Genomic DNA, 72,089 nt, shown 5'->3' on the forward strand with positions numbered 1-72,089 from the left:
CAACAAAATGCGTCGTGTTTATCGAGAGGCAACAGAATACGTCGTGTTCATCAGGAGCCAACCGGCTTGGACGGAACAACAGATCGAAATGAGGCCTGGCATACCGCAAAACGGAGGAAACAGCCTTGTGTTCGACCGGCCACGGTCGAAACGGGATCCTGTTCATCGGGAGGGGTCTGGCATACCGCAAAACGGAGGAAATGGACTTATCTTGGACCTCCTACGGTCGAAACGGGGTCCTGTTGATCGGGGGGGTGTGGCGTACCGCAAAACGGAAGAAACGGACTTGTGTTGTAGCGCTACGATCGAAACGGGGGTCCTGTTCATCGGGAGGGGTATGGCGTACCGCAAAACAGGACTCCACGGGATACTGTTCATCTCCACCGTCGACCTCCTCCAGCCTCCACGGGCTACTGTTCTTCCACAGTCGAACTCCTCCAGCCTCCACCTGCAACTGTGCATCCAGCCTCCACTGCTCCTCCACCGGCTACTATTCAACCAACCCTCTCCACGGGGTCCTGTTCAACCACCCCACAACGGGCTACTGTTCATCCAGCCCTCCACCGGCTACTGTTGAATTAGCCTTCCACGGGGTCCTGTTCATCCAGCCCTCCACGGGGTCCTGTTCATCCACCCCCAACCGGTTCGATCGATCGGGGTCCTGTTCATCCAGCGGCAACGGCCTCTACTACCACGGGGTCCTGTTCATCCAACCCCCCACCGGGAACTGTTCATCCAACCCCCCACCCCCCAACAATGCTCACTGTTCATCAAGGGAAGGAGGCAGCAGGGGTTCGATCGGCTTCAGTTAGCAGCAGTAGCGAAGGAATCACTCGGTTCAGTTAACAGCAAGGGATCGATCGTTCGGGTTCAGTAACGTAGCTAGTGCAATCGCTCGGGTTCAGTTAGAGCCCAAGGCCTCGCTCGGGTTCAATTAGAGCCCAACGCCTCGCTCGGGTTCAGTTAGATCCCAACGCCACGCACCCACGCGTGTACGTGTACGGGAGAAACGTGCATCGCTCGGCCCCCGACCACCCACCGTAACCGGGAACTCCCCGATATTTTCCTCACCCTCGCTTCTACCTCGGTTTTTTCCGTCATGGACGGCCCAAAGAATGTCATGCAACTGCGTCTCCGGCCCGCCCAGGACGAAAAGCCCATTTTCTGTCATGATTTTTTTCATAGAAGTAGGAGCCCACCACATCTATGATGATACCGGGTTTTGTCACAATTATCGTCATAGAAGTGTCATAAGCATGACAGGAAAAAAATTCGTTGGGCCCAAAATGTCATGGATGTGTCTTTTTTTTTGTAGTGTGACCACTTTGAATGGACGGATGCAGCTACAACCGGATTGGAAGAAATAAAAACTTTGTTAGCAAACAACCCAATCCTTGCTGCACCAAGTGTTGGCGAACCTATGTTGCTCTACATATCTGCGACTCATCAAGTGGTGAGCGCCGTACTCATCGTCGAGCGAGAGGAAGAGGGACACAAATTCCCACTCCAGAAACCAGTGTACTATGTATCGAAGGTCCTTACACCATGCAAATCTCGATACCCACACTATCAAAAGATAGCGTACGCGGTCTTCATGGCATCCCGGAAGCTACAACACTACATTCAAGAGTGTTCGATCACAGTGGCATCCAAAGTTCCACTCAATGACATCATAAATAATCGGGACACCACCGGCCGCATAGCCAAATGGGCCATCGAGCTCTTACCATTTGAATAACATACAAGCCACGCCGAGCTATTAAATCCCAGGTGTTGGCCGACTTTGTCGCCGAATGGACGGAAGCCGAACTCCCTAAAGAGTACAACACATACTCCAACTGGGTAATGTACTTCGACGGCTCTAAAATGTTAGACGGACTGGGGGCTAGTGTCATCTTAACATCCCCTACTGGGGACACAGTCCGCTATGTATTACAAATCATGTATACGGACTCCAACAACGCGGCCGAATACGAGGCACTACTGCATGGTCTCCGAATGGCTATCTCTATGGGCATACAACGCCTAGAGGTATGTGGGGATTTGAACCTCGCAATATCCAAAATAAATGGAGAATTCGATGCATAAGATTCGAAGATGGCGGCATATAGAAATGTCGTACTCAAAATATCAACTCGGTTTGAGGGGCTCGAGTTCCATCATGTTGCTTGAGACAGTAATCAGGCAACGGACATCCTTGCTCGAATGGGCGCTAAGTGCGACCCCGTCCCGCCCAACACCTTTGTGGAAAGGCTCTTCAAGTCATCTGTGGTATGTCAGGATGAGAGCGGAAATACTAGTCCGGAGCCAATCATACCTCCAGATGCCGAACACAATTATGATTTCATCGGGGGCTCGGGCACCGAAATGACACCTTCCACCCATGTAATCATGGCTGTCATTGCTCCATGGACTGAACCTTTCCTGGCCTACCATAATAGGCAGGAGCTCCCTGATGACCAGAATGAGGCCGGTCCCATAGTTCGACACTCTAAAGCATAGAAAGTTCACGAAGGCAGACTCTACAAGAAAAGTACTACTAGAGTTCTTGAAAGATGTATCTCCGAAGAAGAGGGGCGGCAACTCTTGGCAGAAATACATGCTGGTCTTGGTGGCCATCACGCCTCAGATCGGGCTCTCATAGGCAAGGCCTTCCGTACAGGTTTCTTTTGGCCAATGGCCCGAGCAGATGCACAGGCCCTTGTACATCGTTGTGTAGGATGTCAGCTTTTCGCCAATCAAAGTCATATGCCACCCACCGCCTTAAGAACAATCCCCATTACTTGGCCTTTTGCGTTCTGGGGGCTAGATATGGTCGGACCCCTTAAAGGGGGCAGCCACAAAAAGAAATATTTGTTGGTTATGGTGGATAAATTCACTAAGTGGATAGAGGCCAAACCAGTAAGAAGGGTGAAGCTGGGCCGGTGATCGACTTTATATCCGGCGTGGTACACCATTATGGTGTCCCGCATAGCATCATTACTGACAATGGCTCTAACTTCACAACCGATGAGGTGAAAAATTGGTGTGCTAGACTGGGCATTAAGCTTGATTACGCCTCCGTATATCACCATCAAACAAACGGTCAGGTCGATCGGGCTAATGGCTTGATAATGAGCGGCATTAAACCCAGACTAGTGCGGTCCCTACGGGTGTTAGATAAACACTGGGTCGAGGAACTTGATTCCGCACTCTGGGGACTGCGGACCACGCCCAATCGCATGACCGGATACACACCCTCACTGGTATGCGTCGGTGCTATACAAACGGTTTTTAACCCCTTTCCGCGACGGCATTTGGAACCATCGCCTAGTGAGTGACGGCGATAGGGGGTCCTTTCCACACAACCCAGAAACCATCGAGGATATGCCCTCCTGGCACACACGCTCGGCAAAATGAGGTCGTGTGCGACCGACGAGCGCTCAAATACGAAAATACGTAGAGTAGAGCTAAAAAATACAATTATACATGCGAAATTGTTTCCGGTCGCAAGTACATCCCACACAGTCAGTCCCCGCTAAACTTTTCCGTTCGTATGTACATCCCACACAGTTGCTCCAAGGAAAAGGTTTCTGTTCACAGGTACATCACACACAATTTTGCCCGTTAAATCGTTTGCATTATTGAATGCATCACACACAGTCCATAAAAGAAACTGCGTGGCAAAGGCTGTCCATCACACATAGTTTTATGTGGTAAACGTTTGCGCAAGGTGGCCTAACGCAAACAGTTTTCAAGAGAAAGTCATGTGTGATTGTTCATTGATCCAACACGGTTTATTCCTAGAAACTGTGTGCGTTGCCTGAGGTCATCGCCCATGGTGTTTTTTCAATAACCGTTTGCAATAGCAAAACCCAATAAGCAGGCTAATTCGCCATTACCAGGCTAATTGCCCTATTATTAATAATCCATTTATTAATCTAATTGACATTTATATTAAGCACATAACATATTTCATTTCCATATTAAGGAAGCAGAATTTCATAATTGAAATACATCAGAGTACAACATGATATAGCTTCAGCACTCAGCTACCCCATTACACAACTGCACCAGCACCAAGTTCCACATGCAACATGTAGAACCTTTCGGGATTAGCATCATAGACGGTATATAGACAGATGCATCTCATCTAGAAAACTGCTGAAGCGGAAGGCAAATATTGAGCCTTCATTCATGTTGAAGGTCTTTGCAACTATAGGCCAGTGCCTGTGGATGATTGACCGTCCGTCCTTCGTCCTCTTCGGGAACACTTCAATATTGAACCGTGGGTGTTGTATGAAAACCTTCCTCGCCTCCTGACCATAGAGGTGGTTTGAGAGGTAATCATCAGTGAACTGCTACGGAAAGGCCTGAAAACAAGGATGTGCATAAATATCTTCTCTATATTGGAAATGGGGCAAAGGAATAAAAAAAGGCAAGGTATAATAGTTAGTACCATCTTGTAGTGAACTGATGTCTTCTTCATTGTGCAGACAAAGATCTTGTTGTTTCTTGTCGCTAATTTCTTTATCCTAACAATCTTTCTAAGTTTCTTGACTTGATTGATATTCATGGACAACTCATTTCCCCATATGCAAAAAGGGTCGAACAGTGGGTCAAAACCTCTGACAGCAGGATTTACATGTGCAAGACCAAATTGTTAAAAACCTAAATATTGGAATGGTTCCTGCAATTGCACAATAATGTGCTATTAGACAACGGACCGTGCACGTGCAGTTAACTAAACACCACAACAAATGAACCAAACGTTAACTGAGCACCACATTGCACAATATAACATACTCCTAATAGAAGATCGGACAGTTAACCAAACCAAGCATGCTTGACAACTTGGAAAATTGCACCCTAAAGAATTGAACATCACATTTGCAGAATTGAACCAAACAGTTAACTGAACACCACATTGCACGACATATAGAACATATACTCTAGAGCAGAAGATTGCATGGTAAAAGTAGATAGCACAATTCACTAGAATTTGTTAAGGAAAGGCAGTAGCTAGCAAACTGAACATATGGGTCCTTATAGTGAGCTAATAAGACAAGCTACTCCTCATTGTCGGAGATATCGATGACGATTGGCTCCTTGGACATGGAAGAGGGCGAGGCCTCCGCTTCGTGGGTGCCCTTGTCGTAGTGGTGAGTTGCCTGAGCCGCTCCGGGCACCAATCTGCTAGCTCTCGAGATGAGGTAAGCACGTGCACACTGAGAAAACACCTCGTAGTCTTCGTCAAAGGCACCGACGGTGGCCTCAAGAAAACGCCATGAACTGTCATTTAAAGTAGCCAACCACGTCGCGGCGTCGGCGCGTGAGGCGTTGACGGTGGCCTCGACGGCGAGGTGCTCCTCCAAGATCTGGGGGTCGGCACGAATGGCAGCCATCGCGACCTCATCCGCGCGTGTGGCCGCGATTTGCTTCTCCGCTGCCAAATGCTCCTTGAGATCCTGGCTATACTGCGTGCACCATGGCTTAGGGCGGCGCTTATTTGGTGGAGGGGTCAGTGATTTGGGTGGAAGGTGTCGCGCTCGCGTCGGCGGTCGGGGCATGTGGGATGTGGAAGGAGGAGGAGGATGGGGGTCGGGTGTGGATCACCTTCCTGGATAGGCGAGGCCGAGCAGCGTGAAGGAGGGTCACCGGCGAGGAGGCGGTGCTGCAAGCAAGGAGTGAAGGTTTCAACTTGGAAAGGAAGGCAGAAATAGGGGAAATGTGGCTTTTGGTAAGGGGGGTAGATATTTCCGCGGAAGCCGAAAATTTGGAATCGCTTCAGCCAAAAAACTGGTGCGCAACGTGTCATAAGACACGGTCCCTTATTCAGAGCGGGTTGTGGACTGTAGCCGTCGGACCTTCTCACGTAAGCCGTATGCGTACTATAATCCGACGGTGCTCCAAAATATTTTGTGTTGCATCTCACATGGTTGGTGATAATAAACTGTGTGGGATCTACTTGATTTTTCGTCTTGATTTGTATTACATAACGGTGTCACAGCGACAATGGACAGTGTTTGAATTGCTAGACCTTTTATCTGCAGTGAACATGCAACTATATGTGTGTCATAAAACAATTGGAATTATTCAGGGTTCGTTTGGAAATTTTATACATTAAATTGGTTTTCTAGCCATTTCAGGTGCACAATTCAAAATTAAAGCACATGCACATGGTCCGGTGCACCAACATGGGTTGTAAAATCACATATGTGTCCATGGGTTTATGCTTATGTCCCATGCAAGAAATGGGGATGAATTTCGAACACCACGGCACCGTGGCTCGCCGGCAAATGTTGAGGTACTTGCTTTCGTAACTCTAGTAAATCCAAAATTGAACTACATGTGCATGCTCCGTCCATAAAACCGGGTTGCAAAATCAAATGTTTGTCCTTGGTTGCATGCTTAGGTCCCATGCAAGAAATGGGAACGAATGTCAAACACCCTACGACGGTCACTCGGCCGCAAACAGTGAGATGCCTGGTTTTTAAATTCTAGTAAATCAAAAGCTCATCTGAAATTCATGAAACCTGGCAATGCTATCATGGAGCGGCATCAACATGCCGTGGTAAATTTTTTGTCCCATTTGGGGCAGGTTTGGGGATATGCTTCTCACAAACCAGAACTTCTCACAACAAGCCTGATGGTTTCGGTAGGGAACGTCCCACCTTTGGGGACGAAATGATATCCATTGCCTCTAATTGCTTTCAAAAAATTTCTCGTGTTAACATAGAACAACATGAGTGTTGTGTCAATTTTGGGGATGTTCGGGGTTCGTTTGGACATTTTTATGCATTAATTGAGTTTTCAATGCATTTATGTGCATAATTCAAATTTGAACTACATGCACATGCTCTAATGCATATAAATTGGTTGAAAATTCAAATCTATGTCCTTGGTTGCATGCTTACGTCCCATGCTAGAAATGGGAACGAATGTCAAACACCGTGCCACGGTCACTCGGCCGCAAACATTGAGATACCTGGTTTTAAAATTCTAGTAAATCCAAAGCTCGTCTGAAATTCATGAAACATGGCATGCTATCATGGAGCGGCATCAACATGCCGTGGTAAATTTTTTGTCCTATTTGGGGCAGGTTTGGGGATATGCCTCTCACAAACCAGAGCTTCTCACAACAAGCCTGATGGTTTCGGTAGGGAATGTCCCACCTTTGGGGACGAAACGATAACCATTGCCTCTTATTGCTTTCAAAAAATTTCTCGTGTCAACATAGAGCAACAACAGTGTTGTGTCAGTTTTTGGGATTTTTCGGGGTTCGTTTGGACATTTCTATGCATTAATTGAGTTTTCAATGCATTTATGTGCATAATTCAAATTTGAACTACATGCACATGCTCTAATGCATATAAATTGGTTGAAAGTTCAAATTTGTGCCCTTGGTTGCATGCTTAGATCCCATGCAAGAAATCGGAATGAATGTCAAACACCCTGCCATGGTCACTCAGCCGCAAACATTGAGATACCTGTTTTGTAAATTCTAGTAAATCCAAAGCTCGTCTGAAATTCATGAAACTTGGCATGTTATCATGGAGCGGCATCAATATTCCGTGGTAAATTTTTTGTCCCATTTGGGGCAGGTTTGGGGATATGCTTGTCACAACAAGCCTGATGGTTTCGGTACGGAACGTCCCACCTTTGGGGACGAAACGATATCCATTGCCTCTTATTGCTTTCAAATTTTTTCTCGTGTCAACATAGAACAAGAGGAGTGTTGTGTCAATTTTTGGGATTTTTTGGGGTTTGTTTGGACATTTTTATGCATTAATTGAGTTTTCAATGCATTTATGAGAATAATTCAAATTTGAACTACATGCACATGCTCTAATGCATATAAATTGGTTGAAAAATCAAATATGTGTCCTTGGGTGCATGCTTAGGTCCCATGCAAGAAATGGGAATGAATTTCAAACACCAGGGCACCGTTGATTGTCGGCAAAACGTTGAGATACTTTGTTTTTAAATTCCAGTAAATCCAAAACTCGTCTGAAATTCAGGAATCTTGGCATGCTATCATGGAATGGCACCCGACATGTTGTGGTATTTTTCGTGTCCATTTTGAGAGAAGGTGCACTCGAATAACAGCCAACAACGACATTTTGAGAAAATAGCTGCCACTTTAATATCTCAAACGTTTGTATAACTCAAATCGTGTGCGCTCTGTTAACCATTCACGTGACGCCACGTGTCTTCATTTTAATGGCTATAGGAGGTGCCGTGTGGACATCTGCTTGAAATTGACTGAACGGGAGGCGTGCGAGCGGAGTCTGGTGCGCAGGCTGACCAAGAGGCGTGCAAGCTGTCCTCCAATGCGCGGGCTCACCGGGAAGCCCCCGCTCCCGTCGCAGATCCCATCCCCGCGCCAGCGCCAGTGACCATCCCCGTAGCATTAGCGGGATGGTCGCCGAGCACTATCGCAGAGCTGGATGCCGCGGGCGTCAGCGAGGTCTCAGTGGACCCGCGCGAGCTCGTGTACATGCCAGCGCCCATGCCCGTGCGCGCCCCTCCAACCACCGTGGCGCCGGCCCCCGCGCGTTTGGCTGCACCCGCCGCGCCCGTGCCCCTGCCCGTGCGCGCCCCTCCACCCACCGCGGCGCCGGTGCCCGTGCGTTTGGCTGCACCCGCCGCGCCCGTGCCCGTGTGCGCCCCCCCCCTCAGCGGCATGGGACGTTGCCGTCGACCGCTACCTCTCAGCGGCGCTAGTTCCCGTCCTCCCGCGCCCCGCCCGCCGATCGCGCGATGAAATGATGTTTGATTTAGAAGTGAAGAACATTTTGTGCTGCCTTGAAGACTTCAACCACGGCGTCCCGGAGGACGACAACGACAACGACGGCGTGGCACGCCGCCTCCGCCGCCGCCGGAAATAGTTTTTTTGGGGTTTAATACTGTATCTCGAATTCTCGATCATATGAATATAAATTCGCAGTGTGACTGAATGAAAGATATTGTTTGAACAAACTTGCGTTTTTCTCTCTTAATGTACAGACTTATCAAACGATTTTCTTTTGAAAAAAACATCAATGGTTTTTAAATATAAAACACTCATCACAAACGTTTTAGTTAGAACACCCGTATGCAAACCGACAGCTTCCCCATGAAGCCAAGGGAAAGTGTGCCGAGCTGGATTTCTGCAGCTCTTGATTGCAAACGTTTTAGTTAGAACACCCGTATGCAAACTGACAGCTTCCCCAGGAAGCCAAGAGAAAATGTGCCGCGCAGGATTTCTGCAGCTCTTGATCGCAAACGTTTTAGATAGAACACCCGTATGCAAAGTTAGAGCTATGGTCTTCCCCCTTAAGTCGAGGGAAAATTCGCAGCGCAGGATTTGTGCATCCCTTCAACGCAAACCGTTGTTTTGGATGACCCGTGCAACCACGTACAAACTAAAAATCACTAGCAGTATCTAATTTTTGCAACTAAAATTCAGTAATTAAGCATAGATGGAGGCGAGGAGGCGTGTTCAGCCGGGCGTGCAGCAGGAGGGCAGTACTATTCGATTTGACAGCGGGCGGCGCAGTTCCTGATACGGCTTTAATGCAGACGAGGGAGAGGGTAGCGGTTCCCGAAATGTTGAACGGCCAATGATGCATCCTCCTTCAATTAGCATCGTGTGAATGCTTGAGGGAAGAAATGGGAGGAGGGCTGGGAAAAGAGGCAGCACGATGTGAATGCAACGCAGTTTGCACTCATATAAAGGCGCCCCTCCATTCCAATGCATCTACCACATCGTACGCACCTAAGCATTTGCCTAAGCACCTACACTAATAAGCGCAAAAGTGCTCACTCTAGACCCATGGCGGCGATGCGCGCGAGCGGCCAGCGGCTGTGCCAGATGGTCCACGACGCCGGCCTGCGGCATGGCACCGAGGATCGTCTCTAGACGGTGTTGGCGACCGGCTAGTGGATGGCTGCCGTCGACACCAGCTATGACTCTCAGTTGGACCAGATGATCATTCCCACCACCAACAAGTTCACCGTCGTCAAGAAGCTCGCAGACGACATCGTCGTACTCCTCCAGCCTGCGCGCCCGGGCTCCTCATTGCCTGCCACCCTAATCGGCCTCCATGGTCGGAACCTCTTTCAAGCACTAGTGGCCCTGCGACTGCCTGCCGACGCCACGAAGAATGTCCACCTGGAGGCTGCGCTCGCCGCGAGGCGCCTCGCCCTGCAAGAATTCATCGACCTACACATCCACGTGTACGAGCACATCGTGTACATAGGTATCTACAAGGCCAGTGAGGACGCTACGACGTTGGACTTCTTCAACCGGCTGGAAGCCTTGGATGCCTTTGCTGAGAAGCACCTTGACCTCGCCACAAAAGCCACCACTCATTAGCCGCCGGTCGGTGGCCCGGTGCACTGAGTTGAGGAGGAGGAGGTCGTACGTTGATGGATCCATCTTTCTTATTGCCTCCTGTAACCACCACTGCGATCGCATCATCGTGGCCTTAATTCTTATTGTGCTATTGCATTCTCGTTCCAGTCAATACAGACATGTGCGATCCCTTTGCTTAATTATATGCATCACATTAACTAGTAGTCCATCTGTCAATTTATAAGTTGTGCTGCCAGTGTTTGGGGCCGGCGCACGATCACGCACGTTCGTGTGCATGCCGTTGCGTCGGGCACGGCGCGACGATGCAGTTACCCGCTGCAAAAACCGCCATGCGGGGAACGTGGCATTGACCATTGGACGGCAACAGTCGGTCATCCGGGTGCCCAATAAAGGATGCAAATAGGGATCCTATAGCAGCAAGGACCAGCTTCCCTACCGATAGCTCATCTAACAAAACTCCCAAGTTAAGTGTGCTGAGGCTGGAGTAGTCATCAGATGGATGACCGAATGGGAAGTGGCCTCGATGTTAAATTAACTGATGTGATGGGTCACTGTAAACATTTAATTGCGTTGAATGTATATAGTGCTCCATCATATTAGTTGAATTAACCTCGAGGTCCTTGTTTTGTAATTTTTGACATTTTTTGTTTTTTATACACATGTTGATTGGCTTGAAGAAGGTCTATCTCGTTACTTTTTGATAATTTTTGTTTTTTGAACACATGTTGATTGGCTTGAATGAAGGTCTATCCCGTTACTTTACGACATGTTTCCAAAACTTGGACCTTGAGGTTAATTCAACTAATAGGACGGAGCACTATATACATTCAATGCAATTAAATGCTTTCCAAAAAAAGTGATATGATTTCTATTGAAACTTATAAGTCATGTATGTCAAATTAACCTCTGTGTACTTGTTCTCGAATTAACCTCCGGGCCTTTTTGCCGCGTATCACACACATCTTGTTAAGTTAAACCGTTTATGTTCTCTTCCCGAATCGAAAACAATTCATTCGACTGAACCGTATGCCCTATATCACACACACTTTAATCTGGCTGACCATTTCTGTTGCTTTCCCTAATAGCAAACAGTTCATCGGAGCAAACTGTATGCCGTATATCGCACACACATTGATATGGCTGCCCGTTTCTATTGTTCTGTCTAATCACAAACATTTCGTCTGGATCAACCGTATGCCCTGCATCGCACACGCAACTAAAATATGAACCGTGTTTGATGGCTCCGCCATCGCAAACGTTTTGCACCTTTTTGATGGGTTCTTTACACTACCGTTTGTGATTATTGCATCGCACACAGTTTCGTTGAAGGGTCTCTGATCATAGTGTCGCGTTAGCAGAAACCTGCAGTAGTGCCTTTTTCATGGTGTACCGCGCAGAGGCTGTCTTGCCCTGCGACATTATTCATGACTCACCTCGAGTGCGCATGTATGAAGGGAAAGAAGCCGAGATCGATCGGCAGGACGACCTAGATGGCCTGGAGGAGGAGCACGATTGCAAAAGCCCGTTCCGCATTCTATCAACAACAGGCTCGGAGATACCAAAGCAGAGAAGTGCGGGCCAAGACTTATAATGTCGGTGAACTCGTTTTACGCCTCCCAGAGAAGAAGAAGGACAAACTCAAACCAAAATGGGAGGGCCCCTTCATTATAGATGAAGTACTCACAGGAGGAGCCTATCGCCTTCGTAATGCATCGGATAACCGCCTAGAGCCGAATCCATGGAACGCTGCTCGGCTCCGAAGATTCTACCGATAAGTTCGACCATACTTGTTTTTTTGTTTCTTTTTCTCCTCTTCATTTTTGTTTTTGTTTTCTCGTTTTTATATGATTTCCAGGATGTGTTCGGATAAGCCGAACACTTGAGGAGTACACATCCTAAAATTTACACACCCACCATGACTGGGGGCTTCTTTAACCGAAGCTTATTATTATTCCGAGCCTGGAGCTCACAATATATGTGTCATTTGTTTATATACCCCCTTTTTGCCATTATATGCACCTCTATGACTTCAGTTTTTCCCAAGCTGGGTTGCCTTGCTCCCGTGTTTATGCCCTACGTCCCTGATTGTTTGGCTAGGGCATAAAGGGAGCACTGATACGTCTCCGTCGTATCTATAATTTTTTATTGTTCCATGCCAATATTCTACAACTTTTACATACTTTTGGAAACTTTTTATACTATTTTTGGGACTAACATATTGATCTAGTGTCCAGTGCCAGTCCATGTTTGTTGCATGTTTTTTGTTTCGCAGAAAATCCATATCAAACGGAGTCCAAACGGGATAAAAACTGACGGAGATTTTTTGGAATATATGTGAATTTGGGGAAGTGGAATAAATGCGAGACGATGCCTGAGGGGCCAACGAGGGTGAGGGGCGCGCCCTGGGCCCTCGTGGACACCCCGTAAGGCGGTTGGTGCCCTTCTTTCACCGCAAGAAAGCCAATATCCGGATAAAAACCGTGTCCAAATTTCAGCCCAATCGGAGTTACGGATATCCGGGAATTTAAGAAACGGTGAAAGGGCAGAATCAGGGAACGGAGAAACAGAGAGAGACAGATCCAATCTCAGAGGGGCTCTCGCCCCTCCGCTGCCATGGAGGCCATGGACCAGAGGGGAAACCCTTCTCCCATCTAGGGAGAAGGTCAAGGAAGAACAAGAAGAAGGGGGCCCCTCTCCCCCTCTCTCCTGGTGCCGCCGGAACGCCACCGGGGCCATCATCGTGTGACGGCGATCTACACCAACACCACCGTCATCTTCACCAACATATTCACCACCTTCCCCCATCTATCTACAGCGGTCCACTCTCCCGCAACCCGCTGTACCCTCTACTTGAACATGGTGCTTTATGCTTCATATTATTATCCAATGATGTGTTGCCATCCTATGATGTCTGAGTAGATTTTCGTTGTCCTATCGGTAATTGGTGAATTGCTATGATTGGTTTAATTTGCTTGTGGTTATGTTGCTGTCCTTTGGTGCCCATCATATGAGCGCGCGCGTGGATCACACCATAGGGTTAGTTGTATGTTGATAGGACTATGTATTGGAGGGCAAGAGTGACAGGAGCTTCAACCTAGCATAGAAATTGATGCATACGGGATTGAAGGGGGACCAATATATCTTAATGCTATGGTTGGGTTTTACCTTAATGAACGTTAGTAGTTGCGGATGCTTGCTAATAGTTTCAATCATAAGTGCATAGAATTCCAAGTCAGGGATGACATGCTAGTAGTGGCCTCTCCCGCATAAAACTTGCTATCGGTCTAGTAACATAGTCAATTGTTTAGGGACAATTTCGCAACTCCTACCACCACTTTTCCACACTCGCTATACTAACTTTATTGCTTCTTTATCTAAACAGCCCCTAGTATTTATTTACGTGCTCTTTATATTCTTGCAAACCTATCCAGCAACACCTACAAAGTACTTCTAGTTTCATACTTGTTTTAGGTAAAGCGAACGTTAAGCGTGCGTAGAGTTGTATCGGTGGTCGATAGAACTTGAGGGAATATTTGTTCTACCTTTAGCTCATCGTTGGATTCGACACTTCTACTTATCGAAAGAGGCTACAATTGATCCCCTATACTTGTGGGTTATCAAGACCTTTTTCTGGCGCCGTTGCCGGGGAGCAATAGTGTGGGGTGAATATTCTCGTGTGTGCTTGTTTGCTTTATCACTAAGTAGTTTTTGTTTTTTGCTCTTGTTTTCTATCTTTAGTTATGGATATGGAACACGAAATACCAAAAAATATTAGGTGTACTTGCTACTCATGGAGATGGGGAACCTCCTAAAACCCTCGATGCTCATTATGTGAAAGATATTATGCACTACTTTAATAATCCTGAGAAAACCCCATTCAATTATATAATGGGAGACACATTGGATCAACGTGAATACTTTAGGTATTATCGCTTGACTCAAAAAGGGAAACTATTATGGGATCAAATTCATATGTTGCATTGGTATGCTCGGCAACTATGCTTGAGATATGATTATACTTGTTGCTCTAGGATGAAGGCTCCACACCTTCCCTTTTCATGCAGATTTAATGATAATAAAACCTTGGCTTCCTATGCTAGAGGTATATATGATTACTATGATGTGGAACGAATAGAAGAATTTGTTGCTTTTAAGGGTGCATGTGAAACTGAATCTTTTTGTAAAGAGTTTGAAGATTTTGATGATTCAGTTTATAGACCTGAAAATTTAGCTATCCTTAAATATTGCTATGAGAATTATAAATACAATTATGATATTGATGAATTTATTGAGAGAGTCTCCGCTGTCCAAGAAGAGACTAATATTTTGCAGGAGTCTATGGAAGAAGAAATTGATGAAACTGTGAGCTCATTGGATGAAAAAGATGATGAGGAGAGCGAAGAACAAAAGGAGGAAGAGCGGATTAGCTACCCGTGTCCACCTTGTAATGAGAGTAACTCTTCAACTCATACATTATTTAATGTCCCTTCGTTCTTATCGAAGGATGAATGCTATGATAATTGCTATGATCACGTTGATTCGTTTGAAATATCCCTTTTTGATGATGCTTGCTATGCTTGTGGCCAAGATGCCAATATGAATTATGCTTATGGAGATGAACTTGCTATAGTTCCTATGTTAAACATGAAATTGTTGCTATTGCACCCACGCATGATAGTCCTATTATCTTTTTGAATTCTCCCGACTACACTATATCGGAGAAGTTTGCCCTTATTAAGGATTATATTGATGGGTTGCATTTTACTACTACACATGATGATTTTGATAGATATAATATGCATGTGCTTGCTGCTCCTACTTGCAATTATTATGAGAGAGGAACTACATCTGCCTGTCCATGCTTCCAATATGATAAAAATTGCAAGAAACTGTTTATACTATACATTGGCCTTTACTATGTGTGCATGAATTGTTCTTTTATGACATGCCAATGCATAGGAAGAGAGTTAGAATTCGTTGTTGCATGATATATGTTACTTTGTGCTCATTACTAAATCACAAATCATTGTTAATTAAAATTGGCTTTGATATACCTTGGGATCCGGGTGGATCCATTACTTGAGCACTATATGCCTAGCTTAATGTCTTTAAAGAAAGCACTGCCAGGGAGACAACCCGGAAGTTTTAGAGAGTCATTTATTTCTGTTATGTGCTTTATAAAGTTTTAAAACAAAAATAATGTGCCAAGATTTGCCTTTAGGATGTTTACATTGCTTGTTGGTTTGTGCGGTGCAAGACAGAAACTTTGGCTGTAGTGCGCGATTTTACATTTTTTACTGGAACGTCAAACGGATCTGAAACTTTTTGCACTGTATTTCTATACAAATTTTTTATTTTTCATAATTGTTTCAGAATTTTTGGAGTAACAAAAGTATGGTTAATATTCAGATTACTACAGACTGTCCTGTTTAAGACAGATTCTGTTTTTGATGCATAGTTTGCTTGTTTTGATGAAACTATCGATATCTATCAGTGGATTAAGCCATGGAAAAGTTATATTACAGTAGTTAAAATGCAAAAAAAATATGAATTGGTTTGCAACTGTACTTAGAGTAGTGATTTGCTTTATTATACTAACGGATCTTACCGAGCTTTTTGTTGAGTTTTGTGTGGATGAAGTGTTCGAAGATCGAGGAGGTCTCGATGTGAGGAGAAGGAGGAGAGGCAAGAGCTCAAGCTTGGGGATGCCCAAGGCATCCCAAGTAAATATTCAAGGAGACTCAAGCATCTAAGCTTGGGGATGCCCTGGAAGGCATCCCATCTTTCTTCAATAAGTATCAGTATGTTTTCGGATTCGTTTCGTTCATGCGATATGTGCAAATCTTGGAGCGTCTTTTGCATTTAGTTTTCACTTTTCTTTTATGCACCATGCTGGTATGAGATAGTCCTTGGTTGATTTATAGAATGCTCATTGCACTTCACTTATATTTTTTTAGTATGGCTTTATAGAATGCTTCATGTGCTTCACTTATATCATTTGAAGTTTGGATTGCCTGTTTCTCTTCACATAGAAAACCGCCATTGTAGAATGCTCTTTTGCTTCACTTATATTTGTTAGAGCATGGGCATATCTTTTGTAGAAAGAATTAAACTCTCTTGCTTCACTTATATCTATTTAGAGAGATGATAGGAATTGGTCATTCACATGGTTAGTCATAAAATCCTACATAAAACTTGTAGATCACCGAATATGATATGTTTGAATCCTTGCAATAGTTTTGCGATATAAAGGTGGTGATATTAGAGTCGTGCTAGTTGAGTAATTGTGAAATTGAGAAATACTTGTGTTGAGGTTTGCACGTCCCGTAGCATGCACGCATGGTAACCGTTGTGTGACAAATTTGAAGTATGAGGTGTTTCTTTGATTGCCTTCCTTATGAGTGGCGGTCGGGGACGAGCGATGGTCTTTTCCTACCAATCTATCCCCCTAGGAGCATGCGCGTAGTGCTTGGTTTTGATAACTTGTAGATTTTCGCAATAAGTATGTGAGTTCTTTATGACTAATGTTGAGTCCATGGATTATACGCACTCTCACCCTTCCATCATTGCTAGCCTCTTCGGTACCGTGCATTGCCCTTTCTCACCTCGAGAGTTGGTGCAAACTTCGTCAGTGCATCCAAACCCCGTGATACGATACGCTCTATCACAAATAAGCCTCCTTATATCTTCCTCAAAACAGCCACCATATCTACCTATTATGGCACTTCCATAGCCATTCTGAGATATATTGCCATGTAACTTCCATCGTCATATACATGACTTGGGCATTCATTGTCATATTGCTTTGCATGATCGTAAGATAGCTTGCATGATATTTTCATGGCTTGTCCATTTTTTATATCTTTTGCTACGCTAGATCATTGCACATCCCGGAACACCGCCGGAGGCATTCTTATAGAGTCATACTTTGTTTTATACATCGAGTTGTAATATTGAGTTGTAAGTAAATAAAAGTGTGATGATCATCAGTATTAGAGCATTTCCCCAATGAGGAAAGGATGATGGAGACTGTGATTCCCCCACAAGTCGGGATGAGACTCCGGACTTAAAAAAGAGAGGCCAAAGAAGCCCACCAAAACAAAAAAAACAAAAAACACACAATAATGAGAGAAAAAGAGAGAAGGGGCAATGTTACTATCCTTTTACCACACTTGTGCTTCAGAGTAGCACCATGTTCTTCATATAGAGAGTCTCTTGAGTTATCACTTTCATATACTAGTGGGAATTTTCATTATAGAACTTGGCTTGTATATTTCGATGATGGGCTTCCTCAAATGCCCGAGGTCTTCATGAGCAAGCAAGTTGGATGCACACCCACTTAGTTTCAGTTTGAGCTTTCATACACTTATAGCTCTTAGTGCATCTGTTGCATGGCAATCCCTACTCCTCGCATTGACATCAATTGATGGGCATCTCCATAGCCCGTTGATTAGCCGCGTCGATGTGAGACTTTCTCCCTTTTTTTGTCTTCTCCACACAACCTTCATCATCATATTCTATTCCACCTATAGTGATATGTCCATGGCTCGCGCTCATATATTGCGTGAAGGTTGAAAAGTTTGAAAATACTAAAGTATGAAACAATTGCTTGGCTTGTCATCGGGGTTGTGCATGATGGGAGCATTTTGTGTGACGAAGATGAAGCATAGCCAAAGTATATGATTTTGTAGGGATGAGCTTTCTTTGGCTATGTTACTTTGAGAGGACATAATTGCTTGGTTAGTATGCTTGAAGTATTATTGTCTTAATGTCAAATGATAGACTATTGCTTTGAACCACTCGTGTGTTAATATTCATGCCATGATTAGATTATGTGATCAAGATTATGCTAGGTAGCATTCCACATCAAAAATTATCTTTTTTTTTATCATTTACCTACTCGAGGACGAGCAGGAATTAAGCTTGGGGATGTTGATACGTCTCCGTCGTATCTATAATTTTTGATTGTTACATGCCAATATTCTACAACTTTTACATACTTTTGGCAACTTTTTATACTATTTTTGGGACTAACATATTGATCGAGTGCCCAGTGCCAGTTCGTGTTTGTTGCATGTTTTTTGTTTAGCAGAAAATCCATATCAAACGGAGTCCAAACGGGATAAAAACTGACGGAGATTTTTTTGGAATATATGTGAATTTTGGGAAGTGGAATCAACGCGAGACGATGCCCGAGGGGCCCACGAGGGTGAGGGGCGTGCCCCAGGGGGTCAGGCGCACCCTGGGCCCTCGTGGCCACACCGTAAGGCGGTTGGTGCCCTTCTTTCGCTGCAAAAGCCAATATCCGAATAAAAACCGTGTCCAAATTTCAGCCCAATCGGAGTTACGGATCTCCGGGAATTTAAGAAACGGTGAAAGGGTAGAATCAGGGAACGCAGAAACAGAGAGAGACAGAGAGACAGATCCAATATCGGAGGGGCTCTCGCCCCTCCGCCGCCATGAAGGCCATGGACCAGGGGGGAAACCCTTCTCCCATCTAGGGAGAAGGTCAAGGAAGAAGAAGAAGAAGGGGCCCCTCTCCCCCTCTCTCCCGGTGGCGCCGGAACACCGCCAGGGCCATCATCGTGTGACGGTGATCTACACAAACACCTCCGTCATCTTCACCCACATATTCATCACCTTCCCCCATCTATCTACAACGGTCCACTCTCCCGCAACCCGCTGTACCCTCTACTTGAACATGGTGCTTTATGCTTCATATTATTATCCAATGATGTGTTGCCATCCTATGATGTCTGAGTAGATTTTCGTTGTCCTATCGGTAATTGGTGAATTGCTATGATTGGTTTAATTTGCTTGTGGTTATGTTGCTGTCCTTTGGTGCCCATCATATGAGCGCGCACGTGGATCACACCATAGGGTTAGTTGTATGTTTATAGGACTATGTATTGGAGGGCAAGAGTGACAGAAGTTTCAACCTAGCATAGAAATTCATGCATACGGGATTGAAGGGGGGCCAATATATCTTAATACTATGGTTGGGTTTTACCTCAATGAACGTTAGTAGTTGCGGATGCTTGCTAATAGTTTCAATCATAAGTGCATAGAATTCCAAGTCAGGGATGACATGCTAGCAGTGGCCTCTCCCACATAAAACTTGCTATCGGTCTAGTAACATAGTCAATTGCTTAGGGATAATTTCGCAACTCCTACCACCACTTTTCCACACTCGCTATACTAACTTTATTGCTTCTTTATTTAAACAGCCCCTAGTTTTTATTTACGTGCTCTTTATATTCTTGCAAACCTATCCAACAACACCTACAAAGTACTTCTAGTTTCATACTTGTTTTAGGTAAAGCGAACGTCAAGCGTGCATAGAGTTGTATCGGTGGTCGATAGAACTTGAGGGAATATTTGTTCTACCTTTAGCTCCTCGTTGGGTTCGACACTCTTACTTATCGAAAGAGGCTACAATTGATCCCCTATACTTGTGTGGGTGAAGCCGAAAGCTAGCGTTATTAATAGAATAATTGGTCGGCAACCAAACGACAGATTGTTACATTATTGTAACCACTTTAACACTGCGGGACAGTTTTTCCATCGTACGGACCAAAGTCCAGGCACGCACAATTACAACATGCCGTCCCAAGGAAAGGAACCCTTAACGGAACTATTCTCCTTGGAAGATGTTTCTTACATATGTAATATAACATACACCCCGAACTGAAATATTTGTCTGTTCGAGCACTATGACTGGGTTGCCTGGTTTCCGGATATAGTGAATGCTTCCTTCCATTTTCGAATAGTATCCGGAAACACTCCACCATTTTGGTTCGGAGGTTAAAGCCGAAAGCCTGCGATGACAAACTTTCCCTATGTTCGAATAAAGGTACATGTTGATCATAAAGTACATTAATACATTGAATCAACTACCTATTCCTTATCTATTCCATCTATAATACTGTCTAACCTACAGTCTTCTTGCGAATACTTCGCAGCGATCATTACTTGGTCATACAACAAATTCACTGGAATTTCTTTCCCGTCTGGTCCCTGTGGTCCCACTCGGGCCATATGATTTGGATCTAGCTTGGTGAAACGTGTTTTCACCATGGCCCAGGCTTCTCGTGCGCCTTCACAGCAGGCGGATGTCTTCCATAGCTCAAACCGGTGCCGGGCACCTCTGAAAAGGTTTGCTAAGCCCTCCATACTCTCTGGAGGGGTATCGGCTGGCCATAATGCCTTGACCATACTACTCATGGCTTTCCGGGCCCGAGCATGTCCCACAGACAGTTCCTTCAGCACGTCGCCTTGAAATCCAGATACTTCTTCCTTCGGTCGACTAGTTAACAGACCTGTAGCAACAGAGTCATGACATTCCGAATTATAGACTAAACATGAGCCCTTAGGATGGTTTTCAAAAAAATCAAGGAAGACATACCGAACATGCCGCCCTTCAGCTTCTCATTTTCTTTCTGCGCGGCCAATAACTGAGCCTTTAAGCCCTCTATTTCTTCGGATTGTTTGTCTTTTGCCTCCTCGTGTTTTTTCTTCCCGGAAGCGCTCATTGCGGCCTTTTTCATTTCCGCCAGTTCGGCGGTGACAGCATTCAGCTGCGTCTGGTTTATCTCTAGCTCCTGGGATAGCGCCGTATTCTTCTCTTTGAGAACCTGCGGGTCATATCGATCCTTAAATCGGTTTGCCTCACCGCTTCAATCTTGGGGGCCCGAACCTGGGTAAACATCGTGTCCCCTTTGTCTCCTGTTACCCTCGATCCTCGGACGCACACGGGACCCCCTACCCGAGATCGGCCGGTCTTGATACCGACAGCGGGCGTGCCCGGGCGCCCCCATATTCGCCCCATATTTGGGCTGGATATGGGGGGTGCCGTTCAGCTGGGGCGTTTGATGGCCGTTTGAGAGGCTCGTGTGGGTCAAAAAATCGTGACTGGGCAGTGACCGAGCGGCCCGCCCGAGCATATGAGGCGGGTGAGAGGTCCAGCTGTAGATGCTCTTAATGTGCCCTTTTCAAGTACTACGGCGGCTGTGGTGGCAGTGTTGGTGCTGCTTCTCCCGATCTAGGGCGGAGGGCCTTGGATCTGGGTTGGCGGCCCCTAGGATGGTCTCCCTGTCCGGTGGCGCGGTGGGGCGGCGGGCTGCCGGGGATCGGGTCGGGTGGCCGACGATGCACCGGTGGGTTGGTGCCGCGGCTTCTTGCCTCGGCGGCCAACGGCGTCGAGCTGCTTCTCCCTCCAATCCTTGCTTCGTGCACTCCGTCGTAACGGGCATGGCTGCGATGCTTGCCAATATCCGGTTGGGGCGGAGTGGGAGGCGGGCATTCGGATTGGGATAATTTCCTTGTCGACTCCTGTCGATCGCGACGACGACGACGCCCCAGGGTGTCGTTTCTCTTCCTGGAGACGTCGTTCGGGTCCGCCTCACCTTTTCTGTCTCCACGGTCTCTTGGGTGGAAACCCTAGGGCGGCGACAGAGCTCATGGCGTCGTGTCCTTCTTGAAGGCGACGTCGTGAGAGCTAAGTGGTGCTAGGCACGGCTTGTGTTCGTGGGCAGTTGCAGTTGGCGTGCCCCTATTCCTCCAGGAGCATCTGCTTCGGGGGAAACTCTAGATCTGGGTCTCCCAGATCGGATGACGACGGAAATTATGGTGCCGCTTTCCCTCTTGAGGGCATCGTTTAGGAGCAGGTGCTGTTTGGAAGGGCCTAGATGCGGAGCGGAGTTTCATCTTCCGCATCGATGACAGCGGATCTCGGCGGCATGGCGCAGTGGAGGCTCGACGTCTGATGCGGGTTGACAGACTCGTGCAGGAGGGCGACGATGTCTGGCGTCGTGGTGGCGTCGATGGAAGAGAGGCCTGGCAAGGTCGGTGCACGCTCTTTGGATGGATCGATGGAAGATGGAGGTGACGGCCGTTGCAGTGTGCGGTGCTTACTGAGAGTGTGTCGGACCGGTGTGTGACCTAGCCCAGGTAGTGGCTTGGATGGGGCATCCGGCTTTAGATGTTAGACTTTGGTGCGATGTTTGTTTGGTATTAGCCTCGGACATTCGGCACCCGTTCATCAAAGGGATATGAGTAGCAACAGGCATTGCCAAGATGATGGCTTCAGGCTTATTAATGTATCATATTGTATGGTCTTTGTGAACAATTTATAAAAGGCTGCATGCATCGTCCAAATACAGATGACGGGGATACATCTTCCTTTTCTAAAAAAAGTACTACGCGAAGTCTCAGCTCGCTCGATGGCCGAACTCGGGAGACAGTCGCCATGCCGTGATCCGGGTGCCTGCGGGGCTGTTTGCTATCCACGGAAGATGGCACGAAGCGTTATCCCGTGATCGCACCGGGCCTGCTGACCTCAGTTTGTCATAAGGCGGACGATCGAAACCCCGAGAGCGGCCGGGCATGCGGCATATCTCGACCATATTCGTACACTCTCCGATCGACGTGCGGCGGGCGCGATGATGTCTCTGCGTGCCTCGTGACCGGGCACGCACTTGCTACCTACGGCACGTGACAGGGCACCGCGCTACCCCCACCTACGGCTCCTATCCCCCGTATGCTCATCGATCGATCCAGTCTACGGCGCCATCATTTCTGCCGGTTTGCGGCAATCGAGTTGCAGCAAGCTGGATGCACGCGTCGTGCAAACAAGTGTCACGTACAGTACTAGTCATCAGTCAACCTCTGATAGTGCCTTGGAAATTTGTGGACACGGATGATGACACTAGCTGTGCCTGTAATTGTAAACGAGTATCGACTGCATGCACACCGGATCTGCCGCGAGTGGAAGTGGAACCACCGTCACGCAGGATCAGATCAGATTCAGATCGATCCGGGCGCTGGATTTGCTGGAGCACGGCCCGGGGCGGTGAAAAAGCGTGCATGATTCATGTCCAGATCCATTTTCCATTCTTTCACCAGCCTGCTCTTTCGCTGTATGTATATGTGATAGCATGACTGCATATCTTTTTCTTATTAACTGAGATAATAATGATGCTTCACACATCCATTCTCGCACGCTGACGGTGAACCATTTGGCTCAATATTAAGGTGGGCAGGTGGCATGTTACTGTTGCCGCCTTTTTCGCACGAAATGTTACTGTTGCTTCCAATGGCGGCGACCCCAGATTGAGAACGATATTTTCCTGCAAAGTGCCGCGCGTGAACGATATATACTTGATGCTAACTTATCTCTAGCACCTATATAGCCTTTCAGTAAGCTGTTAAATCACAGTTAGCCAGAAACTTAGTTGGTACAGACGTATAGTGGCAAACATACGTCAATGCATGGGCCACCAGCCGGCAGGCCCGTCTGGTTGCTCCTGCATGGACGTCTAGACCTGAAATTCACACGAGAGAAACAAAAAAGAAAGATGCCATGGCAGCAAAGCCTTTCGCGTATCCTGCTTTATGCTGAGCCGTTGAGCTGTTAGCTTGCCTTCAAGGTCGGAGAACAAGTGAAGAAGACACTCGTGCGTGCGTGCATGCATGCGGGCAGTTTGCTGTCGGACTTCCGCATGGATCAGCGCAAGCACACAAGGATATGATATCAAGGCCGTCGGGAATTTCCAAGATGTACTGCGAACTAAACATATCGCTTTACATCGTCAGAGAATATTTGGTCTACAGTGTGCAGGGCCCAGTTAACTGCACGCAGAGCGAGATCACAAGTTCTGAATGCTTCCAGATGAAAAGGGAGGAGCGAGTGGTGGCTGGGCCAGCAGAATTTTCTGCACCTGGTGTTTTTGCCTGGCTCAGAAGGTTAATAGTGAGGCGTAGGGCCAACGTACGTACACAGGTTGAATTAAAGGATGGCTGCTGACTGAAGCTAGGTACTGAAATGCGGAAGCAGTGCCCGCGAGGGAATTGAAAGGAGGGCCGTGCTTGAATCAATGAGTAGAGCCAGGCCAGCCCATCAGTTGCTACAGAGTGAGCAGTAAAGAGTACTTCACCAACAATTTTACAGTAGAAATAGTAGCAGGAACAAAGACATGTACAGCTGAAGGCTGTCCAGCGGCGAGCCGGTACGTGAGGTGCACGAGACTGAACTTTGAAGGCATGACAAGATACAGAGAAAACAGCAAACGAACTCCGGGAAAAGGCAACGCCGCGTACATGGTCGCATTCAGGATTCTGATTTCTGAGGCGTGCGCGTCCGGCTGGTCGGGGCAGCTCCAAGGTTAGGTGGGTGCCGCGTCGCTGGCGAGCGGGCGCGATCTCGATCTCGCGAGCACCCACCGTCGTCAGACTCTACCGGCTTGTCCAGTTCTATATACTACTCACCTTCCACGGAATATCGATTTGCTCTCGTGCTGTCCGTAGCAGTTAGCGGTTCGTTGAAGTGCGACTTTTTCCGTGTGCCTCTGAATGAATCTCTGATGCCGTGTACGGTGTACGTGCCGTCCTCGTCAGTTCGTCTTTTCGGCGTATGTTCAGGTGTGGTTTTCTCTGCTCAAGGAAAGCTACGGGCCGGCCTTGGTTGGTTGTACTGGACGATTTTTCCTTCCCGCTGGACGGTGACTGTCTCAGAGTTCATATCGGTTACGCAGCATACAGTGTCTCAATCATGGATAACCTACTTCGACAAATGACGCATTCCGAATATCTACTTTTCAGAATCTGAATGTTGTTTCAAATCAACTACTACGTAATAACAACATTTTTTTTTGAAGTAAACTGAAGATCAGACCTCTTTTTTACAGGGGAAAAATATCACACTTTTTTTAGGACACCGATAACTGCCACACGTGTAATGTATCGGGTGGTTGTGCCGCACGCCTCGTGTGGCATGGAGAAGAACCTGCCCGCACGACCGCGTCCGGGCGCGCGCAGCCACAGCCCGCACGTCCGGTGTGTGGCAAAACCGCCCACACGTCCGGGCCAAACGACCGCACTGCCCGCACGACCCAGCACGCCAGCCATCCCGGGCTCCTTCCGATCCCGAGTCCGCCCTGCCGCCATTGTCTCGCACCTCTCGATCCCCTACCTCCGTCGCCTTCCTTCTCTGGTTGCCATGGCAACCAGAGCAAATCCCTAGCGCCTTCCCACCGCTAACCACCCACCCCACCCCCACCCCCTCCCACCCCAACCCCGCCCTCCCAAGACGACGAGCTAAAACAGGTGGATCTCCGATCTCCTGTTTCTCGACCTTCTTTTGTCCAGAAATCTGAAATTGCAAATTTGCCCACGAAGATGGCAACTGGATCCACGCTATCAGGGCAAACACCCCACGAATTTTTGTGTCTTTGCATTTGCCCCCCAACATACGTCAGATCTGCCATATACTATGCTAGACTTGTGCCAAGCTTCTGGGTTGGCTTGATGCGAGTAGTTGGTAATGAAGCGTGCGTAGGAATCACTATAAATAGGGAGAGAAAGGAGGAATTTGGCATGGGGAGGGAGGAAAAATAATTGTCACTTGTATCTAACGTCAGTTGCCATCTATCGTTGTCCGTAGTTGCCACCATGTTATCTTATTGCTTGCCATCCTATTTTATTTTCTGTTGACATCGCTTCAAAATGATAGATGGCATCCAGAATTCAGAAAAGAGAATGGATGTGCATGTCCTACTTGCCATGAGGTGTTGGTTGCCTACGCAAGAAATGTTATGAGATTTCCATGTTATCTTCTACGTGCAAACAGCAAGAACGCTTTTTGCGGATTGTTGATGCGTTCTTGTTCATGCAGTGACTAAAAGCACAGTGGAGAAAAGAAAAAGCAGAAGAATGAATCACGAAGATGGCACTGATCCTTGGCTTTCTCAAAGGCCGGAAACGCCACCTTGGGATGCAGCAGAGTACAATCAACTCATTTCTTCAGGGCCATTGTTGCCACTACTAGAGCACTACGCGGGCATCGGTACGATGCATGATAAACAAAGAAGAAACAGTTGTCATGTTCGTGACGATGAAAATGTCATTCTACTTATGTCCTACAATCTATTTTTTAGCAGGTTCTTATGACCAAACCACAATCAGGGGGCAGCATGGCAAGTTTCGTCACAGGGCGCTAACACTGACAAATGTACGGGCAACCAACTTCAGCTAGCTAATGTGGCAAATCAAGGTAACGCATACGAAAAACAAACTTACTGTTGTGGACATGAAATTAAACTTGCAAGGATGGCAAAAGACTCACGAGTTATATCGAAAAAAATGTAGGACCTTCATGCAGCATGTGGCATCAGGCGGCAACCATGTACCTGCCATCAACGTCGTACAGAGGTGAGTGCATGAAAGTGAAGTTGTGGACAGTGAGTTAGGAGAAAGGAACATATCTGACAGCTGCAGTTGCCATGCCTGGACAGCTTCAGTTGCCATGGCTGGACAAACTGTAGTTGCCATGCCTGGACAACTGCAGTTGCCATGTATAATCAAATGTGACTACAATGTCTAAACAACCGTGGATGACAAGTGTGAACAAATCTGTGTGGCATGGTTGGACCACTACATGTGCCATGTTGAACAAACTACAGTTGCCATGCAATGACCAACTGCTACCATGATCGCAGGTTGTTACGGTGGAACCACATCGGCAAACGTCTCATGGCAAGCTTCACAGTTGCAGGAAAGCGCTATTGCAGATAGAACACATAAAATTGGAATGACAGACCACACAAGATCGGCACATGCGGCACAACAAGGTAAAAAAAGTGAAAACAGAAAACAGTACTGCATTTGCTTTTGTGGGGAATAGCATGTGAAGAAAAGTAGATTTGTAACGGTGGTGGTGGCAAAAACAAACAAAAAATGCTACCAAGTGGTCGTGTGCAAATAGTCGTATATTGTCTTCGGGATTTGCCAATTGCTATAAGAGTGTGTGCAACATTCATGATTGTTCACATTTGCGTATTGAGCTCAAGCCTAGAATACAAGTTTTGATGCTAGAGTATACTGGTTGCCATGTGTTGGCAACAGTAGTTGCCATGTATGTTGAACTGTATCTGCCATTGCTATATGCTGCAAGTTCTGATGCTGAAAGACGCTGGTTGCCATGTGTTGGCAACAGTAGTTGCCATGTGTGTTGGACTATGTCTGTCATTGCTATATGCTACAACTTCTGATGCTAAAAGACGATGGTTTCCATGTGTTGGCAACGGTAGTTGCCATGTGGTTGGACTGTAGCTGCCATTACTGGAGAATTACAGTTGCCATGCATGGCCATATGCAGATTCATTCACGGCTTGCTGTGTGAATGATATCATGCAAAATCACATGCAGTTGCTGTACTCCATTATGATAAACATGACATTCAAGCAAAATCTTACGCTCGTACCTGATTTTTTATTGTAGGGCCTTCAACTACAATTAACAGCGGCGCGGGGACATCTACTGCGGGGAGCTCTGAGCGCACGGAAGACGCGTTCCACCAGTCAACCAACACTCATGCCACAAACAATGCCGAGTCAGTGCCGGAAATGGCAATCGTGCCAGCAATACCGACAAGCACACCTGTGCACACCAGCAGAAGCAACACTCAAGCAGATGAAACAGCCGCCGATACTGAAGTGAATGATGAAACCGATGGCGAAGCACAAGGGGATGAAGATGGTGGGCAATCAGAAATCATGGTACCCCAGCCACTGTATCTTGGGCAGAGATTTGATTCGTTTGAAGATGCAAAGGAATTCTACCAGACATATGCAAAGTTCCATGGGTTTGCGGTCAACACCGAATACCATAGGAAAATTAAAAAAACTAACGAGTACAGCAGAGGTGAGATGAGGTGCTACAAGGCACCGAGAAACAAGAAGGGCAAAGGTGATGCGCCTGTCATTCCGGAACGAAAGAGACGTATCATTGTCAAGACGGAATGCCATGTCCGGTGTAAGCTGAACGTAGATGGAGCACAGTGGGTGGTCACTGAATATTTTGACGAGCACAACCACGAGCTAATAAAGAAGTTTGACTTGGTAAAATTTCTAACCGCCCACAGAGGATTCACCCCCTCGAGAAGAAATTCATAAAGCTGCTACATGATTGTAACGTCGGTCCATCAAGAATGGTGCAGATACTCTCCCTCATCCACAGCAAAAAGGGGTCTCTGAGTAGCATGCCCTACCTACCAGCAGACGTCACAAACCTAAAGGCAAAGTACCGTAGAGAAAGCAAGTTGGCTGACATAGAAGCCACGATAGCCTACTTCGATGAGAAAGCGAAAGAAGATCAAGATTTCTTCTACAGGATAAGATTGGACGATGAGGACCGTGTTAGGAACATGTATTGGGTGGATGGTGCTGCAAGAAGAGCCTACAAACATTTCCGAGACTGCATTTCATTCGACGCGACATATCTCACTAATATGTACAAGATGCCATGCGCTCCATTCATAGGAATAAATAACCACAATCAGCCATTGCAGTTCGGATGCGGGCTCGTTCGGAACGAAGACACGGATGGGTACACTTGGCTATTCAAGACCTTCTTGGAGTGCATGGGTGGACTTGCTCCGATGAACATAATAACAGACCAGGATTTTAGCATGCGTGCATGCATAGAGGAGGTCTTTCCGTTGGCAGTGCACATGCACTGCAGGTGGCACATTATAAAGAAGGCTGAGGAGACGCTAGGACCGTTCTTTGCTGACCGTCCAGAGCTGCACAAGGCATTCGAGTTGTGCGTGGACCACAGCTTGACGGTGGAGGAGTTTGAAAGGAGCTGGATGGCTATGATTGAAACATATCAAGTCCAAGACCACGAGACGCTTGCTAGCTTGTGGGAGAAGCGAATGTACTGGGTGTCGGCCTACTTCATGCAGTGCTTCTTCCCGTTTCTGCAGACTACACAATGCAGTGAGGGGTTCAATGCTGTTTTGAAGCGGTACGTGAGCCCTGGTGTGACGCCCCCGATTCAATCGTACACTAATCATACACGCAAACGTGTACGATCAAGATCAGGGACTCACGGGAAGATATCACAACACAACTCTAAAAATAAAATAAGTCATACAAGCATCACAATACAAGCCAGGGGCCTCGAGGGCTCGAATACAAGTGCTCGGTCATAGACGAGTCAGCGGAAGCAACAATATCTGAGTACAGACATAAGTTAAACAAGTTGCCATAAGATGGCTAGCACAAACTGGGATACAGATCAAAAGAGGCGCAGGCCTCCTGCCTGGGATCCTCCTAAACTACTCCTGGTCGTCGGCGGCCTGCACGTAGTAGTAGGCACCTCCGGGGTAGTAGGAGTCGTCGTCGACGGTGGCGTCTGGCTCCTGGGCTCCAGCATCTGGTTGCGACAACCAGGTAGAAGGGAAAGGGGGAAAAGAGGGAGAAAAGCAACCGTGAGTACTCATCCAAAGTACTCGCAAGCAAGGATCTCCACTACATATGCATGGGTATATGTGTAAAGGGCCATATCAGTGGAGTGAACTGCAGAATGCCAGAATAAGAGGGGGATAGCTAATCCTGTCGAAGACTACGCTTCAGGCCACCTCCATCTTGTAGCATGTAGAAGAGAATAGATGTTAAGTTCACCAAGTAGCATCGCATAGCATAATCCTACCCGGTGATCCCCTCCTCGTCGTCCTGTTAGCGATCACCGGGTTATATCTGGCACTTGGAAGGGTGTGTTTTATTAAGTATCCGGTTCTAGTTGTCATAAGGTCAAGGTACAACTCCGGGTCGTCCTTTTACCGAGGGACACGGCTATTCGAATAGATAAACTTCCCTGCAGGGGTGCACCACATAACCCAACACGCTTGATCCCATTTGGCCGGACACACTTTTCTGGGTCATGCCCGGCCGTGGAAGATCAACACATCGCAGCCCCACCTAGGCACAACAGAGAGGTCAGCACGCCGGTCTAAATCCTATGCGCGCAGGGGTCTGGGCCCATCGCCCTTTGCACACCTGCACGTTGCATACGCGGCCGGAGAGCAGACCTAGCAACCTCCATTTCAAAGGAAGTTGCGTTACACGGTCCAACCCGGCGCGCGCCGCTCAGTCGCTGACGTCACGAAGGCTTCGGCTGATACCACGATGTCGAGTGCCCGTATCTTTCCCACGTAGTTGGTTAGTGTGCATAGACCAAATGGCCAGACTCAGTTCAAATACCAAGAACTTGTTAAGCGTGTTATTTTTAAGTATCCGCGGACGCCGACCAGGGCCAGGCCCACCTCTCTCCTAGGTGGTCTCAACCTGCCCTGTCGCTCCACCACAAAGTAACAGTTGGGGGCCGTCAGGAACCCAGGCCCACCTCTACCGGGATGGAGCCACCTCTCCTTTCAGCCCCCTCATCAGAATCACTTGCGGGTACTTAATGAGCTGACCCGACTTTAGTCACCACATGTGTCATGTATATAAAGTATATAGTATATACCCGTGATCACCTCCCTAGTGATCACGGCCCGATAGTATAGCATGGCAGACGGACAAGAATGTAGGGCCACTGATGGAAAACTAGCATCCTATACTAAGTATTTAGGATTGTAGGTAAAGGTAACAACAGTAGTAGCAAGGACAGGCTATGCAGCAGAATAGGATTAACCGAAAGCAGTAACATGCTACACTACTCTAATGCAAGCAGTATAGAGAAGGAATAGGCGATATCTGGTGATCAAGGGGGGGGGCTTGCCTGGAAGCTTAGCCGAGAAGGAGGGGTCGTCAACACCGTAGTCGAACTGGGGGTGGCCGGCAGTCTCGGGGTCTACCGGAAAGAAGTAACGGAGGGGAACACAATAAATAACAGAGCAATCAAAGCATCACAAAGTGTAACATGGCATTACGCGGTGCTAGAGGTGACCTAACATAGTAGTAGGTGCTACTGGCGAAGGGGGAAAACATCCAGGAAAGTATTCCCGGTGTTTGACGTTTTCGGACAAACGAATCGGAGGGGTATTGTTACACGTTCTCTATGCTAGGAATGTGTGGCGGACGAACGGACTGTGTATTCGGATTCGTCTCGTCGTTCTGAGCAACATTCATGTACAAAGTTTTCCCATCCGAGCTACAGATTATTTTATATTAATTTTCAAAGTTTTATTCATTTTCTGAATTTAATTTAAATCGAAAATAAAAGGGAAATTACTATGGGTACACAGAAGTGTACCCACATATGTGCTACTAAGACTGACATGTGGGGCCAGGAGCTAAGTCAGCCCAGTCAACTGTTGACCAGTTGACTGGTCAACAAAGTCAAAGGGGCCCAGGGGGTCCCACCTGTCACTGACTGGGAGTCCCCAGTCAGCAGAGTTGACTAGTCAATTGGTCCAGCGGGACCCAGTACTCAGTGACTCAGCTTAAAACTAACAGTTAATTTCCTTTAATTAAATGGTTCTAATTAAACGGCGGGTCCCACTGTCATACACAGGGGAGGTAATTAAGCGTGTGATTAACCTAATCTAATGGTGCCACGTCAGCGTAACCACCGGCGCTAATCCGGCGGCTCCGGCGATCGCCGGCAGGCCGACTCCGGCCACGGGAGCTCGCGTGGGTGGTGGCGTTCGAGCGAGCGCTCCCGGGCGAGTCGAACGGTGGCCGTGGGGGAGCTGGTGGTGGGCTGTGGCGGCGGCGTCAGTGAGCGAGGCGGCTGTGGAGCTCGGGCCTGCGGTGGGCACGGGGCGGCGGGCGCCAGCTGGGGTGAGCGAGGCCACGACTGGGGGAGGGGCGGCTGCGTGCAGGCAGGCGGCTGGCGGCAGCGGGCGGGCACTGGGCTGCGGGGGCGCGCACGCGTGGCCAGGAGGGCACGGGGAGGAGCTGCTGGCGGCGGGGCAAAGCCGCGCCGGGGCAACGGCGAGCAGGGACGGGGCGAGTGTGGCAGCGCGGCGAAGGAGCAGCAGGGGGAAACGGAGCGCGGCCAGCTGGAGGGGAGGCGACAGCGGCGGCAAGCGGGCGGAGGCCGAAGCTCAGTTGTGTGGAGCGCTGCGGGGCAACGGGCTCGGGTGGAGGAGCTCAAGACCATGGAGGTCGTCGACCATGGCGGCAACGGCGACGGTCGGAGCTCGTGGGAACGGCACTAGGCGCAGGTCTGGGAGCAGAGGGGAAACAAGGTGGAGCTCACCGGGGAGGCACACGGGGGCCCGGTGGTAGCTTAGGAGCAGCAGAACATAGACACCCGCCGGAGGAGCGCCGGCGGCCTTGGACGAAGATGGGCTCGATCTCGAGGCTGCGGTGGCGTAGAGCTCGAGCTCGGGGACGGAGAGGGAGTAGTGGAGCTCAGCGGAGCCCGTGCGTGTGCTCGCGAGGCGCGGGGATGACGATGGCCACGGCGACGGTTGCGCGGTGGAGCTCGGGATCAAAGAGAGCAGTGAGGGGGAGAGAGGAACGACGCGGGTGGAGGGGAAGATATTTTTGGGCGAGGCCACGGCATCGACGCTGGCAATCTTATCCCCTCCAGGCGCCCTGTAGCGACCCACAGATGAGGTGGCGCGGCTGGAACGGCGCCCAGCGCTTGGTCGTGTTCGAGAGGTGGAGGAGAGAGGAGGAGGGCGTCGCTGGCTGGGTTGGGCCGGCCTGGTTGGCCCATAGGCCAGCTGGGCCACGGCCCAGCAGGGGGGTGGGGGTTCTTCTCCTTTTTATTTTCTTGTTTGTTTTTCTTTTCTTTTCGTATTTCTTTTATTCTGTTTTATTTTACCTTTAATTTCTTTAGTTTTGTAAAACATGACAATAGCTCTTAAATTAATGTCTCAGAATAATCCACTCCCTTAAAAAGTTTGGTGACTAAATAAACTAGTTTAACATTTGCTTATTAATTTAAAAGCATTCACATAATTGTTTTTGCTACTGTTTTATTTAGTTTAGCGCATTTAAACTTTTTATAAAGACTTGGTTTACCCACCAATATTACTTATGAATTATTTTACACATCCCGAACATTTTAGTTTTAATTTTTGAAAACTTTTATTGTATGCCATATTTGGAATTTGAATTTTGAATCGGTTTTTGAACTAACGAGGAATTAGCAACAGTAACGGAGGTGACGTGGCATCATTAGCAGAGTTTTACTGTAGCCTAATTATCCGGGCGTCACAAATCTCCTCCACTACAAGAAATCTCGTCCCGAGATTTAAGAGGGGAGTAAGGGGGGAAATTCTGGTTACGATATTCTAACGGATCTTCTCGAAGAAGTTAATCCCTTTCGTTGATGTCTTCAATTCTTTATTCCAATGCATCATGATGAAGTTGTCGTCCTTTCTTCGGGGAACTCCATCATACTTACGAATAGGTAAGGGGCAACTCTACAACGATAGGATGTTATAAGGAAAAATCATCTAGGGGTATCCCAAGAATGAACATATGAGTATCTCTCGAGTTGAACAAATGAAACACATCGAGAGCAAAGTAGGACAGTGCAATAAGAAGTTTCGAGCGGATAGGCAATCGTTCATTGCCTGAAACAGAGTGTGAAAGGGGTTCAGAGATACGGGAATAAGTATTGTGTCCGATACCAGAATTGATCACTAGGAAGGTGGCTCGCAAATTACATACGAAACGAAGCGCAAGGGATAACTTCGAACAGGGATGTACAGGAGATTCAGGTTTCGATCATGTGGAACTGTGGGTTATGGGCCCACAATGTGGGTTAAAATTAGAAAGGGGGCTGACATGTTGCACGGTCATGATAGCAAGGCATGTCAGAGGGTAGCCTGCCAGCTATGTTGGCAACAATGTTGGTACCAAGGGCGGGGGACGAAGAGAACCATCTTCCTGCTCGTTGAACGAGGCGGGCCAATAGCTCGTCCATCGATGGCTATTGGAATGTCATCAACAATAGTAACAGGGTCTTATTGACAGAGTAGTACACCGAGGTGTTTACATAAGCAGTGAATTATTACTGCTTAGATCATATAGATCACAAGAAAGATTAAATAAAATAATGGAAAGGAAAAGGGTGATCATCAGATTAAACAGAACAATGGAAAGGAAAATGTGTTTAAACACATATTTCAAGGGTATATCCTTCCCAAGGACAAGCTGAGCATGATATCCATGACAGGATATAACGTAGAAAACTCTTTAGGTAGGGGAGAGAAATTTCATGACATTACCCATACAATGGTGTTTGGATAATTGAGCAAGAATCATTTAGCATTGGGCTTCAAATGTTCTTGTAAAAAAAATCGGAGTACCACAGACATGCTTCGAGATAGCATTGACATGGTCTTCAAGCAAAGGTTGGACTTGGATATACAAAGGATTCATCAGGAACAACTTATAGAATAAGTCTTACAATTTCCTCATGGAAGAATGGTTAACCTTGCTAAAATGCAAACTATAACAATAGGTCCTCCGGCCAATTGTGCTAGGCATGACATCACCCTACCGGGTCATATAAAGACCAATGTTATAACTCTTGGAAATATGTCCCAACCATCATATCTGACCGAGATTCATATCTGATTAGTGCCAGGATACCTCAGACTCGGGATGCCTGAGAAGAAAAGGTGCAACACAAATTGACGAGATGCCAATGTAAGATCCTCGGGAAATGAACTATGGAAGCGAGTTCAAAACAAGAGTTCATCATTAAACCAAGGAGAGGATGAGGAGGTGGCTGATGAACTAAACGACAATTCATCGAGATTTCCAAAAGATGGATTTCCACAATCATGTGAACAAAGAGATAACATTTGTCAAATCAAACGATATAATGAGGTATGCTCGAGGAAAACATACTCAATTAAACATTGGTGGAAAGCTGCACCCAAAAATATGGGCTTAGGTAGCATGATCAATGTTGGAACGATGATTCGATAACCAATAGTCTAAGAATGAACTATCGACCATTAACTCCAAAGCAATAGGATTGCTAGAAGTTTTGAATTCACGCATCATAGTTCAATTGTCGGTATTCAGGTTAGAAATGACAAGGGGATCAGAAAACAAATGGAGATGGCAAGAAGTATTACTATATCAAGAATTCTCAAGAGGTGGAGCAATTCTCACAATATCCTTGACATAAAAGATGCTAATACTCCAAGGTAGAACATAACATAAGCTGGTTAGTAAGGAGCTCCATAACGTGATCAAGTTTGTGATGAAAGGAAGGTAAGGATGTTGTCGATGGTAACTCAAATTACCAAGGAACGAGGAAGGCACTTATCATCAAGAATTCCATTGATATCCTGGAGTCAAAATGTTGATGATGATCACGACAATTTGTTGTCGAGAGGATCCACGAAGAAGCAATTGATCAGCGATTGTATCAAGCAAAAGGACTGATGCAGCGGATTATTGGAGCCACAGATACGACACAAGCTCGGGGTCAAGTTTGTTGTTCGAGGTGAAACGATAAGACGAGGAAATTGACGAAAGCTTAGTTCATCACCGAAAGTTGTGCTCCAGGAATAAGGACCAGGTAGCACAGTTAAAATTTAGCACAATAAGGATATAGCCAATCAGGCTAGGAATGACTTGAAGGATTATTAAACTCATAAGCAACGAAAATTACTTAGAGTATTGAATCGGAGTGCGGAATCGATTCACTTATCAGTGTTCTCGAGTGACTAATAACTCAAAACCCAGGGAAAACTGGAATTGACGAGAATAATAGTTGACGAAGAACTCATAAGAAGTTATGTAGTTCCGTGATATTCTCGAGATACCAGAGGGTATACTCAAAGGTAGAGCAGAATAGAGGTTGGATAGGTGTAATGATCTGCAGAAGTCAAGTACTTCAACTTGTCCAAGAAAAGGAACCAAAGAATATCAATATGGCCGGAACCAAGATTGCAAAAGACCAGATCCCAGATATAAGATGAACTTATACCAAGGGAATAATTAATTTAAGAGTAGCTTCCATGATAAGATCTACATCGTGTCCATGGGCATGAACACAAAGTTCAAGGTCGACTCCCACTTCTTCAATGCATAACCTTTCATTCACTGCTCTAGATAAAAATGATTTCAGTGTCAAAACCTACCTGGTGAATTACCAGAGGAGTATGACCCGTGAAAACTTTCGGGTTCACAGAGATTAAGGAAGGCATAGGTTCAACCCATCGGGGCATCTTAGAAACATATACCATGAATTTTTAGGAGTAATTAACACAAGCTCGAAAGTAGAGCATGGTTGTCAAAGCATTATGCATCAGGGAAAGAACTCACAAGATTTGAATGTGAATGATACCATCGGATAACAACCCAGCAATGGGTTTGGCGGTCCATAACGGAGCTGACGTGAGTATCGGTACTCAATTAGAGGAAGAAAGAATGCAAAGGCATCAGATTATGGGAATAACTAACTAATTCAAATCTCAAATGCAAAGGAATTGCGCTTTCCAAATCAAGGGATCAGAAGCAAATGCTCTGATTAAGGATGGATAAGTTGAGTAGACTTAGGGGTACAACCGACGGCAATTTGGTTGGTCGAGAACCAGTTCATGTTTAAAATGACGTCTGATACGGAAGGATGAATTCTAGGATTTCGACTAAGGATTGCGAGCATTCACCACATATCAAATCAAAGGCTGAAAATGACAATGACAAGGGATACTAATGAATATTGCTAGACATATGGAACGCAACCATAATGCAAGCAGACAAGTATTTGCACAGCAACAACTGGCAGAGAATTACCGGAAGACCGGATAGTATATCAATGTACCTAGTGGATCATATGATCAACTAGTAATGAACAGTTCCTTGATAAGGGTGAAGAATTATTCGTAGGGGTATTCATGCGGCAAGGAACTGTGGGGTAGTAAGCATAAAGGATGCTTGGAACATCGGAGAGTATTTGAGGGCACATTGTAATAACAAGGTCAACTGGGGATGAAGGTATGAACGACAAAAGTATGTAGTTATCCATAAAGATTTATCGGTGGTAGGGATCGCAACGGCGAAGAGCACAAGGGTCTCGGGAAAGCATCAGAGAGTGTCTTCAGAATCTTCTGGTGCAGCAGGCGATCATCTGGCCTGAAGGGGCTCTCCGGGAGGAAGTATCTTCGAGAACCTAAAGTTAGATTTTAGCAAAATCATTTAACCTGAATAGAAGAGAGTTTAGAGTCCTAGAGTAAAGGTCAAGGAATAAAAGATCCTACTACCACCCAATGGCGACGTGGGCGCGTAAGCCGCACAGCCATGTTAATAAAAGTTTTTCAATGACTAGACACGACTTCGGCCAAGGAGTTGGAAAGGGGGATTCCTACAGGTAGTCGGCTCTGATACCAACTTGTGACGCCCCCGATTCAATCGTACACTAATCATACACGCAAACGTGTACGATCAAGATCAGGGACTCACGGGAAGATATCACAACACAACTCTAAAAATAAAATAAGTCATACAAGCATCATAATACAAGCCAGGGGCCTCGAGGGCTCGAATACAAGTGCTCGATCATAGACGAGTCAGCGGAAGCAACAATATCTGAGTACAGACATAAGTTAAACAAGTTGCCATAAGATGGCTAGCACAAACTGGGATACAGATCGAAAGAGGCGCAGGCCTCCTGCCTGGGATCCTCCTAAACTACTCCTGGTCGGCGGCGGCCTGCACGTAGTAGTAGGCACCTCCGGGGTAGTAGGAGTCATCGTCGACGGTGGCGTCTGGCTCCTGGGCTCCAGCATCTGGTTGCGACAACCAGGTACAAGGGAAAGGGGGAAAAAAGGGAGAAAAGCAACCGTGAGTACTCATCCAAAGTACTCGCAAGCAAGGAGCTCCACTACATATGAATTGGTATATGTGTAAAGGGCCATATCGGTGGACTGAACTGCAGAATGCCAGAATAAGAGGGGGATAGCTAATCCTGTCGAAGACTACGCTTCAGGCCACCTCCATCTTGCAGCATGTAGAAGAGAATAGATGTTAAGTTCACCAAGTATCATTGCATAGCATAATCCTACCTGGCGATCCCCTCCTCGTCGCCCTGTTAGAGAGCGATCACCGGGTTATATCTGGCACTTGGAAGGGTGTGTTTTATTAAGTATCCGGTTCTAGTTGTCATAAGGTCAAGGTACAACTCCGGGTCGTCCTTTTACCGAGGGACACGGCTATTCGAATAAATAAACTTCCCTGCAGGGGTGCACCACATAACCCAACACGCTCGATCCCATTTGGCCGGACACACTTTTCTTGGTCATGCCCGGCCGCGGAAGATCAACACGCCGCAGCCCCACCTAGGCACAACAGACAGGTCAGCACGCCGGTCTAAATCCTATGCCCGTAGGGGTCTGGTCCCATCACCCATTGCACACCTGCACGTTGCGTACGCGGCCGGAGAGTAGACCTGGCAACCTCCATTTCAAAGGAAGTTGCGTTACGCGGTCCAACCCGGCGCGCGCCGCTCAGTCGCTGACGTCACGAAGGCTTCGGCTGATACCAGGATGTCGAGTGCCCGTATCTTTCCCATGTAGTTGGTTAGTGTGTATAGACCAAATGGCCAGACTCAGATCAAATACCAAGAACTCGTTAAGCGTGTTATTTTTAAGTATCCGCGGATGCCGACCAGGGCAGGCCCACCTCTCTCCTAGGTGGTCTCAACCTGCCCTATCGCTCCGCCACAAAGTAACACTCGGGGGCCGTCAGGAACCCAGGCCCACCTCTACCGGGATGGAGCCACCTGTCCTTTCAGCCCCCTCATCAGAATCACTTGCGGGTACTCAACGAGCTGACCCGACTTTAGTCACCACATGTGTCATGTATATACAGTATATAGTATATACCCGTGGTCACCTCCCTAGTGATCACGGCCCGATAGTATAGCATGGCAGACGGACAAGAATGTAGGGCCACTGATGGAAAACTAGCATCCTATACTAAGTATTTAGGATTGCAGGTAAAGGTAACAACAGTAGTAGCAAGGACAGGCTATGCAGCAGAATAGGATTAACCGAAAGCAGTAACATGCTACACTACTCTAATGCAAGCAGTATAGAGAAGGAATAGGCGATATCTGGTGATCAGGGGGGGCTTGCCTGGAAGCTCAGCCGAGAAGGAGGGGTCATCAACACCGTAGTCGAACTGGGGGTGGCCGGCAGTCTCGGGGTCTACCGGAAAGAAGTAACGAAGGGGAACACAATAAATAACAGAGCAATCAAAGCATCACAAAGTGTAACATGGCATTACGCGGTGCTAGAGGTGACCTAACGTAGTAGTAGGTGCTACTGGCGAAGGGGGGAAACACCAGGAAAGTATTTCCGGTGTTTGACGTTTTCGGACAAACGAATTGGAGGGGTATTGTTGCACGTTCTTTATGCTAGGAATGTGTGGCGGGCGAACGGACCGCGTATTCGGATTCGTCTCGTCGTTCTGAGCAACTTTCATGTACAAAGTTTTTCCATCCGAGCTATGGACTATTTTATATTAATTTTCAAAGTTTTATTCATTTTCTGAATTTCATTTAAATCGAAAATAAAAGGGAAATTACTACGGGTACACAGAAGTGTACCCACATATGTGCTACTAAGACTGACATGTGGGGCCAGGGGCTAAGTCAGCCCAGTCAACTGTTGACCAGTTGACTGGTCAACAAAGTCAAAGGGGCCCAGGGGGTCCCACCTGTCACTGACTCGGAGTCCCTAGTCAGCAGAATCGACTAGTCAATTGGGTCCAGCGGGACCCAGTAGTCAGTGACTCAGCTTAAAACTAACAGTTAATTTCCTTTAATTAAATGGTTCTAATTAAACAGCGGGTCCCACTGTCATACACAGGGGAGGTAATTAAGCGCGTGAATAACCTAATCTAATGGTGCCACGTCACCGTAACCACCGGCGCTAATCCGGCGGCTCCGGCGATCGTCGGCAGGCCGACTCCGGCCACGGGAGCTCGCGTGGGTGGTGGCGTTCGAGCGAGCGCTCCCGGGCGAGTCGAACGGTGGCCATGGGGGAGCCGGTGGTGGGCTGTGGCGGCGGCGTCAGTGAGCGGGGCGGCGGTGGAGCTCGGGCCTGTGGCGGGAACGGGGCGGCGGGCGCCAGCCGGGGTGAGCGAGGCCGCGACTGGGGGAGGGGCGGCTGCGCGCGGGCACTGGGCTGCGGGGGTGCGCGCGTGTGGCCAGGAGGGCGCGGGGAGGAGCTGCTGGCGGTGGGGCAAAGCCGCGCCGGGGCAACGGCGAGCAGGGACGAGGCGAGTGTGGCAGCTCGGCGAAGGAGCAGCAGGGGGGAAACGGAGCGCGGCTAGCTGGAGGGGAGGCGACGACGGCGGCAAGCGGAGCGGAGGCCGAAGCTCAGTTGTGTGGAGCGCTGCGGGGCAACGGGCTCGGGTGGGGGAGCTCAAGACCATGGAGGTCGTCGACCATGGCGGCAATGACGACGGTCGGAGCTCGCGGGAACGACACTAGGCGCAGGTCTGGGAGCAGAGGGGAAATGAGGTGGAGCTCACTGGGGAGGCACATGGGGGCCCGGTGGTAGCTTAGGAGCAACAGAACGGCGACACCCGCCGGAGGAGCGCCGGCGGCCTTGGACGAAGACGGGCTCGATCTCGAGGCTGCGGTGGCGTAGAGCTCGAGCACGGGGACGGAGAGGGAGTAGTGGAGCTCGGCGGAGCCTGTGCGCGTGCTCACGAGGCGCGGGGATGACGATGGCCACGTCGACGGTTGCGCGGTGGAGCTCGGGATCGAAGAGAGTAGTGAGGGGGAGAGAGGAACGACGCGGGTGGAGGGGAAGATATTTTTGGGCGAGGCCACGGCATCGACGCTGGCAATCTTATCCCCTCCAGGCGCCCTGTGGCGACCCACAGACGAGGTGGCGCGGCTGGAACGGCGCCTAGCGCTCGGTCATGTTCGAGAGGTGGAGGAGAGAGGAGGAGGGCGTCGCTGGCTGGGTTGGGCCGGCCTGGTTGGCCCAGAGGCCAGCTGGGCCACAGCCCAGCAGGGGGGGGGTTCTTCTCCTTTATATTTCCTTGTTTGTTTTTCCTTTCTTTTCGTATTTCTTTTATTCTGTTTTATTTTACCTTTAATTTCTTTAGTTTTGTAAAACATGACAATAGCTCTTAAATTAATGTCTCAGAATAATCCACTGCCTTAAAAAGTTTGGTGACTAAATAAACTAGTTTAACATTTGCTTATTAATTTAAAAGCATTCACATAATTGTTTTTGCTACTGTTTTATTTAGTTTAGTGCATTTAAACTTTTTATAAAGACTTGGTTTACCCACCAATATTACTTATGAATTATTTTACACATCCCGAATATTTTAGTTTTAATTTTTGAAAACTTTTATTGTATGCCATATTTGGAATTTGAATTTTGAATCGGTTTTTGAACTAACGAGGAATTAGCAACAGTAACGGAGGTGATGTGGCATCATCAGCAGAGTTTTACCGTAGACTAATTATCCGGGCGTCACACCTGGCAAGTCATTGCTACAGTTTGCCAAGCAGTACACCGCTTTGCAACAAAAAATACTGGGATCCGAGCTACAGCAAGAAGCAAACACCGCGCTCAAGCAGCCAAAATTGCTAACGTATTTACCAATGGAGAGGCAGATGAGCAAGATATACACCAACAAGATTTTTAACAAGTAAGTCAGTTGTGTTACAATCTTATTTGCACAAACATGAAGGTACTAGGTGTTGGAAATATGCCCTAGAGGCAATAATAAATTGGTTATTATTATATTTCCTTGTTCATGATAATCGTTTATTATCCATGCTAGAATTGTATTGATAGGAAACTTAGATACATGTGTGGATACATAGACAACACCATGTCCCTAGTAAGCCTCTAGTTGACTAGCTCGTTGATCAATAGATGGTTACGGTTTCCTGACCATGGACATTGGATGTCGTTGATAACGGGATCACATCATTAGGAGAATGATGTGATGGACAAGACCCAATCCTAAGCCTAGCACAAGATCGTGTAGTTCGTTTGCTAAGAGCTTTTCTAATGTCAAGTATCATTTCCTTAGACCATGAGATTGTGCAACTCCCGGATACCGTAGGAATGCTTTGGGTGTACCAAACGTCACAACGTAACTGGGTGGCTATAAAGGTGCACTACAGGTATCTCCGAAAGTGTCTGTTGGGTTGGCACGAATCGAGACTGGGATTTGTCACTCCGTGTAAACGGAGAGGTATCTCTGGGCCCACTCGGTAGGACATCATCATAATGTGCACAATGTGACCAAGGAGTTGATCACGGGATGATGTGTTACGGAACGAGTAAAGAGACTTGCCGGTAACGAGATTGAACAAGGTATCGGGATACCGACGATCGAATCTCAGGCAAGTACTATACCGGTAGACAAAGGGAATTGTATACGGGATTGATTGAATCCTCGACATCGTGGTTCATCCGATGAGATCATCGAGGAGCATGTGGGAGCCAACATGGGTATCCAGATCCCGCTGTTGGTTATTGACCGGAGAGTCGTCTCGGTCATGTCTGCGTGTCTCCCGAACCCGTAGGGTCTACACACTTATGGTTCAGTGACGCTAGGGTTGTAGAGATATTAGTATGCGGTAACCCGAAAGTTGTTCGGAGTCCCGGATGAGATCCCAGACGTCACGAGGAGTTCCGAAATGGTCCGGAGGTAAAGATTTATATATGGGAAGTCTTATTTTGGTCGTCGGAAAGGTTTCGCGCATTATCGGTATTGTACCGGGAGTGTCGAAAGGGGTCCGGGGGTCCACCAGCCCCGGGGGGGCACATGGGCTGTAGGGGTGTGCACCTTGGCCTATATGGGCCAAGGGCACCAGCCCCAAGAGGCCCATGCGCCAAGAGATAAGGTAAAGGGAGAGTCCTAAAGGGGGAAGGCACCTCCTGGGTGCCTTGGGGAGGATGGACTCCTCCCTGGCCGCACCCTTCCTTGGAGGAAGGGCCAAGGCTGCGCCCCCCGCTCTCCCTTGGCCCTATATATAGTGGGGGGAGGGAGGGCAGCAATACCCAAGCCCTGGCGCCTCCCTCTCCCTCCCGTGACACATCTCCCTCCTCCCGCAGCGCTTGGCGAAGCCCTGTTGGAATCCCGCTACTTCCACCACCATGCCGTCGTGCTGCTGGATCTCCATCAACCTCTCCTCCCCCCTTGCTGGATCAAGAAGGAGGAGACGTCGCTGCTCCGTACGTGTGTTGAACGCGGAGGTGCCATCCGTTCGGCGCTAGGATCATCGGTGATTTGGATCACAACGAGTACGACTCCATCAACCCCGTTCTCTTGAACGCTTCCGCTCGCGATCTACAAGGGTATGTAGATGCACTCCTTCCCTCTGTTGCTAGTAAACTCCATAGATTGATCTTGGTGATGCGTAGAAAATTTTGAATTTCTGCTACGTTCCCCAACAGTGGCATCATGAGCTAGGTCTATGCGTAGTTTCTATGCACGAGTAGAACACAAAGTAGTTGTGGGCGTCGATTTTGTCAATTTACTTGCCGTTACTAGTCTTATCTTGATTCGGCGGCATCGTGGGATGAAGCGGCCCGGACCGACCTTACACGTACTCTTACGTGAGACAGGTTCCACCGACTGACATGCACTAGTTGCATAAGGTGGCTAGCGGGTGTCTGTCTCTCCCACTTTAGTCGGATCGGATTCGATGAAAAGGGTCCTTATGAAGGGTAAATAGAAATTGGCATATCACGTTGTGGCTTTTGCGTAGGTAAGAAACGTTCTTGCTAGAATCCCATAGCAGCCACGTAAAACATGCAACAACAATTAGAGGACGTCTAACTTGTTTTTGCAGGGTATGCTATGTGATGTGATATGGCCAAAAGGATGTGATGAATGATATATGTGATGTATGAGATTGATCATGTTCTTGTAATAGGAATCACGACTTGCATGTCGATGAGTATGACAACCGGCAGGAGCCATAGGAGTTGTCTTAATTTATTGTATGACCTGCGTGTCAATGAAAACGCCATGTAATTACTTTACTTTATTGCTAACCGTTAGCCATAGTAGTAGAAGTAATAGTTGGCGAGACAACTTCATGAAGACACGATGATGGAGATCATGATGATGGAGATCATGGTGTCATGCCGGTGACGAAGGTGATCATGCCGCGCCTCGAAGATGGAGATCAAAAGGCGCAAGATGATATTGGCCATATCACGTCACTTTATGATTTGCATGTGATGTTTGTCATGTTTACATCTTATTTGCTTAGAACGACGGTAGCATAAATAAGATGATCCCTCACTAAAATTTCAAGAGACGTGTTCCCCCTAACTGTGCACCGTTGCGAAGGTTCGTTGTTTCGAAGCACCACGTGATGATCGGGTGTGATAGATTCTAACGTTCGAATACAACGGGTGTTGACGAGCCTAGCATGTACAGACATGGCCTCGGAACACATGCGAAACACTTAGGTTGACTTGACGAGCCTAGCATGTACAGACATGGCCTCGGAACACAAGAGATCGAAAGGTCGAACATGAGTCGTATAGTAGATGCGATCAACATGGAGATGTTCACCGATGATGACTAGTCCGTCTCACGTGATGATCGGACACGGCCTAGTTTGACTCGGATCATGTATCACTTAGATGACTAGAGGGATGTCTATCTGAGTGGGAGTTCATTAAATAATCAGATGAACTTCATTATCATGAACATAGTCAAAAGGTCTTTGCAAATTATGTCATAGCTTACGCTTTAGTTCTACTGTTTAAGATATGTTCCTAGAGAAAATTTAGTTGAAAGTTGATAGTAGCAATTATGCGGACTGGGTCCGTGAAACTGAGGATTGTCCTCATTGCTGCACAGAAGGCTTATGTCCTTAATGCACCGCTCGGTGTGCTGAACCTCAGCGTCGTCTGTAGATGTTGCGAAACATCTGACATACACGTTTTGATGACTACGTGATAGTTCAGTGCGTAATGCTAACGGTTTAGAATTGTGGCACCAAAGACGTTTTTGAAACGTCGCAGAACATATGAGATGTTCCGAAGACTGAAATTGGGATTTCAGACTAGTGCCCACGTCAAGAGGTATGAGACCTCTGACAAGTTTCTTAAGCCTGCAAACTAAGGGAGAAAAGCTCAATCGTTGAGCATGTGCTCAGATTGTCTGAGTACTACAATCACTTGAATCGAGTGGGAGTTAATCTTCCAGATGAGATAGTGATGGTTCTCCATAGTCACTGCCACCAAGCTATTAGAGCTTCGTGATGAACTATAACATATCAGGGATAGACATGATGATCCTTGAGCAACTCGCGATGTTTGACACCGCGAAAGTAGAAATCAAGTAGGAGCATCAATTGTTGATGGTTAGTAAAACCACTAGTTTCAAGAAGGGCAAGGGCAAGAAGGGATACTTCATGAAACGGCAAATCAGTTGCTGCTCTAGTGAAGAAACCCAAGGTTGAACCCAAACCCGAGACTAAGTGCTTCTGTAATGAGGGGAACGGTCACTGAAGCAGAACTACCCTAGATACTTGGTAGATGAGAAGGCAAGGTCGACAGAAGTATATTGGATATACATTATATGAATGTGTACTTTACTAGTACTCCTAGCAGCACCAGGGTATTAGATACCGGTTCGGTTGCTAAGTGTTAGTAACTCGAAATAAAAGCTGCGGAACAAACGGAGACTAGCTAAAGGTGAGATGACGATATGTGTTGGAAGTGTTTCCAAGGCTGATGTGATCAAGCATCGCATGCTCCCTCTACCATCGAGATTGGTGTTAAACCTAAATAATTGTTATTTGGTGTTTGCGTTGAGCATAAACATGATTGGATTATGTTTATCGCAATACGGTTATTCATTTAAGGAGAATAATGGTTACTCTGTTTATTTGAATAATACCTTCAATGGTCTTGCACCTAAAATGAATCTCGATCGCAGTGATACACATGTTCGTGCCAAAAGATATAAAATAGTAATGATAGTACCACATACTTGTGGCACTGCCATTTGAGTCATATTGGTATAGAACGCATGAAGAAGCTCCATGTAGATGGATCTTTGGACTCACTCGTTTTTGAAAAGATTGAGACATGCGAACCATGTCTATTGGTATATATGCATGAAGAAACTCCATGCAGATGGATCGTTTGGACTCACTTGATTTTGAATCACTTGAGACATGCAAATCATACCACATGGGCAAGATGACTGAAAGGCCTCGTTTTCAGTAAGATGGAACAAGAGAGCAACTTGTTGGAAGTAATACATTTGATGTGTGCAGTCCAATGAGTGCTGAGGCACGCAGTGGATATCGATATGTTCTTACTTCACAGATGATTTGAGTAGATGCTGAGAATATTTACTTGATGAAACACAAGTCTGAATTATTGAAAGGTTCAAGTAATTTCAGAGTGAAGTTGAAGATCGTCGTGACAAGAGGATAAAATGTCTGTGATATGATCATAGAGATGAGTATCTGAGTTACGAGTTTGGCACACAATTAAGAAATTGTGGAAATTGTTTCACGACTAATACCGCTTGGAGCACCATAGTGTGATGGTGTGTCCGAACATCATAACTGCACCCTATTGGATATGGTGCATACCATGATGTCTCTTATTACCACTATCGTTTATGGGTTAGGCATTAGAAGACAACCGCATTCACTTTAAAAGGGGCACCACGCAATTCCGTTGAGACGACACCGTTTAGAGAAACCTAAGTTGTCGTTTCTTAAAAGTTTGGGGCTGCGATGCTTATGTGGAAAAGTTTCAGGCTGATAAGCTCGAACCCAAAGCGGATAAATGCATCTTCATAAGAATACCCAAAACAGTTGGGTATACCTCCTATTTCAGATCTGGAAGCAAAAGTAATTGCTTCTAGAATCGAGTCCTTTCTCAAGGAAAAGTTTCTCTCAAAAGAATTGAGTGGGAGGATGGTGGAGACTTGATGAGGTTATTGAACCATAACTTCAACTAGTGTGTAGCAGGGCACAGGAAGTTGTTCCTGTGGCACCTACACCAATTGAAGTGGAAGCTTATGATAGTGATCATGAAACTTCGGATCAAGTCACTACCAAACCTCGTAGGACGACGAGGATGCGTACTACTTCAGAGTAATGCGTAATCCTGTCTTGGAAGACAACGATGAACCTATGAGCTGTGGAGAAGCGATGGTGGGCCCGGATTCTGACGAATGGCTCGAGGCCATGAAATCCGAGATAGGATCCATGTATCAGAACAAAGCATGGACTTTGGTGAACTTGCCTGATGATCGGCAAGCCATTGAGATAAATGGATCTTTAAGAAGAAGACGGACATGGACGGTAATGTTACCGTCTATGAAGCTTGACTTGTGGCAAAGAGTATTTTCACAAGTTCAAGGAGTTGACTACGATGAGATTTTCTCATCCGTAGCGATGCTTAAGTCCGTCGGAATCATGTTAGCATTAGCTGCATTTATGAAATCTGGCAGATGGATGTCAAAACAAGTTTCCTTACCAGTTTTCGTAAGGAAAGGTTGTATGTGATACAATCAGAAAGGTTTTGTCGATCCTAAGGATGCTAAAAGGTATGCTAGCTCCAGCGTTCCTTCCATGGATTAGAGCAAGCATCTCGGAGTCAGAATATACGCTTTGATGGAGTGATCAAAGTTTTGGGTTTATACAAAGTTTGTTAGAAACTTGAATTGACAATAAAGTGAGTGGGAGCGCTACAACATTTCTGATAAGTATATGTGAATGACATATTGTTGATCCGAAATGATGTAAAATTTCTGGAAAGCATAAAGGGTTGTTTGAAAGGAGTTTTTCAAAGGAAGACCTGGATAAAGCTGCTTACATATTGGGCATCAAGATCTATAGAGATAGATCAAGACGCCTGATGATACTTTCAAAGAACGCACACCTTGACATGATTTTGAAAGAGTTCAAAATAGATCAGCAAAGAAGGAGTTCTTGGCTGTGTTACAAGGTGTGAGTATTGAGTAAGACTCAACACCTGACCACAGTAGAAGAGAGAGAAAGGACGAAGGTCGTCCCCTATGCTTTAGACGTAGGCTCTACAGTATGCTATGTTGTGTACCGCACATGAAGTGTGCCTTGCCATGAGTTAGTCAAGGGGTACAATAGTGATCCGGAAATGGATCACATGACAGCGGTCGAACTTATCCTTAGTATCTAGTGGACTAAGGAATTTTCTCGATTATGGAGGTGAAAAGGAGTTCATCGTAAAGGGTTACGACGATGCGAACTTTGACACTAATCCGGATGACTCTGAGTAGTAAACCGGATTCATATAGTAGAGCAGTTATTTGAAATGGCTCCAAGTAGCGCGTGGTAGCATCCACAAGATGACATAGATATTCGTAAAGCACACACGGATCTGAAAGGTTCAGACCCGTTGACTAATAACCTCTCTCACAAGCATAACATGATCAAACCAGAACTCATTAAGTGTTAATCACATAGTGATGTGAACTAGATTGTTGACTCTAGTAAACTCTTTGGATGTTGGTCACATGGTGATGTGGCCTGTGAGTGTTAATCACATGGTGATGTGAACTAGATTATTGACTCTAGTGCAAGTGGGATACTGTTGGAAATATGCCCTAGAGGCAATAATAAATTGGTTATTATTATATTTCCTTGTTCATGATAATCGTTTATTATCCATGCTAGAATTGTATTGATAGGAAACTTAGATACATGTGTGGATACATAGACAACACCATGTCCCTAGTAAGCCTCTAGTTGACTAGCTCGTTGATCAATAGATGGTTACGGTTTCCTGACCATGGACATTGGATGTCGTTGATAACGGGATCACATCATTAGGAGAATGATGTGGACAAGACCCAATCCTAAGCCTATCACAAGATCGTGTAGTTCGTTTGCTAAGAGCTTTTCTAATGTCAAGTATCATTTCCTTAGACCATGAGATTGTGCAACTCCCAGATACCGTAGGAATGCTTTGGGTGTACCAAACGTCACAACGTAACTGGGTGGCTATAAAGGTGCACTACAGGTATCTCCGAAAGTGTCTGTTGGGTTGGCACGAATCGAGACTGGGATTTGTCACTCCGTGTAAACGGAGAGGTATCTCTGGGCCCACTCGGTAGGACATCATCATAATGTGCACAATGTGACCAAGGAGTTGATCACGGGATGATGTGTTACGGAACGAGTAAAGAGACTTGCCGGTAACGAGATTGAACAAGGTATCGGGATACCGACGATCGAATCTCAGGCAAGTACTATACCGATAGACAAAGGGAATTGTATACGGGATTGATTGAATCCTCGACATCGTGGTTCATCCGATGAGATCATCGAGGAGCATGTGGGAGCCAACATGGGTATCCAGATCCCGTTGTTGGTTATTGACCGGAGAGTCGTCTCGGTCATGTCTGCGTGTCTCCCGAACCCGTAGGGTCTACACACTTAAGGTTCGGTGATGCTAGGGTTGTAGAGATATTAGTATGCGGTCACCCGAAAGTTGTTCGGAGTCCCGGATGAGATCCCGGACGTCACGAGGAGTTCCGGAATGGTCCGGAGGTAAAGATTTATATATGGGAAGTCTTATTTTGGTCGCCGGAAAGGTTTCGCGCATTATCGGTATTGTACCGGGAGTGCCGAAAGGGGTCCGGGGGTCCACCAGCCCCGGGGGGCCACATGGGCTGTAGGGGTGTGCGCCTTGGCCTATATGGGACAAGGGCACCAGCCCCAAGAGGCCCATGCGCCAAGAGATAAGGTAAAGGGAGAGTCCTAAAGGGGGAAGGCACCTCCTAGGTGCCCTGGGGAAGATGGACTCCTCCCTGGCCGCACCCTTCCTTGGAGGAAGGGCCAAGGCTGCGCCCCCCCTCTCCCTTGGCCCTATATATAGTGGGGGGGAGGGAGGGCAGCAATACCCAAGCCCTGGCGCCTCCCTCTCCCTCCCGTGACACATCTCCCTCCTCCCGCAGCGCTTGGCGAAGCCTTGTTGGAATCCCGCTACTTCCACCACCACGCCGTCGTGCTGCTGGATCTCCATCAACCTCTCCTCCCCCCTTGCTGGATCAAGAAGGAGGAGACGTCGCTGCTCCGTACGTGTGTTGAACGCGGAGGTGCCATCCGTTCGGCGCTAGGATCATCGGTGATTTGGATCACGACGAGTACGACTCCATCAACCCCGTTCTCTTGAACGCTTCCGCTCGCGATCTACAAGGGTATGTAGATGCACTCCTTACCTCTCGTTGCTAGTAAACTCCATAGATTGATCTTGGTGATGCGTAGAAAATTTTGCATTTTTGCTACGTTCCCCAACACTAGGTGCCATGTAGAATGTAATGCAGTTGAAATGCTTATTTGAAAATGATGATTTTGTTGAAAAGTAGCCATTAGGTACAGAGTAACCATGATATGTAGTTGCCATGCTTAATGAACTACAGTTTACCATGCTTAATGAACTGCAGTTTGCCACGTTTACTCAACTGCAGTTACCATGTTTGCTCAACTGCAGTTGCCATGTTTGATGAACTGTAGTTGCCATGTTTCATGAACTGCAGTTGCCATGTTTAATGAACTGTAATTCCACTGGCCATGATGGTATGGGATGCAAATGCCAAAATGAAGTTGTTATGTAGTTGCCATGTTTAAATGAACTGCAGTTGTCATGTTTAATGAACTGCAGTTGCCATGTTTACTCAACTGCAGTTGCCATGTTTAATGAACTGTAGTTGCCATGTTTGAACGAATTGTAATTCCATTGGCCACAACAACAAAAGGTGCTACAAAAAAATTCACACAAGAGTTTAACAAAACCACACAAAACTTGCAGATTCCAGGAAGAAATAAAGCGTGCCAGCATGTACACGACTTTCCAGGTGGACGAACATACGTTCAAGGTGTGTTCTATCCTGGGCATGTCGGATTCAGAACCTGAAGACCCGAATAAGGGAAGGAACTACTTTGTGAAGGCATCGATAAGCGAAGGCGAATACTACTGCCAATGCTGCAAATTCGAACGGGACGGGATTGTGTGCTGTCACATTCTAAAAGTAATGGACATGAACGCGGTGACACGAATGCCCCGCCATTTCATAAGGCGGCGATGGAATTGGGACGCTGACGACGCATTGGCGCCGGAAACATCAAACGCAGTTTTGGCCGTGCATGACGAGAGACCAGAGTCAACCATGGAAGTTGTTAGGCATGTTGTGTTGACAAAGAACTATGTTGAACTAATTTATGAAGCGTGCAAGAGTGATGAGACAACAAGGGTCACAGAAAAACACAGGAAGGCCCTCAAAAGAGATCTTGATGAGATCAAGAAGAGGAAAGCTGAGGAAGCCTTACACAGGTTCCCCCGCACATCAAGTGTGCCTTCGTCCACGGGGCCATCATCTGAAAACTCGAAGGTAGGATCTGGAACAACAAGCACACAAACACAGGTTAGGAACCCGCCCCGTTCCATCACAAAAGGGTGTCCAAAAGAGATAAGATACAAATCGGTATTGGAGATTCAAGCAAAACACAAGAAACCAAAGAAAGGGACGGGCAATCCGTAAACAACATTGGAGCACTGTGACTTGGTCCATGGTGACATTTTTTTGTAATCTAGATGTTCTAAATTTTGTAAAAATTGGAGAATGACTCTTTAGGGGCATCAGAATTTAAAGTAAAAATGCCATGAAGGAATAGCTGCAGTTGCCACGTGTATGGCACTGAATTTGCCATGTTACTTGAACTGAATCTGCCATGCAATTTCTACTAAATCTGCCATACCATTTCTACTGAATCTACCATGCCATTTCTACTGAATTTGCCATGTTATTTTTACTGAATCTTCCATGTTAGTTGTACTGAACATGCCATATTAGTTGTACTGAATCTTCATCGCGTAGATTTCCATGTTCAGTCAGCGCATTTTAGTCACACATATTGTATTGTGGTGCAAACTATGGGAAACAAGCTGAAACGGTCTCGTGCAGCAACCGCACAGGTTACGACTGCGTGATCAAACTACCATGCTAGCCGGTACAGTTAGCAGTGCAAAAACCCCAAAAAGCCAAACAAGAAAGAACAATAACTTTCACTAACCATGACTGATCAACTACATGTGCCATGTTTTCAGACATCAAGGACGCATTCAAAACACCATACTGGTACTACCAACCCACAAGCGCATAATAATACTGAAAACACATAAACGTATCTGCTGTCACACCTAAGTAGGTTCACATCCACACATATATTACAAACTATTCAAATGTCACTCACACACCACCACTGTATACTAGGCTACGGGGAGATGCAGTCATAGCATATTACACAGACATAGTTTTGAAAAAACAAGGTAATACCTTACATTCCTCGGCAACAGAATGTAAGGTAGGCGTTCGGTATGGAGCACCATGTGATCACGTGTACTTATTGGCGGCTTTCTTCACAACTTCCTCTATGAACTCACGTGCGTTGGACCGCGTGTTGAAATCTTCATTCATCAACGAGTTCCATGTGTAAATTTTGCGGAGCTCGACGACCGTTGCAGCTGTGACGACAGGAACCCGTCGGCCTTCCCACTTTGCAAGGTATTCCAACGTGTGGAAGCCGTAGTCGTGCCTTAATAAGAAAAGAGTCAGGTTAACTCACAAGAACGGAGAGAAAAATTTTAAACTTCAATTCAGAGGTGACAAAAAAGGGTAAGCATTGGTTTAGAGGACACATGAAGAAAAGATGAGAAAATACCGGTTTCCTGGCTTCGTAGTCGCCACGTACTCAATTGGAAAATGTCCGATCTGGACCTTTGAGTTTTCATAGTGACGGTTCCATGTCTCTTTGAGGTTGTTGATGAAATTATTCAGCATGTGTAGTAAGGTCTGCATCAGCTTTTGAACGCATTGAATCAAGCACCTCAAAACGTTGGTTCTTCAGGTCAAGGCAAATCGCGTAGTGGTGACCACACTTGTCATGTGGGTCCTGTGGTGCAAGCTCCTGGAACATGGGGAACAAGACCTGCAAGCAAAAAATGAAGGAAAAGAAGAAGCAGAGCTAACATTAAGAACAGAAATGATGTAGTTGGGAAAATGACGTGTAAAGATATCACCGGTTACACTAACAGGCACATGAGTGACATAAAAGCAGCAAGGGGTCCAAGAAAAGTAAACCCACATAGAATGTTTAGTTATAGTGGGTAATTAAAAGAAGTTGCCATCCATGTATGAACAAAGTTGCCATGTATTTTAGTTTGAAGTTGCCACATAGGTTGTATTAAGAAAGCAAATCAAAAAGTCATTTTACATGGCAGCTGTTGCCACATGAAACAACTGTCACAAAACAGGGTCTAGCCCACATGGGAAGCATAGCTACTGGCAAAAAAAATATCATGGGAGGAAAAAAATGTGCAAAAAAGGAAGGAGTACTCACACATTTCTTCATTGTGAGCTTGAAATCACCATGCGCGACAAAATGCTTCCTCAGGATTTTGTGGTGGAAGTCACCATCCCATATTTTGCAGGTCACGCTGTACTGAATGATTGTTTTGTCGGGAGACATATCCATATGCCTATTGATGAAGTCAATCCCACATGCAACTACATTCTTCGACATTTTACCGAGTGGCCTCACAGACTCGGCAAGATCACCCAGGTCAACGTACGTCGCATCACATTGTATGATCTTGGTTATGTCCAAACATGAGCTGTATGAAAATGATATAACATGAAAGAATCATGTCTACTAAGTAAAAAAAAGAAATAAAACGTAAACGGAGCATATCTAGAAATAGCAAAAGGATGAATAGTAAAAAGAGCAAAGCAAATGAGAGGTTTATGTGGGTGTGGTCATTACGCTTTCAGCTCCTTCATGTGCTTGCTGTTGGACCTCGCATTTCCAAAGCGCTTGACAATTTCGTACAGCTGGTTCTGATCCTTTGTGGCCTTGACTTCTGGCTCATAATCATCCGCGGGTGGTGCGTGAACTACCCTGTGCTGCCTCACAGAACCAGGGGTGGCACTTCTAATGGTATCCTCAGATACCGACTCAGTAGGCACGTTGGAACTTGATTGCCCCTGACCTCGTGAGGACCTCCTCTGCAATGCTGCCTCCTCAATCCTGCGGTAAGCTTCATCAAATGACGGTGTAACCTCCTCGGGGGTGGCTGCAAGGATCAAAAAAGTGGGTTAGGATACCTGGAAAACAAAACAAATTTAGTTTGAAAGAAAGGTTGCAAAATATGAAATGTAGGCACAGAAAGTAGGGAGTTGCCATGTGCAGGCAACTCTAGTTGCCATGTGCAGGCAACTCTAGTTGCCATGTGCAATGCATTGTAGTTGCCATGTAACAACAACTACAGTTGACATGTTGTATGAACTCCAGTTGCCATGTGCTTGCAGAATGGAAAATGCAGCATGGCAACAGAAAATGTAGGTGACAGCGTGCAAGCAAATCCAGTTGCCATGTCCATCAGATAACATTTGCCATCACAAGTGAGAACCCAAAAAAAATGCTTGGGACAAAAGTCAAACTAAAAAGATGTATACATGAAAATGATAAACGCATAAGAAATGTACCTTGCACAACCGGCTCTGCGAACTTGACAGCCTTCTTGCCCTCGACCATTGGCTGCGCCATCATTGAGGCCATGCCTGCCGGGAAAGCAAAGGCAACTGGCGTAGGATCTTGCACCACTAGTTGATCTTGACTGATGCCAAGGCTAAAGCTCGGTGGGGTGAAGGCCATTGGGTGCCTCTCCTGCCTACTGGCCGGACCGCGAACAACTTGCTGGGCAGAATCCAAGGGTGAAAGATCAACAAACATTTCTGCATCGGCCGCTGCAGAATCATCGGGCTTATTCGTAGGGCGGGGCGTGCTGTCAGCGGTATCAATCGCAGCTTTCTTGACAATCTTCTTGTTTGGGCTGTAGGGGCACCGATGTTGACTGGGAGCTTAGAAGTGCATAGATTTAAGCTGGGGTTATCCACGGCGGGTAAAGACACAGTCTGCTTTGCACGTTCACCTCCGTCAGTCGTGCCCGGCTTGCCACCTGGGTCGATTGTACTCCGGTCTTCCGTTCTCTCCATAACATTGTTTCTGGCAGGTGGTGGGAACAGTGTGGATGCAGGCACATAACCAGAGTTATCTCTGCTGCTCCTAGCTACAGCCGGCGCGTTGGGTATGTCTACAGATTGCTTGCGGGGGCTATGACGCCTAGGTGGAAGACCAGCTCGCGTAACGGTCACCTTAGCAACCTCTAGAGCACCAGAAGCTGGAGCTGTTGTGCCAAGAGTCTCACCTGTGGATGGCATATCATTATGAACTGTCGCCTCAGCCCCTTCTTTCGTGGACGTAGAAGTTCCACCACCCACGCGCTGGGAATCCGTGTCAGATGAGCGGGAATCTTCCTTGCTTAGGTTGATCTCGGGGGCGTCCACTTCAACACTTGCTGATCGGGTGGCATGGCTCACAGCAGCATCCTTCATTGCCAGCTGAGTGGGCAATATTTCAGCCGTCCTGGCAGATACCGACTCGTCACTCCCAGATGTACGGATGCCTGTTGTCGTAGCCTGCACATCTGCAACCGGCGGAGATGCTCGGCCGCTTGCATCAGAGCTAGTGGGAACAGTGCACGCTGCAGCAGCAGGTTTGTCCACTGGCGCCTCATGAACGTCTGAGTTGCCACCTGTCGACAGCTTTGAGTGTATGCGTTCGAGTGGGTCTCTCGGGTTCTGCTTGGTCACGCGTGTGGTAGTCTTCTTCACCCTAAAAAAACACACATGAACATTGTTAGATGAACAGCTGATAATTGCAAATGTAGGTGGAATAAGAGTTGCCATGTGGCCTAGTTAGCTGTTGCCATGCAGAACAAGCAGGAGTTGCCATGGTACACATCTTAAAAATGTAAGAAATGTGTGATGTGCCAGGACTGCCATTTCAAAACTAGGTGTGGATGAGTGTACAAACAAAATGGAAAAGCTGGTAGTTGCCATGTAGGTGGAATAAGAGTTGCCATCTTGACTAGTTAGCAGTTGCCATGCAAAACAAGCAGGAGTTGCCATGTAGTGAAAAGAAATAGAGCATGGGAGAAACAATAGTTGCAATGTGGGACTGATGGCAGTAGTGTTGGGGAACGTAGTAATTTCAAAAAAATTCCTACGCACACGCAAGATCATGGTGATGCATAGCAACGAGAGGGGAGAGTGTGTCCACGTACCCTCGTAGACCGAAAGCGAAAGCGTTAGCACAAGGCGGTTGATGTAGTCGTACGTCTTCACGATCCGACCTATCAAGTACTGAACGCACGACGTCTCCGAGTTCAGCACACGTTCAGCTCGATGACGTCCCTCGAACTCTGATCCAGTCGAGCTTTGAGGGAGAGTTCCGTCAGCACGACGGCGTGGTGATGATGATGATGTTCTACCGACGCAGGGCTTCGCCTAAGCACCGCTACGATATTATCGAGGTGGACTATGGTGGAGGGGGGCACCGCACACGGCTAAGAGATCAAGAGATCAATTGTTGTGTCTCCAAGGGGTGCCCCCTCCCTGTATATAAAGGACTGGAGGAGGGGGAGGGCCGACCCTCTCTATGGCGCGCCCTAGGAGGAGTCCTACTCCCACCGGGAGTAGGATTCCCCCCTTCCAAGTAGTAGGAGTAGGAGTCAAGGAAAGGGGAGAGAGAAGAGAAGGAAGGAGGGGGCGCAGCCCCTCCCCCTAGTCCAATTCGGACTAGGCCTTGGGGGGGCGCCCAGCCTCTCCTCTCTCTTTCCCCTAAAGCCCAATAAGGCCCATATACTCCCCAGCGAATTCCCGTAACTCTCCGGTACTCCGAAAAATACCCGAATCACTCGGAACCTTTCCGATGTCCGAATATAGTCGTCCAATATATCGATCTTTACGTCTCGACCATTTCGAGACTCCTCGTCATGTCCCCGATCTCATCCGGGACTCCGAACTACCTTCGGTACATCAAAACACATAAACTCATAATATAACCGTCATCGAACTTTAAGCGTGCGGACCCTACGGGTTCGAGAACAATGTAGACATGACCGAGACACGTCTCCGGTCAATAACCAATAGCGGAACCTGGATGCTCATATTGGCTCCCACATATTCTACGAAGATCTTTATCGGTCAAACCGCATAACAACATACGTTGTTCCCTTTGTCATCGGTATGTTACTTGCCCGAGATTCGATCGTCGGTATCTCAATACCTAGTTCAATCTCGTTACCGGCAAGTCTCTTTACTCGTTCCGTAATACATCATCCCGCAACTAACTCATTAGTTACAATGCTTGCAAGGCTTATAGTGATGTGCATTACTGAGTGGGCCCAGAGATACCTCTCCGACAATCGGAGTGACAAATCCTAATCTCGAAATACGCCAACCCAACAAGTACCTTCGGAGACACCTGTAGAGCACCTTTATAATCACCCAGTTACGTTGTGACGTTTGGTAGCACACAAAGTGTTCCTTCGGTAAACGGGAGTTGCATAATCTCATAGTCATATGAACATGTATAAGTCATGAAGAAAGCAATAGAAGAATACTAAACGATCAAGTGCTAAGCTAACGGAATGGGTCAAGTCAATCACATCATTCTCCTAATGATGTGATCCCGTTAATCAAATGACAACTCATGTCTATGGCTAGGAAACATAACCATCTTTGATCAACGAGCTAGTCAAGTAGAGGCATACTAGTGACACACTGTTTGTCTATGTATTCACACAAGTATTATGTTTCCGGTTAATACAATTCTAGCATGAATAATAACCATTTATCATGAAATAAGGAAATAAATAATAACTTTATTATTGCCTCTAGGGCATATTTCCTTCAGTCTCCCACTTGCACTAGAGTCAATAATCTAGATCACATCGCCATGTGATTTAACATCAATAGTTCACATCACCATGTTATTAACACCCATAGTTCACATCGTCATGTGACCAACACCCAAAGGGTTTACTAGAGTCAATAATCTAGTTCACACCGCTATTTGATTAACACCCAAAGAGTACTAAGGTGTGATCATGTTTTGCTTGTGAGAGAAGTTTAGTCAACGGGTCTGCCATATTCAGATCCGTATGTATTTTGCAAATTTCTATGTCTACAATGCTCTGCACGGAGCTAGTTTAGCTAATTGCTCCCACTTTCAATATGTATCCAGATGAAGACTTAGAGTCATCTAGATCAGTGCCAAAACTTGTATCGACGTAACCCTTTTACGACGAACCTTTTGTCACCTCCATAATCGAGAAACATATCCTTATTCCACTAAGGATAATTTTGATCGTTGTCCAGTGATCTACTCCTAGATCACTATTGTACTCCCTTGCCAAAATCAGTGTAGGGTATACAATAGATCTGGTACATAGCATGGCATACTTTATAGAACCTATGGCTGAGGCATAGGGAATGACTTTCATTCTCTTTCTATCTTCTGCTGTGGTCGGGCTTTGAGTCTTACTCAATTTCACACCTTGTAACACAGGCAAGAACTCTTTCTTTGACTGTTCCATTTTGAACTACTTCAAAATCTTGTCAAGGTATGTACTCATTGAAAAAAAACTTATCAAGCATTTTGATCTATCTCTATAGATCTTGATGCTCAATATGTAAGCAGCTTCACCGAGGTCTTTCTTTGAAAAACTCCTTTCAAACACTCCTTTATGCTTTGCAGAATAATTCCATATTATTTCCGATCAACAATATGTCATTCACATATACTTATCAGAAATGTTGTAGTGCTCCCACTCACTTTCTTGTAAATACAGGCTTCACCGCAAGTTTGTATAAAACTATATGCTTTGATCAACTCATCAAAGCGTATATTCCAACTCCGAGATGCTTGCACCAGTCCATAGATGGATCGCTGGAGCTTGCACATTTTGTTAACACCTTTAGGATCGACAAAACCTCCTGGTTGCATCATATACAACTCTTCTTTAATAAATCCATTAAGGAATGCAGTTTTGTTTATCCATTTGCCAGATTTCATAAAATGTGGCAATTGCTAACATGATTCGGACAGACTTAAGCATAGATACGAGTGAGAAACTCTCATCATAGTCAACACCTTGAACTTGTTGAAAACCTTTTGCGACAATTCTAGCTTTGTAGATAGTAACACTACTATTAGCGTCCATCTTCCTCTTGAAGATCCATTTAATCTCAATGGCTCGCTGATCATTTGGGCAAGTCAATCAAAGTCCATACTTTGTTCTCGTACATGGATCCCCTCTCAGATTTCATGGCCTCAAACCATTTCGCGGAATCTGGGCTCATCATCGCTTCCTCATAGTTCGTAGGTTCGTCATGGTCAAGTAACATGACCTCCAGAATAGGATTACCGTACCACTCTCGTGTGGATCTCACTCTGGTTGACCTACGAGGTTCGGTAGTAACTTGATCTGAAGTTACATGATCATCATCATTAGCTTCCTCGCTAATTGGTGTAGGAGTCACAGGAACAGATTTCTGTGATGAACTACTTTCCAATAAGGGAGCAGGTACAGTTACCTCATCAAGTTCTACTTTCCCCCCACTCACTTCTTTCGAGAGAAACTCCTTCTGTAGAAAGGATCCATTCTTAGCAACGAATGTCTTGCCTTCGGATCCGTGATAGAAGGTGTACCCAACAGTCTCCTTTGGGTATCCTATGAAGACATATTTTTCTGATTTGGGTTTGAGCTTATCAGGATGAAACTTTTTCACATAAGCATCACAACCCCAAACTTTAAGAAACGACAGCTTAGGTTTCTTGCTAAACCACAGTTCATACAATGTCGTCTCAACGGATTTAAATGGTGCCCTTTTTAATGTGAATGCAGCTGTCTCTAATGCATAACCCCAAAACGATAGTGGTAGATTGGTAAGAAACATCATAGATCGCACCATATTTTATAAAGTACGGTTATGACGTCCGGACACACATCATTACGCTATGGTGTTCCAGGTGGCGTGAGTTGCGAAACTATTCCGCATTGTTTCAAATGAAGACCAAACTCGTAACTCAAATATTCTCCTCCACGATCAGATCGTAGAAACTTTATTTTCTTGTTACGATGATTTTCCACTTCACACTGAAATTATATGAACTTTTCAAATGTTTCAGACTTTATGTTTCATCAAGTAGATATACCCATATCTGCTCAAATCATCTGTGAAGGTCAGAAAATAACGATACCTGCCGCGAGCCTCAACACTCATCGGATCGCATACATCAGTATGTATTATTTCTAATAAGTCGATTGCTCGCTCCATTGTTCCGGAGAACGGAGTCTTAGTCATCTTGCCCATAAGGCATGGTTCGCAAGCATCAAGTGATTCATAATCAAGTGATTCCAAAAACCCATCAGCATGGAGTTTCTTCATGCGCTTTACACCAGTATGACCTAAACGGCAGTGCCACAAATAAGTTGCACTATCATTATTAACTTTGCATCTTTTGGCTTCAATATTATGAATATGTGTATCACGACGATCGAGATCCAACGAACCATTTTCATTGGGTGTGTAACCATATAATGTTTTATTCATGTAAACAAAATAACAATTATTCTCTAACTTAAATGAATAACCGTATTGCAATAAACATGATCAAATCATATTCATGCTAAACGCAAACACCAAATAACACTTATTTAGGTTCAACACTAATCCCGAAAGTATAGGGAGTGATGATGATCATATCAATCTTGGAACCACTTCCAACACACATCATCACTTCACCCTCAACTAGTCTCTGTTCATTCTTCAACTCCCGTTTTGAGTTACTAATCTTAGCAACTGAACTAGTATCAAATACGAAGGGGTTGATATAAACACTAGTAAAGTACACATCAATAACATGTATATCAAATATACCTTTGTTCACTATGCCATCCTTCTTATCCGCCAAGTATCTAGGGCAGTTCCACTTCTAGTAACCAGTTCCTTTGCAGTAGAAGCACTTAGTCTCAGGCTTAGGTCCAGACTTGGGATTCTTCACTTGAGCAGCAACTCGCTTGCCGTTCTTCTTGTAGTTCCCCTTCTTCCCTTGGCCCCTTTTCTTGAAACTAGTGGTCTTTTCAACCATCAACACTTGATGTTTTTCTTGATTTCTACCTTCGCCAATTTTAGCATTGCGAAGAGCTTGGGAATTGTTTTCGTCATCCCTTGCATACTATAGTTCATCATGAAGTTCTACTAACTTGGTGATGGTGACTAGAGAATTCTGTCAATCACTATTTTATCTGGAAGATTAACTCCCACTTGATTCAAGCGATTGTAGTACCCAGACAATCTGAGCACATGCTCACTGCTTGAGCTATTCTCCTCCATCTTTTAGCTATAGAACTTGTTGGAGACTTCATATCTCTCAGCTCGGGTATTTGCTTGAAATATTAACTTCAACTCCTGGAACATCTCATATGGTCCATGACGTTCAAAACGTCTTTGAAGTCCCGATTCTAAACCATTAAGCATGGTGCACTAAACTATCAAGTAGTCATCATATTGAGCTAGTCAAACGATCATAACGTCTGCATTTGCTCCTGCAATAGGTTTGTCACCTAGCGGTGCATCAAGGACATAATTCTTCTGTGCAGCAATGAGGATAATCCTCAGATCACGGATCCAATCCGCATCATTGCTACTAACATCTTTCAACATAGTTTTTCTCTAGGAACATATCAAAATAAAACAGGGGAGCTAAACGCGAGCTATTGATCTACAACATAGATATGCTAATACTACCAGGACTAAGTTCATGATAAATTTAAGTTCAATTAATCATATTACTTAAGAACTCCCACTTAGATAGACATCCCTCTAATCTTCTAAGTGATCACGTGATCCATATCAACTAAACCATGTCCGATCATCACATGAGATGGAGTAGTTTCAATGGTGAACATCACTATGTTGATCATATCTACTATATGATTTACGCTCGACCTTTCGGTCTCAGTGTTCCGAGGCCATATCTGTTATATGCTAGGCTCGTCAAGTTTAACCTGAGTATTCCGCGTGTGCAACTGTTTTGCACCCGTTGTATTTGAACGTAGAGCCTATCACACCCGATCATCACGTGGTGTCTCAGCACGAAGAACTTTTGCAACGGTGCATACTCAGGGAGAACACTTATACCTTGATAATTTAGTGAGAGATCATCTTATAATGCTACCGTCAATCAAAGGAAGATAAGATGCATAAAAGATAAACATCACATGCAATCAATATAAGTGATATGATATGGCCCATCATCATCTTGTGCTTGTGATCTCCATCCCCGAAGCACCGTCATGATCACCATCGTCACCGGCGTGACACCTTGATCTCCATCGTAGCATCGTTGTCGTCTCGCCAACTTATGCTTCTACGACTATCGCTACCGCTTAGTGATAAAGTAAAGCATTACAGGGCGTTTGCATTGCATACAATAAAGCGACAACCATATGGCTCCTGCCAGTTGCTGATAACTCGGTTACAAAACGTGATCATCTCATACAATAAAATATAGCATCATGCCTTGACCATATCACATCACAACATGCCCTGTAAAAACAAGTTAGACGTCCTCTACTTTGTTGTTGCAAGTTTTACGTGGCTGCTACGGGCTGAGCAAGAACCGTTCTTACCTACGCATCAAAACCACAACGATAGTTTGTCAAGTTGGTGCTGTTTTAACCTTCGCAAGGACCGGGCGTAGCCACACTCGGTTCAACTAAAGTTGGAGAAACTGACACCCGCTAGTCACCTGTGTGCATAGCACGACGGTAAAACCAGTCTCGCGTAAGCGTACGCGTAATGTCAGTCCGGCCCGCTTCATCCAACAATACCGCCGAACCAAAATATGACTTGATGGTAAGCAGTATGACTTATATCGCCCACAACTCACTTGTGTTCTACTCGTGCATATAACATCTACGCATAAAACCAGGCTCGGATGCCACTGTTGGGGAACGTAATAATTTCAAAAAAATTCCTACGCACACGCAAGATCATGGTGATGCATAGCAACGAGAGGGGAGAGTGTGTCCACGTACCCTCGTAGACCGAAAGCGAAAGCGTTAGCACAACGCGGTTGATGTAGTCGTACGTCTTCACGATCCGACCTATCAAGTACCAAACGCACGACATCTCCGAGTTCAGCACACGTTCAGCTCGATGACGTCCCTCGAACTCCGATCCAGCTGAGCTTTGAGGGAGAGTTCCGTCAGCACGACGGCGTGGTGACGATGATGATGTTCTACCGACGCAGGGCTTCGCCTAACACCGCTACGATATTATCGAGGTGGACTATGGTGAAGGGGGGCACCACACACGGCTAAGAGATCAAGAGATCAATTGTTGTGTCTCCAAGGGGTGCCCCCCTTCCCGTATATAAAGGAGTGGAGGAGGGGGAGGGCCGGCCCTCTCTATGGCGCGCCCTAGGAGGAGTCCTACTCCCACCGGGAGTAGGATTCCCCCCTTCCAAGTAGTAGGAGTAGGAGTCAAGGAAAGGGGAGAGAGAAGAGAAGGAAGGAGGGGGCGCAGCCCCTCCCCCTAGTCCAATTCGGACTAGGCCTTGGGGGGGCCCAACCTCTCCTCTCTCTTTCCCCTAAAGCCCAATAAGGCCCATATACTCCCCAGCGAATTCCCGTAACTCTCCGGTACTCCAAAAAATACCCGAATCATTCGGAACCTTTCCGATGTCCGAATATAGTCGTCCAATATATCGATCTTTACGTCTCGACCATTTTGAGACTCCTCGTCATGTCCCCGATCTCATCCGGGACTCCGAACTACCTTCGGTACATCAAAACACATAAACTCATAATATAACCGTCATCGAACTTTAAGCGTGCGGACCCTACGGGTTAGAGAACAATGTAGACATGACCGAGACACGTCTCCGGTCAATAACCAATAGCGGAACCTGGATGCTCATATTGGCTCCCACATATTCTACGAAGATCTTTATCGGTCAAACCGCATAACAACATACGTTGTTCCCTTTGTCATCGGTATGTTACTTGCCCGAGATTCGATCGTCGGTATCTCAATACCTAGTTCAATCTCGTTACCGGCAAGTCTCTTTACTCGTTCCGTAATACATCATCCCGCAACTAACTCATTAGTTACAATGCTTGCAAGGCTTATAGTGATGTGCATTACTGAGTGGGCCCAGAGATACCTCTCCGACAATCGGAGTGACAAATCCTAATCTCGAAATACGCCAACCCAACAAGTACCTTCGGAGATACCTGTAGAGCACCTTTATAATCACCCAGTTACGTTGTGACGTTTGGTAGCACACAAAGTGTTCCTCCGGTAAACGGGAGTTGCATAATCTCATAGTCATATGAACATGTATAAGTCATGAAGAAAGCAATAGCAGAATACTAAATGATCAAGTGCTAAGCTAACGGAATGGGTCAAGTCAATCACATGATTCTCCTAATGATGTGATCCCGTTAATCAAATGACAACTCATGTCTATGGCTAGGAAACATAACCATCTTTGATCAACGAGCTAGTCAAGTAGAGGCATACTAGTGACACTCTATTTGTCTATGTATTCACACAAGTATTATGTTTCCGGTTAATACAATTCTAGCATGAATAATAAACATTTATCATGAAATAAGGAAATAAATAATAACTTTATTATTGCCTCTAGGACATTTCCTTCAAGTAGCCCATGTGGCAAGCTGAACAGCTGCATTGAAAAGCAAAAATATAGCAATATGGCAATGAAAAAGAACAGGGATAACCTACTTCTTGACTGTCTTCCTCAAATCTTGCAACACAACATGATCACCGGTGTTGGACGTCGACGTACGAGGAGATGACCTAGTGGAAGGCGTGTCACCAGCAATAGGGGCACCCTTGTTCAATCGTGCAGAAACGCGGGTTGGCGTTGGTGCTTGTTTCTTCGTAACTGCTCGCCCACCAGCTGTCGCCTCGCTGCACATATAAGAAAGAGGCAAAAAAAAGGTGCCAAGTGTCAGACACGAAAATCCTTGCCGCGCTTAGCAAAAACAAATGGAAAAGGGGGTCAGTCTGTTCGAAAGGAGAGACAAAACAAAACACTAAAATAGAAGTCGAACCTCCTCCTAGCAGCAAAGGGATCGGTCCTAGGTCTCTTGACAGGAGAGCCCTGCCCAACATCCTCTGGATCCTTCCCCCTCTTTGAGGGCGACACCCCTTGCCTCTCGCAGCTGTCTGTTCTTTGACTTTCTCCGGTGAGGGGTCATCTGGTGCACCCTTGCCCTTCTTACCACCTGCACGAACTTCAACATGTTCATCATCGTCGGTGTCATGTTGCACATTCTCCATGTCATCGTCATCGTCCTTGTCGAGAGCAGCATCTCCATCTAGTTCATCTTGTGTGTCAGGAAGCTCCTGCGAGCTGTTGTAGTCGTACCGACCACGGCAACCAGTTGGCTGATGTGTCCGTTCTGCAACAAATGGAGTGAACTGCCTCGCAACCGCGTCGCTGTCAGAGCCATTAAGGGACGTCCAACCCTCAACTTCCCAAGCAAGCTGGTCATTCCGGATGCAAACTGCCCAATTAGATGCTCAACAGGTGCCCTCGCCTATGCACGAAACAAGAAGCAACAGTAACCAACCGTATTAAAGTCATGTGCACAAGATCAAAATAAACCAAACACAACCATAGATATATATCCTTGATTACCTCAACAGGACAAGATGGAGCGGAGTGCACGTCCATCCACTTTCCAAAGTTTTGAGGCCCACCAAACACGCTGTAGTCTATAGCATGCTTGGCCATCAGTTGGAAAAAACCAAAAAACAGCTAGCATGTAAAGAGAGAAAACAATGAACACTAACTAACAGTTCATGTATTGAAAAATAAAAATAAAAAAGAGGAAGAGGATAGAAGTTTCAAAATGGATGGCAGAGTTGCCATGTGGCGTAAGACATGGATACCATGCGCAGACAGCCATGGCTAACAAGGTAGTCATCTCTTGTTAGCCACAGACGGTTGCCGTATGGGGATTTTTTCATATGTTATGCAACGTCAAAATTGAAAGAATGTCGTGCAAAGAAGGAAGCCAGAACTAACCTGCAGTTTCCCGTATTTCGTATCAGTTATCTTGTCTGCGGCAAGCACAGCCTTGACAGCATCGTAAGTCCACGCAGAAACAATAAACTTGTGTGGAGGCGGCGGACCTCCTATCCCAGTAAAGTCCACAGTGGACAGATCAAGACGATCGACGTACATGAGCTGATGTACAACAATGTAAAAAGAAAAAAATATCAGTTGCCATCATGGTATTTTGCAAAAAAAGAAGCTAACATATGTTCCTTCAATCATCAAGTTGGAGGGCATGAAGAAAGAAAAGATTTGCCATGTATTTCTGTTAGTTGCCATCTATATGTGTTAGTTGCCATCTAGCTATGTTGGCAGTTGCCATCTTGTTATGATGGTAGTTGCCACAATGTCACCATCATGGTTGCCATGCATACTCAAGGAGCTAAGAGTGTTTGCAAAAGACCAGTACAAAAATACCATTAAATGGAGTCGACAACCCTTCTGGTACATCTTGTTTGAGAATGCATCATGCAGGAAGTCCGCAATGAACTTACACCAATTCATGTTCTTCACATCTTTCAGTTTTGCCTGCACGACACAAATTTCAGGACAAGAAGTTGCTGCATCAGAAATCAAATGGGAAAACATCAAAAAACTGGCAGTGACTAGCTTACAGATGACATAGGAGTCAAAAGATTGAAGGAAAAATAAAAGTAGTAGAGATAGAGTATTAACCAGGATGGGGAAGCATTTGTTGCTTGGGCGAAGAGATATGGTTGGCACAAAAACAGCTGAGATCAGGTACATGAGTAGCTTCATCTTGAAAACCTCGCCATGGGTTGTCATGCCCTCCAGTGAATTTGCCAGCACGGTCGTGTTCGGCATGGATGTCAACCCAGGAAACAAACGGGCAAACAACGTTTCCTCAATCTTATTATTGACCTCATACGGGACTTTGATCTCTCCACAGGGCACACCCAACGTGCAGAACATGGATTCCTCATCTAACGGCAGTCTTCCACGTCCCGGAATCACAAATTCCCTGGAGGCGGGCTCGTAAATCTCACCGAGCCAGTCACATACAGGGTTCACTAAATTCTTGCACCGAACATCCATCAGAACCTGCATCCCCATCTCAGCAGCAGCTCCCTTCCGGTCGTCGGTAAATCCCTCGGTCAATATACTCAGGCGTTCCTGTGAAGCCCTATTGCGATTACGTTTCTTCTTCTGCAAAACAGAGAAATGTTCATTTGTTGCCATGTTTCACCATCATGAAAATTTAGTCCCTATTAGACGATTGCAAACTCAACATGACATTGAAAACATATGGGGGAGGGGTGTGTGTGTGGGGGGGGGGGTGGACAGTTACCTCATCGCCGTCTGTTGTCCGTCCAGTTGCGCGATTCTGCCGAGGTAACTCCATGAAATCATCATCATCGTCTTAATGATCGCCGCGAGCCATTCTGCTGATGTAAGAACAAAGCAAAAATGTCAGAGTGAAAATGAAAGTATGAAGTAAGCAGTTGCCACCTAACAGAATGTACTTGCCACAAAGGCTCAATTGAAAGTGGCAAAAAGTACTAGGTTGCCATATATTGTGGTAACATATAATATGGTAACTCACACTCTGTCCTCATACAAAAAATGAGTTGTCATATATTCAAAGGCGAATGTACTAGGTTGAAATTGCCATGTTAAAATGCAAGACAATTCAAAAAGCGGTGAAAACATCTACTGAACAACCTGTAATGTGGCAACTCACAAACTGACCTCATATTAAAAAATGAGTTGCCATGTAGTACGGCCAAATATGTTCAGATATCACAAGTCAGTATGGCAAACACAAAAAGTGAGTGTATTGTACAGAGAATTTGCCACATTATCCTGCCTATATCATGGCAACAGCCTTAGTGTGTTAACAGAAATACTTGCCACATGGAAATCATACTGTGCGGCAACTGACACATTTGATCAGGAAATTAGTTGCCATCCAGTGCACATAGTTGCTGAAACTGCCATGACTACCTATTTACTACACTTTATCAGGCCTACAGCATGGCAACAACCATAGTGTGTGCACACAAATAGTTGCCGCATGGAAAACATATTTGTGGCAACTGACACAGTTGATCAGGGAATTAGTTGCCATCCAGTGCAGATAGTTACTGAAACTATCATGTCTACCTTCTTACTGCACTTTGAAATACAACTACCTAGATCTAGGGTTCATTGGCAACAATCATAACCTGAAATTCGTCAACAAAAAACTTCCTGCACTGCTCGCAAAATAGCATTTCGAGACAGTACATAACTATGAACACCCACACCCCCTACGATTGTCCAACAATAAATGTGGCAACTAAACACATTGGCTTCATTAAAAATCTACAGTTCATAAGGCAATTTAACAAATGTTGAAGTTGCCATGTTAACGCAAAAGAAACTAGAAACAAAAAGGGACACATACTACAATGCACAAACATATAATATGGCAACTGACACCCTGTCCTGATATAAAAATGAGTTTCCATATCTTCACAGGCAAGTGTGATAGGTTCAAATTGCCATGCTAAAAGTGCAGGACAATTCAAAAAGTGCATAAAAACATCCACCACACAGCATGTAATCTGGCAACACACACCCTGACCTCGTATTAAAAACGAGTTGCCATGTATGTTCATATATCACAAGTCAGAAGGCAAAACGCAAATTCAGTCTACAATACAGTGAATTTACCCCATTATGCTGCATACAGCATGGCAACAACCATTGTGTGTTCACAAAATTAGTTGCCACATGGCAAGCATGTTTGTGGCAACTGACACGGTTGATCAGGAAATTAGTTGCCATCCAGTGCATATAGTTCCTGGAACTACTATGGCTGCCTTTGTAATTCACTTTGAAACACAACCACCTAGATCTAGGGTTCAATCCCAACTATCAAACCCTGAAATTAACCAACAAAAAACTTCCCGCACCAATGGCAACAACATTTCAAGGCAATGCATGACTAACAACTACAAAAACACCGGCTCAAATCGAACCGCAACACCCGGATGTGGTTGCGGACAGGGCGAGCCACACCGGCATGACTGCCACCGCGGCGGCGACGAACCTGCGCAATGCCATCCTAAACGGCAAACACGGGACTCCGCCGCCGACGGGAACGCCGGAGCACCGCGATTACGCCGTAATCACTATGGATCTTGAGCGGAGAAATCCACCGCAGAGGGGAGAGGGGAAAATGCAGGGAGGAATGTCAGCGCGGGGAGGAGCATTACCTTCAAGCTGTGGGCACTCCGGCGTAGACTCTCTGGTCCGGCGAGCCCCACCGACGGCCGCGAACGCCGTCGACTCTTCCGCCTCCGCCGCCTCCTCCTCCTATCGGCTTCTCCTCCAATCGAATGAACTGCTGCGGATGGTGGGTTGGGTGAGTAGAGAAGTGGGGGGAGTAAATGGAACCGCACACGATGGGAGTGTGAAGTAGAGAGCCGTGCTAGACGGCAACCGCATTCGGGCGACGCGTGCGGGCGCAATCGCAGTCCCACCGCACGCCCCCGAGTGGCAACCGTTGACTGCGGAGAGGAAACCGGCATGCGGGCGACCCCTCTTACACACCACACAATCGACTTGTCCTACGTGGCACACGAAATCAGCCAGATCGTGTCAAGATTCGTGCAACAGCTACTGGACGGCGACGGATGCGTGTGCGCGAGTTGGCTAACGCCCACACGTGTGGGCGTTAGACTTTTCGTTTTTTTAACACAAACATCACAACTTCTGATCCAAGAGAACATCAGTAGGAACCCACATTAACAGAAAGTTCTTTACGTAAAAAAAACACACATTAACAGAGTTAACTGGATCTACTCGGCCCATTCTGCTTGAGGCCCAATTACAGAAAGTGTCGTTTTTGCCCAAGGCCTGCCTACCAACCATTGTGCCCTCTTCCTCAGCACGCTCATGGACTGGACCTGCAAGGAGTTTGACTTTACAAAGGGATTAAGACTTGGATTCCTCTCCGTCGCCTGACGAGATGGCCGTGCCGGCGCCGGCCAAGGCGGTGCGCGCGCTAGCAGCCACGGCGGCGGCGCTCGTGCTGCTGTGGTGCGTCCACTTCGGCGGCGGCCTCGCCCTCAGCTCCCCCACCAACAAGGGGCTCATCTTTAACGTACGTAAGAACTACCCCCTAGCTATCCGTTGATGGATCGTGGATGTGACATTTCATTCCGGGGAGATGCCCCGGTCCTTGGTTAGGTAGGATCTTTAATTGCTGAGAAATTCATGCCGTCGCCTGCTTGGTTAATGGCACATGCGTGGCGGTTAATGGTGGCGTCCTCCTCCGCTTTTGGTCGCAAGACTGTGGTGTGCTAGCTGTTCTCGTCTTACCTGGATCTAATCATGAAACTTGATGATCCAATGCTTGCCCTTTTTTGTCCGTATGGAAATAAATCACATGTATAAGACTCCAGGTTTTTCTTGGAAGATCTTTGCTGAAGGCCATTTTTGAAGTTTAATCCCATGTAAATGTAATCCTGGAACACAAGTACTACCTACCTAGTACCTACTCCCTCCGTTCCTATAAGACCTTTTAGAGATTTTAATATGGACTACATACGGAGCAAAATAAGTGCGTCTATATACATCCGTATGTAGTTTGTATTGAAATCTCTAAAAGGGCTTATATTTAGGAACGGAGGGTGTACATTCTAAGGGCTATGCCCATAAAAGGTGGATTGTGATTGGCAGAGTTCCCTATTTTGAACTAAACCAATTCCTAATGGCTAATGTTATAAGCTCAGGGAATTCTTTTGGTTGTGCTCAAATTCGTAATGTTGATTACGTCAAAATTCGTAATGTCATAAGCTATGCAGGTTCATCCTGTGCTTATGCTGATTGGATTCATCATCATAGGGAGTGAAGGTTAGGTTCTCTTCTCTTGATGGGTTTTGCGTGATGAGGAGGTTTAAGCATTTCTGATCAGCTACCCGTAGTTTTTCTGCAGCCATAATGAGCTACAAAACATTGCCATGGAGCCATGACACAAATAAGACAGTCCATTTGATTCTTCATGCCGTTGCGCTTTTTCTGGGATCGTTCGGGGTATATGTTGCCTTCAAGTTTCACAATGAAAGTGGAATCGCTAATCTATACAGCTTACACTCCTGGGTTGGACTTGGCGCTATCATTTTGTATGGTTTACAGGTAATCCGCACAAAATCATTAGCATTTGGTTATTCCATATTCTGCGAATCTTGGAATTTAAATAGCCATAGTTATTTGGATTGTTCCTGAAAGAAAAACAGTTATTTGCCTTTATTTGTTGCATCTGTAAATTTTAGCAATACAGTAATTTTAGTGCCTCCAAGGAGTTCTCCACTAGGAGTCGTCACCATGGGAGTCACCGAATTGCTTAGTGAATTTTAACTTTGAAATCTGTTATGTTGTGCTCCATCTGTAGAGGGAATATTTTCTTTCCCTTAAAAAATAAAGAATATTTTCTTAGGAGATAACCAAAGCAATAAGCACTAGAACAAAGCTCTCACGGTGTTTGACATGATAAAGGATACTTTCCAACTAATGGAGGGTCTTTGGGCAATTCATGCTAAAATTCCTCAATTGTGTTCTGTCTCTTCAAATTATCTGCTGAGAAGGTTAATCCCCATTAGTGACATTGGGGTATCAGTTATGCAAGTAGATTGCCCTACTTCTATCCGTAAGCCTGCTAAGTGTCCTCACACGTCTAGATTGGCTATATGTGTTAATTGTATCAGACGGGGTCTTAAAAGCTGAGATCATTCTGAAGCATCAATAAATTAATTTTTTAACATACATGTCCTCATCTTGATCAAATTTCCAGTGGTTATTCTTCAGAAATGGTGGTTATGCTTGTGGTATATAATCAAGATAACTGTTTTAAAATAACTACTTTCAGCTTTTGTTTGTGTATTACCTGAAACCTTAATGTTCTGATGCCATCTTTCAGTGGGTATCTGGCTTTCTCACCTTCTTCTTTCCCGGCGCTTCG

At 46.2% G+C, this 72,089-nt stretch overlaps 2 protein-coding genes across 2 annotated transcripts in view; both read left to right on the forward strand.

Moving 5' to 3' along the window:
* Nucleotides 1–24,436: 24,436 nt before the first annotated feature.
* Nucleotides 24,437–51,659, forward strand: LOC123158659 (protein FAR1-RELATED SEQUENCE 5-like). The gene is made up of 7 exons (XM_044576569.1): nt 24,437–24,500; nt 28,459–29,006; nt 29,100–29,156; nt 30,701–30,703; nt 41,558–41,721; nt 50,868–51,480; nt 51,651–51,659. Exons 1-7 carry the CDS (start codon nt 24,437–24,439, stop codon nt 51,657–51,659), a joined length of 1,458 nt encoding a protein of 485 aa, XP_044432504.1.
* Nucleotides 51,660–70,017: 18,358 nt separating this feature from the next.
* LOC123181196 (probable ascorbate-specific transmembrane electron transporter 1) overlaps nt 70,018–72,089 on the forward strand; it is a 2,585-nt gene continuing 513 nt past the window's right edge. The window contains exons 1-4 of the mRNA XM_044593451.1: nt 70,018–70,232; nt 70,936–70,984; nt 71,067–71,266; nt 72,048–72,089. The exon at nt 72,048–72,089 is cut by the window's right edge and continues 513 nt beyond it. Coding sequence (XP_044449386.1) covers nt 70,098–70,232; nt 70,936–70,984; nt 71,067–71,266; nt 72,048–72,089 — 426 coding nt within the window. The 5' untranslated portion in view covers nt 70,018–70,097. The remainder of the gene's footprint in view (nt 70,233–70,935; nt 70,985–71,066; nt 71,267–72,047) is intronic.

The sequence above is a fragment of the Triticum aestivum genome, chromosome 1D, assembly GCF_018294505.1.
Source record: "Triticum aestivum cultivar Chinese Spring chromosome 1D, IWGSC CS RefSeq v2.1, whole genome shotgun sequence".
Classification (NCBI taxonomy): domain Eukaryota; kingdom Viridiplantae; phylum Streptophyta; class Magnoliopsida; order Poales; family Poaceae; genus Triticum; species Triticum aestivum.

Bases quoted from the DNA above. Each gene is read 5' to 3' on its own strand.
- LOC123158659 (XM_044576569.1), top strand. From the start codon at position 24,437: ATGGTCGCATTCAGGATTCTGATTTCTGAGGCGTGCGCGTCCGGCTGG. The intron at 24,501-28,458 runs GTTAGGTGGGTG...AAGCCACGATAG, and splicing joins CTGGTCGGGGCAGCTCCAAG to CCTACTTCGATGAGAAAGCG. The intron at 41,722-50,867 runs GTAAGTCAGTTG...CAAAACTTGCAG, and splicing joins ACCAACAAGATTTTTAACAA to ATTCCAGGAAGAAATAAAGC.